Source organism: Cherax quadricarinatus, unplaced genomic scaffold, assembly GCF_038502225.1.
Source record: "Cherax quadricarinatus isolate ZL_2023a unplaced genomic scaffold, ASM3850222v1 Contig2309, whole genome shotgun sequence".
Classification (NCBI taxonomy): Eukaryota; Metazoa; Arthropoda; class Malacostraca; order Decapoda; family Parastacidae; genus Cherax; species Cherax quadricarinatus.
This window is the reverse complement of record NW_027197335.1, coordinates 1-63,674: the sequence shown is the minus strand read 5'-3', so window position 1 is coordinate 63,674 and position 63,674 is coordinate 1. Positions and strand designations below refer to the sequence as shown.

At 44.0% G+C, this 63,674-nt stretch overlaps 1 protein-coding gene and 2 pseudogenes across 1 annotated transcript; all 3 read left to right on the top strand.

Annotated features, from left to right (window-relative positions):
* The first annotated feature begins 35,952 nt into the window (after positions 1 to 35,952).
* On the top strand, positions 35,953 to 44,403 carry LOC138851830 (uncharacterized; annotated as a pseudogene).
* Positions 44,404 to 44,411: 8 nt separating this feature from the next.
* Positions 44,412 to 45,379, top strand: LOC138851829 (uncharacterized; annotated as a pseudogene).
* A 40-nt stretch (positions 45,380 to 45,419) lies between these two features.
* LOC138851828 (uncharacterized) lies at positions 45,420 to 54,049 on the top strand. Its single transcript, XM_070081316.1, has 4 exons — positions 45,420 to 45,740; positions 45,948 to 46,014; positions 46,135 to 46,409; positions 54,020 to 54,049. The coding sequence occupies exons 1-4, from the start codon at positions 45,420 to 45,422 to the stop codon at positions 54,047 to 54,049; spliced, it is 693 nt and encodes a 230-aa protein (XP_069937417.1).
* Positions 54,050 to 63,674: the final 9,625 nt, after the last annotated feature.

Below are 63,674 nucleotides of genomic sequence, written 5' to 3'. Positions count from 1 at the left end.
CCCAGCATGGCCTGGTGAGTCACGCATGGCGGTGCCACTACCATCACCACTAACACCATCCACTGATGCCTGTGGTCTATCCATGCCAAGTGTAGCCACATCATCCTCACTATCACTACCTAAAACTGGTGTTGGGCCACGGGATGTACTCCGGGATGTACTCCGTCCCCTGGGCACAGCATAGGGTACACTACCCGAGCGCATGCGGCGGCGAACATACCGACGCTTCACTGGTGAATATGATTCCTCACTATCACTACTCGATTGATCATCGAGCGCAATAAAATCACAGTCCAAGTCACTATCATCATCATTACTGAAGTCAGAGGCCTGGCCACACGAAAATATTAGTTTTCTCTTGCGATGAGGAACAACCGACCGTGAGTCACGAGTGCCCACACCAGAGGTAGAAGGTTGAGGATCGTCAGGGTTTTCTGCACTATTATCGATATCCTGGTCATTCTTTTAGGTCACTAACTGATCAAAGCCGTAGAATTCGTCTTCATTTCCACTTCCATCAGTGTCAGAACTATCAGATAGGAAGAGGAGAGTCCCAATTTTCCAGGGAGTGAGAGCTGACTTGCGATGAGGCATGGTGAACAAGGGTAACTGAGCCGGCATTCCCACAATGCTATGCGGGCGCCTAGATTTTTTGTTTATGGTGCACACCCACCACGCAGACCCGTTCTCTCACATGTAGGCCTATGAGCGTTTTCGCGCTAAATTTGATGGCGCTAGAATTTTGGCGTAGATCTACGGTTTGGACACTCAACGTAAAGCCGTTGATCTACGGGACGGACCCTGAAAGGGTTAAAGAGTATATTTTTGTGAAGGTAATAAGACAAAAAAATTTTTTTCTGATCAATACTTACCGAGATACAGCGGTGGGAAGTTAACCCAAAATAACCAGGTGGCGGCAACATCAGTGATTTCCGCAAAATCCCATTTTTTTATTTTACGTTTTTTATACTTTTTTCTTTTCTTCTCTAATTTTTTTCTTTTTCTAATAACATTTGTGGCCTGTGAGACCAGTATAATGTATATTGAATAAGTGTACACTCATTGTACTCCACGCAATAACTACACTAATTTGTTTATCAATATATTGCTTACAAAACTTGTTTACAAGTTTATTGTAAACAAAATGATGAAAATATTAGTGAGGTTATTGTGTTGAATACAATTTATTTATTTATTTATTTAGTAATTTGAGCATACATACAGAGGTACAAAAAAATACAGGTAAGAGCAGCATGCCAAAGCCACTTATATGCATAGCATTATGGGCTGGCTTATAATTAACTTAAGATTAACTAAGCAATGATGAAATCAGTGATAAGACATTATTGTAAACAGATAACAATAAAGCACAAATGAGTATTACAAAGACAGGTCATATGGTTGCATGCATTGCTGTACATTCAGTCGAATGGAGTATTCTGTTAGATTGGGTTATGGTACCATATAGTACCATATGGTACAATGGCACCATAGGGTGCAATTGTACCATATGGTAAAATGGCACATGATACAATGGTACCATATGATAGAATGGTACCATATGGTACAATGGCACCATTTGATACAATGGTACCATGATACAATGGTACCATATGTTGCAATGGTACCATATGATACATTGTACCATCCAGTACAATGATACCATATGGTTCATTGTACCATATGGACTCGACCCCCGCAACCTCAACTAGGTGAGTACAAACACACTAATATTTTCATTATTATTTTGTTTACAATAGTTGTTTACAACAAAAATATGCAAAAATGTTGTATATTAGTAATGTTCTATTATATGTTTACAAGTGTACAGGATCTTGACATGTTCCTTGAGGTGGATGACAGAGTGCTTTGTCTTGGAAACTGCGGAGTCAGTAGCTAGCTTGTGTCGCCACTCACTCAGTCTTGGCTGGTGTCTCATGCCACCAACACCTTTTGGCCATATGGTACATGGTATCATATGTTACAAGGTACCATATGGTACATTGTACTATGTGGTATAGGGTATCATGCAGTACAGGATAACATATGGTGCAGGGCACCATATGGTACCATTGTACCATATGATACCATTGTACCATATGATACCATTGTACCATATGATACCATTGTACCATATGATACCATTGTACCATATGATGCCATTGTACCATATGATACCATTGTACCATATGATACCATTGTACCATATGGTACCATGGTACCATATGGTTCAAAACCATAGAATTCTTCTTCAACTCCACTTCCATCAGTCTTAGAACTGTAAGTTGTGAAGAGGAGAGTCAGAATTTGCCTGGAGAGTGAGTGGGGAGTGAGAGCTTCCTTGCCGCCAGGCACTATGAACAAAGCTACTTTGCCGGCGTTCCCACAATGCCATGCGTGTGTCCAGATTTTTTCTATGGTGTGCACACTAACCACCCAGACCCATTCTCTTAGATGTAGGCCTACCAGCCTTCTCGTGCTAAATTTGACAGCGCTAGAACTTTGGCATAGATCTACGGTTTGGACCCTGAACGTAAAGCCGTAGATCTACGGGACGGACCCTGAAAGGGTTAATACACGCAAACTGACACTTACCTTTATTGAGGATCTGGTGAGGATTGATGGGATGGGAGGAGGGGAGGGTGTGGAAGTTGTTAATGTTTAGAAGGGGAAGCCCCTTCCATTACGACTTTAGGTAGCACGTCTTTTTCCGGGGTTACTTCCCTTTTAATTCCACTAGGACCAGCTGACCGTAGTGCAGCAACAGCTGACCATGGTGCAGCACAGCAACAGATGACGGTGGTGTAGCATCAGCTGACTGTGGTGCAGCAGCAGCTGACTGTGGTGCAACAGCAGCTCACCATGGTTCAGCAACAGCTGACTGATGCAGCAACAGCTGACCTTGGTGCAGCAACAGCTGATGGTGGTGTAGCAGCAGCTGACTGTGGTGCAGCAGCAGCTGACTGTGGTGCAGCAGCAGCTGACTGTGGTGCAGCAGCAGCTGACTGTGGTGCAGCAGCAGCTGACCGTGGTTCAGCAACAGCTGACTGGTGCAGCAACAGCTGACTGGTGCAGCAACAGCTGACCATGGTGCAGCAACAGCTGACCATGGTGCAGCAACAGCTGACCATGGTGCAGCAACAGCTGACCATGGTGCAGCAACAGCCAGCTGTGGTGCAGCAACAGCTGACGGTGGTGCAGCAGCAGCTGACCGTGGTACGATAGTACATATTTCTCACCCTTTTTACATCAGGGTTGGCACTAGAAGCTTTCTTTGGGCCCATCGTGGCTTATTTAGCAGTTACAAGCACTATAAGCAATGGAATAATACAAAATGTATCGAATGTATGCATGCAACCAGCCACCCTGGCTCGTAAACAATGAGGGCAGGGCAGCTGAGGCACTCAGGCTGGATGGACAGGTTTGGGATGAGTCATGTTGGTCAGAAACAGCTGATGGTGGTGCAGCAGCAGCTGACCATGGTGCAGCAGCAGCTGACCGTGGTTCATCAACAGCTGACAGTGGTGCAGCAGCAGCTGATGGTGGTGCTGCAGCAGCTGACTGTGGTGCAGCAGCTGCTGATGGTGGTGCAGCAGCAGCTGATGGTGGGGCAGCAGCAGCTGACGGTGGCCACAGTTGTAGCAATGGTTGATTGGGGTTTGGTATACAACCTGGCCAGCTCCGTGACACGCACTCCACTTTCGTACTTAGCAGTTATCTCTTTCTTCATTTCCACAGTAATTTTCACCTTTTTTACCACACTGTTGGCACTAGAAGCTTTCTTGGGGCCCATGGTGACTTATTTTGCAGGTACAATCACTAAAAACACTGTGATAATATGAAATGTACCGATTGTATGCATGGATGCGACCGCATTGGCTGGCTTGTAAACACTGGCACCCATGGGGCAGCTGAGGCACACTCAGGCCACACGTGGGACGCGTCCCGGACCGGGACGAATCACATGAGGCGAGATTTTTAGCGTGAGGCAAGGCAAAATTTTTGCTTTTAAATGTATCGTATGGTGGATTTAACGTAATGCGATGCCATCATAAGGTGCGGGTCCACTGTATATGCTTCTAAGCTGTTGTATTCTGAGCACCTCTGCAAAAACAGTGATTATGTGTGAGTGTGGTGAAAGTGTTGAATGATGATAAAAGTATTTCCCTTTTGGGGATTTTCTATCTTTTTGGGTCACCCTGCCTCGGTGGGAGACGGCTGACTTGTTTAAAAAAAAAAAGTGTACCTGTACCTAAATATACAGTGGACCCTCGGGTAACGATATTAATCCATTCCAGAGAGCTTGTCTTTAACCGTTTTTTTCGTTATCTGAATTAATTTTCCCCATAAGAAATAATGGAAATCCAATTAATCCATTCCAGACACCCCAAAGTATTAAACAAAATAATTTTTTTTACATGAAATATACATTTCCCGACACAGAAAACAATGAGACATGCATAATAATTAATAAACTGACACTTGCCTTTATTGAAGACGTATTTGATGAGTAATGAATGTATCTATAAATCTTGCACAAGGGATGAGCATGGTGAATATATCATAGCTAAATTTAAATCAAAAGACCTGCAAAAACCCCTCACAGTTATAAACATCTACAGAGTACCACAGTCAAACATTTACCACTCTAGTGAAAAATTAGGAAACTTGATAACTGATGCACATATGAACAAAGACCACCTGCTGCTAACAGGAGATTTCAACATAAATCTACTACATGACCAGGGCCCACAAGTGACCAAATTCACAAACACTATGAGCAACTGCTTGTTGCTACCAACAATATCTAAACCTACAAGAATCCCCGAGACCAGTTTCTCTTTAATAGACCACATCTGGACGAACACCATATCCCCTTTAAAATCAGGCATAATCACAGACAACACCACAGATCACTACCCAACCTTTCTCATAACTAATCTAGGTAAATTGCCCCAAGACATTACTAAAGTTACCTTCAGACTACTTAACGAGACAGCTGTAAATAACTTTATAGCAACTATGAATAACATCGACTGGCAAAATAAACTCGAAACGTATACAGATATGAATGAATGTATAAATAATTTTCTAAAAAAGCCCATTACCTCTATAACAAACATTGCCCTAAAAAAACTATACAAATCACAGCTATAAGAAAGAATAGCCCCAGGCTAACACCCAGCATCCTTAAATCCATTAACACAAAGCACCAATATGAAAAACAGTACAGAATGGGCCAAATAACTAGAGACCAGTCAAAACATTACTCGTCAGCTCTTACCAGCCTCATAAGAAGGTCTAAAAATATTGTATTTTGAAAACAGACTACAAACCATCAAAGATGATGTGAAAAGACCTGGAAAACTCAATCTCAAATTCTTGGAACTAAAAAGATATCCAAAAACAAAACAATCAAATTAACAAAATCAGATGAACCCCTTCTCCCACTATTACAACCCAGGAATTCAAAGGCCTGTTATCCTGGGTGTAAACGGAGCAAAATAAACTTAATATATGTTAGTGTAAACTTGTTATCTAGTACTTGTATGCATTTATAAGGATAAAAAAAGGGTGTTCCACTTTACAGCGATTTCCGCTTTACGGCGGTAGCCTGTAACCTAACCTGCCATATAAGTGGGGCCCTACTGTATTGATAATGACCTTCTGGAATTATGAAGGCAGAGATTTCCTTCGCCTTATCCACAAAGTCGATTATGTCATCCAGACGAGGAAGAGGGTAAGCATCTGTAATTGTGACCTCATTCACCTTACGATAGTCTGTACACATGCGAAAACCTCCATCAGCTTTTTTAACAAGGATGCACGGTGAAGCTCATGGACTAGATGACTCCTCCACTAACCCATGCTCTAACAGAAATTCTACCTCCTGCTGAAGTAGCTTCTGTTTTCAGGATTAGCTCTGAAGGGGGAGAGTTTAATAGGTTTAGAGTTTCCCATATCTACGTCATGATAGCCTAACATACATTTTTTCGGCACATCCGAAAAAATATCAGGGTATGACTGTAGGAGCGCAGTTAAACTTGTGACTTGAATTTCAGATAGCCCCATCATTAAAGGGCTAGGGTCTTTGAGGAGGACAGAGTTTGGAAGTTTGACATTAATTTCAGAAATAGAGCGCAAGGAGTCAGTGTCATCCTCAGAGCCAGAGGACAGAGTCATTACTGGGACTGTATCTGGTGTATGAAAAGATTTTATTTGATTAATGTTTTAAGTTTTAGTTTTTGAGGTCTTATCAAGGGGAAATACCACATAATTTACATCAGATAATTTAATTACAATTTGCATAGGTCCCATAAATCTAGCTTTCAAGGTGTGGCCAGGTATAGGTTCCCGCACCAACACCTTGTCTCCTGGATGGAAGGAGCAAAATTGTACATTTCTGTCATACCTCTGTTTCATCTTGTTTTCAGCTGCCTTTAGGTTAACCTTGGCTAACTGACCTGCCACCTGCAACCTTGAAGATGGGTTGTAGAGTGTTGAGCTAACATCTTCTCCCATCCATCCTTCTTTGAGCACCCGAAGAGGACCTTGTACATTGTGCCCAAAGATCAGCTCAAACAGACTATACCCAGTAGACTCCTGCACAGTTTCCCTTATTGAAAACAGCAACAAAGGTAGTGATTCACCCCAGACTGTAGGAAAATACATACAAAAAGTTCTCATCATGGTTTTTAACATCTGATGAAATCTTTCCAAGGCGCCTTGGGACTGAGGATGATAGGCAGTGGATAAGTTGTGGATTATTCCTGACCTAGTTAATGCTTCTCTAAATGCTTTGGCAGTGAAGTTAGTACCTTGATCACTTTGAATAGATTTAGGAATGCCAAAACAAGAAATAAATCTGGGTAAAGCCTTAAGAATGGCTTTAGTATTAATACTGTGCATGGGAATTGCTTTTGGGTATCTAGTTACTCTATCCATAATGGTAAATAAGTACTGATTTCCAGACTTGGACTTAGGTAATGGACCTACACAGTCTATAATTAATTCTGCAAAAGGTTCTCCATCAGCAGGTATAGGCTGGAGAGGTGCAGGTTTAATGGAATGTCCAGGTTTCCCTACTTGTTGACATTCTCAGCAACATCGGATATGATTCTTCACATCCTGCCTTAATTTTGGCCAATAGAATTCTTTTGTGATTCTATATACAGTAAGGCCCCGCTTTACGGTGTTTTGCTTTATGGCATTTCACTTTATGGCATTTAGTTTTATGGCATTTTGCTTTATAGCATTTCGCTTTACGGCATTCCGCTAATACGGTCATTTCAAATTGTGACCAAAACTCTCTATACGGCTCCCCCACATGACTTTCTAATACGGTCACTGTGCCCCACCCAGTTTGTTTATATTTTCTGTGAGATCCGTAAGCACTGTCTCCATTATGTCTGGAAACTCCAAAATTTCAAGTGTTTTTAACCCTTTGAGGGTCGGCAGGCCCTCTCAGAGACTTGTTCTCAGGGTTGCCCAAATTTAAAAAAAAAAAATATATTTTTTTTTCTAAACATTATAGGCTAAACAAAAATTTTTTACCATCAATACTTACCGAGATATGGAGGCGTGAAGTTGACAGAAAATGCCCCATGTATGGTATCATCGCCGACTGCCATCACCCGGTATTATTTGTTTTTGTTTTTTAGGTACTATTTTCTATTATTTTTTAATTTTTTTTTTCCAAGTTACTTTTATGGCCTGTGAGACCAATATTAGCACTGTTTTATAAGTTTTTCTCTTTATTTACTACACAATAACTCCACAAACACTGTTGTCCTTATATTGTTTATAATTGTTGTTTACACACACAAACAATATGAAATGTTGTTTATTACTATTTTTCTATATTTTATATACACATATACAGTCACAGGGAATGTTTCTAGATGTTCTGCAGCCTGTGGAAGTCTTTGAAACATGGTGTCATGCACTGAAACATGGTGTCATGCACAGTGGTGTTTTACACTCCTCACACATAAAATGAGTGTCTCTGCATTGTTGTGGGCATTTTTTTGTATGTGCACAGACGTAACACCTCTTCTGAGCCCTTTTCTTGAAAGCAGTAGCAGGCAGTTTTATTAGGAAGTGATCATCATGTTTCAGACGAGAAGGTGGTTGTTGATAATTTAGTGGGTGATCTATTGCAGGTGTTGTTCCTTGGTACTTGAATACTATTTGTCTGATGACAGACAAACAGAATTTGCCATATGATGGTTTGTTTCTGGTCCTCATCTTATACGTATTATAAGCATTGAGGATGGAAAGGTCCAGAAGATGGAAAAAGAGTTTTATGTACCACTTATAACTCTTGCGAACACAATCAGCAAACCCAATCTGCATGTCACATTTGTCCACTGAGTGCATATTGAGGGTGTAATCAATCATAGTTGTAGGTTTTAGAATGGGTTTATTCCAGTACCCAGTGGGTACTGGACATTGACAGGTGGTTGTGGTTGTAGAGGTTGTGGTTGTGGAGGCTGGTGTGGTGGGTGGGTGTTTGATGGTGGCTTTTGTTGTAGACCAGCTGAGGCAGTGGTGTGGGTGGCAGTGGCGTGGGTGGCAACGGCGTGGGTGGCAGCGGCGTGGGTGGCAGCATGGCCCACTGCTGGTGCCTCATGGCTGGCACCACCACTACCACCACCATACACATTTTCCATCCCAATTGCAACACTATCATCATCATTTTCACTGTCTGTTCCTGTTGTACAGCCATGGGATGTACTCCAAGATGTACTCCTTCCACATGGAATAGCACATGGCATACTACCAGAGCGCATATATCATCGTATATACTGACGCTTCACTGGAGAATATTCCACTTCACTATCACTACAGGAACTGGTTTCAAGAGCTTGTAGTTCATATTCACTATCACTCTCATCACCAATGCTCACATCTGAGTCTGGGATTTGGGAAAATAGGAGTTTCCTCTTTGATTCTGGTACAACTGAACGTGAACAAGACGGCCCAGCACCAGAGGTGGAAGGTTGAGGGTCGTCTGGGTTTTCCTCACTATTACCGATATTATGGTCATTAGTTTCAGTCACAACCTCACCAAAACCTTGAAACTCATCTTCGCTGGCACTTCCATCTGTATTAGAACTGTCACTGGGGAACAAAAGTGTCCCAATTCGCCAAGGAGTGAGGAGCTTCTTACCGCGAGGCATGGTGAATAAGGTCTACTAAAATGGCGTTCCCACAATGCTCCACTGGGTCCCAGATTTTTTTTCTACCATGCACGCTGACCACACACACCCATTCTCTCACACCTAGGCCTACCAGCCTTTTCCCGCGAGGTTTGAAGGTGCTAGAAGTTATGCGTACTAGTACGTCAAAAACACTGGTGCATAAGCCGTACTAGTACGGCCGAAACCCCGAAAAGGTTAAAAGTTATTTCATATTTTATATATACAGTGTTCCCTCGATAATTGTAGGGCTCGATAGTCGTAATTTTCGGAAATTGTAACGATAGTTTTGTAAAAACATTGGCTCGCTAATCTTAGATAGACTCGCGAATAGTCATTCGTCCGGGATGCATACTCACGCTCTGAGCCGCCCCGGCCTCCCTTCCCAGCCAGTGTGCCATTGTTTACCAGTGAGCGACGGTCCCCTCACTTGCTCATACGAAATATTTCATAATGCAGTGGACCCCCGGTTCGCGATACTAATCCGTTCCTGAGAGCTCATCGTACGCCAAAAATATCAGAAAGCGAATCAGTTTTCCCCATAAGAAATAATGGAAATCAAATTAATCCGTGCAAGACACCCAAAAGTATGAAAAAAAATAACTTTTACCACATGAAATATTAAGTTTAATGCAATAGAATAGTAATTACAATAACAACAATAACAATAAATAACAATAAATAATGAAAGAATAATTGACACTTACCTTTAATGAAGATCTGGTGATGATTGATGGGATGGGAGGAGGGGAGAGTGTGGATGGTGTTAGCATTTAGAAGGGGAATCCCCCTCCATTAGGACTTGAGGTAGCAAGTCCTTTTCTGGGGTTACTTCCCTTCTTCTTTTAATGCCACTAGGACCAGGTTGAGAGTCACTGGACCTCTGTCGCACAACATATCTGTCCATAGAGGCCTGTACCTCTCGCTCCTTTATGACTTTCCTAAAGTGATTCACAACATTGTCAATGTAATAGTCACCAGCACGGCTTGCAATAGCTGTCTGAGGGTGATTTTCATCCATGAAGGTTTGCACTTCAAGCCACTTTGCACAGATTTCCTTAATCTTTGAAGTAGTAGCCCGATCCATAAAGGAGGAGATCAAACAGAGTTGAATAACTATAGGCCAATATCCAATTTACACCCTCTCTCAAAAATCTTCATAAACGAATCTACTCCTACCTCATCTCCCATAACATTCTCAACCCCTGCCAATTTGGATTCAGGCCTAATAAAAATACTAATGATGCTATTATACACATGCTAGAACATATATACACTGCAATAGAGAAAAAAGAAGTCCCACTGGGGATCTTCATTGACTTACGTAAAGCTTTTGATACAGTTGACCATGACTTGCTCCACGTAAAATTGTCACACTATGGTATTAGAGGGCACTCCCTCAACTACCTCAAGTCTTACCTCAGCAACAGAAGCCAATATGTGTATGCAAATGGGGCAGGCTCTTCCGCACAACCAATTACAGTTGGTGTCCCACAGGGAAGTGTCCTTGGCCCTCTTCTCTTTCTCCTATACATAAATGACCTACCAAATGCTTCGCAATTATTCAAACCCACACTTTTTGCAGATGACACCACATATGTCTTCTCTCACCCGAGCCCAGTCACGCTAGCCAATACTGTAAACACCGAATTACAGAAAATATCTACCTGGATGAGGACTAACAAACTTACACTAAACATTGACAAAACCTACTTCATTCAGTTTGGTAGCAGAGCTACAGATGTACCTCTTAACATAACGATAAATGGATCACCTATCACAAAGCTAACAGAGGGAAAATTCTTAGGAATCCACCTCGATAATAGACTCAAATTTCATACACATATACAACAAATTTCTAAGAAAATTTCCAAGACTGTAGGCATACTATCGAAGATACGGTACTATGTTCCACAGTCAGCCCTCCTGGCCCTTTATCACTCTCTTATTTACCCCTATCTCACCTATGGAATTTGTGCATGGGGCTCAACAACAACTAACCATCTCAGACCACTAATTACCCAACAAAAGGCTGCAGTTAGAATGATAACAAATTCTCACTACAGGCAGCACACTCCACCAATATTCAAAACACTCAACCTACTCACCATACAAAACATCCATACTTATTATTGCACTTATTACATACATAGAACACTTAACTCTGATATTAACCCTCCCCTCAAACATCTCCTTGCCAACCTCAACAGAACACATGACCATAATACAAGGCACAGATCACTCTTTGATGTTCCTCGTGTCCATCTCACGCTATGCAAAAACTCAATGCACATAAAAGGCCCTAAAATCTGGAATTCATTACCTGTAAATATAAAAGAAACACTACCTGTTTATAAATTCAAGTCTCTTCTCAAAGTTCACTTACTCACTCAAAACCAAATAAATACTGAATAACTGAACCATATAAATTGTATATCCTAAATGTTACTCACAATTATATCACACAAATGTTAAACCTAACTTTGTTATTTTTTTTAAATAAAATACACTACCTAACAGAATACTCCATTCTACTGAATGAACAGCAATGCATGCAACCATATGACCTGTCTTTGTAATACTCATTTGTATTTTATAGTTATCTGTTTACAATAATGTCTTATCACTGATTTCATCATTGCTTAGTTAATCTTAAGTTAATTTTAAGCCAGCCCGTAATGTTATGCATATAAGTGGCTTTGGCATGCTGCTCTTACCTGTATTTTTTTGTACCTCTGTATGTATGCTAAAATTTCTAAATAAATAAAATAAATAAATAGGCAACTTCTTCAATTTCTCTCTCCCCTCCTCTGAAGCAATTTCCTCAGGTGTTGCCTCTTGCTGTTGAAGTTGATCTAGCAGCTCATCAGTGGTTAGTTCTTCATTGTCCTCCTCCACCAACTCTTCCACATCCTCCCCACTAACCTCCAACCCCAAGGACTTCCCCAATGCCACAATGGATTCCTCAACTGGCATAGGCTTCTCAGGGTTAGCCTCAAACCCTTCGAAATCCCTTTTGTCTACACATTTTGGCCACAGTCTTTTCCAGGCAGAGTTCAAGGTCCTCTTAGTCACTCCCTCCCAAGCCTTACCTATAAGTTTTACACAATTGAGGATAGTAAAGTGATCCTTCCAAAACTCCTTTAGAGTCAATTGAGTTTCTGTGGTCACTTCAAAGCACCTTTCAAACATAGCTTTTGTGTACAGTTTCTTGAAGTTGGAAATGACCTGCTGGTGCATGGGCTGCAGGAGAGGAGTGGTATTAGGAGGCAAAAACTTGACATTAATGAAACTCATGTCCCCACAAAGTCGCTCTGACAAGTCTGTAGGATGCCCAGGGGCATTGTCTAATACCAGGAGGCACTTAAGGTCTAATTCCTTTTCAATTAGGTAATTTTTCACACTGGGGGCAAATGCATGGTGTAACCAGTCATAGAAAAAGTCCCTAGTGACCCATGCCTTACTGTTTGCCCTCCACAGCACACACAAATTAGCCTTGAGGACATTCTTTTGCCTGAACGCTCTGGGAGTTTCTGAGTGATACACCAATAAAGGCTTCACTTTGCAATCACCACTAGCATTGGAACACATCAGTAGAGTAAGCCTGTCTTTCATAGGCTTATGTCCTGGGAGTGCCTTTTCCTCCTGAGTACTGTAGGTCCTGCTTAGTAATTTCTTCCAAAACAGGCCTGTTTCGTCACAATTAAACACTTGTTCAGGTTTCAATCCTTCAGCCTCTATGTACTCCTTGAATTCATGCACATATTTTTCAGCTGCTTTGTGGTCTGAACTGGCAGCCTCACCATGCCTTATCACACTATGTATACCACTACGATTCTTAAATCTTTCAAACCAACCTTTGCTGGCCTTAAATTCACTCACATTACCACTAGTTGCAGGCAATTTTTTTACCAAATCATCATGCAACTGCCTGGCCTTTTCACAAATGATTGCTTGAGAGATGCTATCTCCTGCTATCTGTTTTTCATTTATCCACACCAATAACAGTCTCTCAACATTTTCTAACACTTGCGGTCGCTGTTTCGTAATCACAGTTGCACCTTTTGCAAGAACAGCTTCCTTGATTGCCGTTTTCTTGCTCACTATAGTAGAGATGGTTGATTGGGGTTTACTATACAACCTGACCAGCTCCGACACACGCACTCCACTTTCGTACTTTGCAATTATCTCTTTCTTCATTTCAACAGTCATTAGCACCCTTGGTCTCGAAGGGTTGGCACTGGGAGCTTTCTTGGGGCCCATTGTGACTTATTTTGCAAAAACAGGCACCAAAAACAGTGATAATATGGATAATATGGAATGTACCGAATGTATCCTTAGATGCGCGCGCACACTGGCTGGCTTGTAAACACTGGCACACACGGGGCAGTTCAGGCCACACGTGGACACGTCTCGTATGAACCACATCGCATACCGGGTTTTGTATCGGGAAGCGAGGCAAATTTTCTGCGATATAATGCATCGGTTACCGGATTTATCGGATACCGATAGCATCGCGAACCGGGGGTCCACTGTATTCCATTCATTTTAGTACTTGCAACTACTAAATAAGCTACCATGGCTCCAAAGAAAGCTCCTAGTGACAAGCCTTTGGTAAAGAAGGTGAGAGATATGATTGAATTTAAGAAAAACATCATTGAACAATATGAAAGTGGCATACGTATGGCCGACCTGGCCGGGATATATAGCAAACCCCATACAACCATAGCTTCCATCGTGGCCAAGAAAAAGGAAATCAAGGATGCTGTTGTTGCAAAGGGGGTAAATATGCTGACAAAAATGAGATCACCAGTACTCTAAGAGGTTGAGAAGTTAATATTGGTGTGGATAAATGAGAAACAATTAGCAGGAGATAGTCTTATGACGTCGCTTATTTGTGAAAACGCTAGGCAGTTGCACGACGATCTGGTAAAGAAATTGCCTGCAACTAGTGGTGATGTGAGTGAATTTAAGGCCAGCAAAGGTTGGTTTGAGAGATTTAAGAACCGTAGTGGCATACACAGTGTCGTAAGGCATGGTGAGGCTGCCAGTTCGGACCAAAAAGGAGCTGAAAAATATGTGCATGAATTCAAGGAGTACATAGAGGCTGAAGGACTGAAACCTGAACAAGTGTTCAATTGTGACGAAACAGGCCTCTTTTGGAAGAAAATGCCAAAGAGGACCTACATTACTCAGGAGGAAAAGGGACTGCCAGGACACAAGTCTTTGAAAGACAGGCTGACGCTCATGTTCTGTGCTAATGCTAGTGGGGATTTCAAAGTGAAGCCGTTACTAGTGTACCATTCTGAAAATCCCAGTGTGTTCAGGAAAAACAATGTTATGAAGAGTAAATTGTGTGTGTTTTGAAAATCTAATAGTAAGGCATGGGTCACGAGGGAAATTTTCGTTGAGTGGTTCAATGAAGTGTTTGGCCCTAGTGTGAAGAATTACCTCCTGGAAAAGAAATTGGATCTCAAGTGCCTCCTAGTAATGGACAATGCACCTGCTCATCCTCCAAACTTGGATGACCTAATTCTGCGGGAGTTTGGGTTCATCACAGTAAAGTTATTGTCCCTGAATACCACTCCTCTCCTCCAGTCCATGGACCAGCAGGTCATTGCAAACTTTAAAAAACTCTACACCAAAGCAATGTTTTAAAGGTGCTTTTAATGTGACCTCAAACACTCACTTGACCCTAAGAGATTTTTGGAGAGAACATTTCAGCATCCTCCATTGCATAAGCCTTATAGGTAAGGCTTGGGAGGGAGTGACTACCAGGACTTTGAACTCTGCTTGGAAAAAATTGTAGCCAGATTGTGTCCACAAGAGGGATTTTGAAGGGTTTGGGGCTGACCCTGATGAGCCTGTGTCAGTTGTTAAATCTATTGTGGCACTGGGGAGTTCCATGGGGTTGGATGTGAGTTTGGAGGATGTGGAAGAGTTGGTGGAAGACCACAACAAAGAGCTCACCACTGAGGAGCTGCAAGAGCTTCAGCAGGAAGAGCAATAGATCACAGCTCAGAATCTTGCTGCAGAGGAGGAGGAAGAGAGATGGAAGAAGGTGCCTTCTTCAGAAATTAAGGAGATTTTTGAAATGTGGGGTAAGATAGAAAGATTTATGGAGAAACATCACCCTGACAAGGCTGTTGCAAGCCATGTTTGCAACATGTACAGTGGTGGTCCTAGTGGCATTAAGAAACAGAGAAGAGAAGTAACCCCAGAAAAGCAATTGGTACCAGAGGTGTTGATGGAAGGGGGTTCCCCTTCCAAACAGTAATTCAATCTCTCTCCTCGTCCAGTCTTCCATACACTAAGAAGAATTACCAGTAAAGGTAAGTGTTATGCTGTTAATGTTTCATTCATCATGTCCCGTTGTATTGTTTATGTACTACATCTATATTTCATGTAAAAAATTTTTTTGTTTTAGTACTTCTGGGTGTCAGGAACAGATTAATTGTATTTACATTATTTCTTATGGGGAAAATTGATTCGAAAGTTATAAATTTTGATAATAGTAGCACTTCCAGGAATGGATTAATTATGATAAACAAGGGATCACAGTACTCTGATAATTATACTTATGTATACCTGTTTCTAAATAAACTTACATACTGTGTTGGTGTGCAGGTACACATTAAAATCAGTAAGAGTGTCTTATGTCTTGAGGCGTCATATTACTAATGATAATAATAATCACCGAGTCTCATTAACCCCTAGGCAGTCCAAACGAGTAGCGCCCCAAATGTATGTATACGTTTCAATTTTCCTGCCTCCAAATTTTGCACGATTGGCCTGAGATACCTGGTCAGCATAGAATGGGTCTTAGCACTCGGTGTGTGCAGTATTAAAAAAATCTGAGACCACTTAGTACTTTGTGGGAGTGCCAGTTAAATTGAGCGCCAGCTAGAGCAAACAGTGCAGCAAACACCAAGGATTCACACCTCTTTTAAGAAGAAAGTTATGTTAACCCCAAGTTTAGGGTCTGTCGATCTCTGTCTCTGTATCTGTCTCTGTCGATCTGTCTCTGTCTGTGTCTGTCTCTGTCTGTCTGTGTCTGTCTATCTGTCTTTGTCTGCCTTTGTCTATCTGTCTCTGTCTATCTGTCTCTGTCTATCTGTCCCTATGTCTGTATCTGTCTGTCCCTGCCTTTGTCTATCTGTCTGTCTATCTTGTTCAATCTGTCTTTGTCTATCTCTGTCTCACAGGTACACATGAATACAAGTTTTTTTTTTTCAACAAACCAGCCGTATCCCACCAAGGCAGGGTGGCCCAAAAAGAAAAACAAAAGTTTCTCTTTTTACATTTAGTAATTTATACAGGAGAAGGGGTTACTAGCCCCTTGCTAAATACAAGTATACGTAGTATAAATTACCTAGGATAACCCAAAAAATCCAGGCAAAGTGCTATACTCTGTGTGAGGGAAAAGTTCAATAGATTGGAGTAGCGAGGGAGTATATAGTAACAATAGTTTCATTGCCGGCTACTTGTTAAGGTAGGGTCAGTCTAGCTCCCGCTATCCCTTCCCCCCCCCCAAAAGGTGACGTGTGGGGCTCTGGCCAAACAGTAATCACTCGACTCGCAGCTCCCAGCACTACTGTAAGTACATGCCTGCTCATATTCTAGTGGACTTATTGGCTGAAAGCTACACTTTTGACCAATAATAAACTTAGTCCTTTCAGTCTTGCTCTATGTTAAATGTCTTAATAATCACCATGCCTTTTAGGTATTGTACTTATCATGGAGAGTGATTTCTTAAGCAGTGGGTAACCTGTCTCTCTTTCCAGCTTGGAATGACAGAATGGGTCACCTGCCAACCAACGAGTAGAATTGAAGGAGACGGACTAACGTCCTGAGGCGTCCCATGTTTTATCTACTTACCTGTGCACACGTATGAAGTTGCAGGACATAACCCCTCATCATTGCAGTGGTAAAGAACCTGCTTTCCTGTCATCTGGATAGATTATTTACGGCTATAGACTCTGTGAAGAACGAGCCGGTGGGTTGTCACCAACACCTGCGACCCCCCCCCCCCACATCATCAGCAACAGCTACGATTTCAAAAACACGCAGTGTCACCAACACCAGACACCCAAGTTTTATATATATTAGCGTTGAATTCAGATATCATTTATATTTTTCATTTTTCATTTTCTTTAATATAGAATCAATATTTCATATTTAAGTGTTTTATATTTTATATTTTCTAAATAATAAAGTGTTTATGTTTGTCAGTTTTTGTTCTTTTTCTATGCATTAATTTTCCTGAGGAGGAGCCAGCCTTAGTAATACTGACTGAAGTTGTTACAGGGCTGAGTAAGCCTTCACACTCTGCTTGAAGATGTGAGTAAAGGTGATGACACAGTCTTGTGACTCTCTCTGAGACAGAGAGCTAGATGGGTAGACAGATAGACAGAGAGCTTGATAGACAGACAAATAGACAGAAATGTTTGTGTACCAGCGAAAACAAAGCGAGGGTGATGGTCGTCAAATGTCACCTCTAATCATCATCATCATCATCTCCTCCTCCTCCTCCTCCTCCTCCTCCTCCTCCTCCTCCTTCTCTTCCTCTTCTTCCTCCTCCTACTCCTCCTCCTCCTCCTCCTCCTCGTCCTCCTCCTCCTCCTCGTTCTCCTCCTCGTCCTCCTCCTCCTCCTAATCCTCCTCCTCCTCCCTCTCCTCCTCCCTCTCCTCCTCCCTCTCCTCCTCCCTCTCCTCCTCCCTCTCCTCCTCCCTCTCCTCCTCCCTCTCCTCCTCCTCCTCCTCCTCCTCGTCCTTGTCCTCCTCCTCCTCATTATATACTTCTACATATCCAACACAGTGCTGGGACCTATAAATACTTTGTTTATATTCCAAGACAGTAGTAAATGACCAAGGCAGGTGTGAACGTCCACCTGTCAATGTTTTTGTGACAATTTGAGTACAAATTCAGTACCTAATACTAGTGTCAAAACAAAGATTGGTTATGAAATGACAAGAACTGCTATAAATTGTAATTATCAGAACATAAAAATTATATAAAATAATATGAAAAATAGAAAAAAAGGTATATCGGCAACACTTCTGCAAGCGGCAGGACTCGGTGTTGCTGTCACATGAGCATCCAGTGCCAATTTCTCTGCTTCATATCTCTGTAAGTACTGATCCTAATTTTTTTCTATTCTAAAATACTTAAAAAAATGTGCTCTTTTTTCTATATAAAAAAAGATTTTTTTTTTCTCAAAATATTCGGGACGCTGTGCAAGTGAATGTATATATACGTTTGGACCTTTTAAGGGTTAAATGTCATATATTACGTTAATATACACATTTTCATTAATCCATCCATGATATTTTTTTTCAAAATTATACAATAAACATGATATATAACATACAAAGATGATAAATACATCCCACAATAGAATAAATAAACATAAATATGAGATCTGGTAGCCAGACTTTTTTGAGTGACAGCAAGAATAACATTTTCTCTAGTTCAACATCAGAGAAAATGTGTTACTGGGGGTAACTGTAGAAAATTATTCCTTTCGTATGTCAGTAAGTTTATTCGGGTATACACAAATACAGTTACATAGATTATCATTCATATCAGCATATTGGTAGAGAACCTAGGATAACCCAAAAAAGTCAAACAGAGTGACTTATTAACATTGCCTTCTTTATTTATTCTACCGTATCAATGTAGAGACATAACTCTGCGCCTGTCCTCCCTCATGTACTCATTCTCTCTCTCTCTCTCATTTATTCATTTTATCTCGTTTACTCACCCCTGACCCTACATTAAGACAACAAATATTTTATGGTAAGTAATGAGTGAACTGTATATGCATTTTATCACTCTGGGATGCTTAAATATCATAGAATAGTATGTGTGGGTGGAATGGCCTGGTATGGTAGCCTGGCTGACTACCATACATACCACACTTGATTTCTTACAATAAATACTACTCATCTCCCCCTAGATTAAGACTACAAATATTTTAAGGTAAGTAATGAGTAAACTGTATATGCATTTTATCGCTCTGGGATTCTTAACCCTTTGAGGGTCGACAGGCCCTCTCCGAAACTCGTTCTCAGGGTCGGCCAAATTTAAAAAAAAAAAAAATTATTTTCTCCTATGAAAAGATAGAGAATCTTTTCCCGATCATAAAGACACCAAAAGTTTGAAATTGATAGAAAACTTACGAAATTATGCTCTCGCAAAGTTAGCGGTCTCGGCGATGTTTATGCATCGGCGATTTTGCCCACTTTGAGCCCCATTTTCGGCCAATTTCGCTGTACTAGTCGACAAAAAACTTGAATATTTCGCTAGAACTCCATTTTTTCTATCGAATGGGTGCAAGAAACCACCCATTTATGAAATTCAACTATCCAGTACAGTGGTCAGAATTTAGCAATTTTGCCAATTTCACACAAATTTCAAAAGATGCCAATTTCCGAATAGGGTCCAGAATAAACAAGAAAGACATTCCTGGCACTAAAATGACATTTCCTCTAGTCATTAGTCACGTCTCAAGGCCCCTCTTATATTCTTTTGTTTTCCATTTTGAATTTTTATTCTCACAAAAAATATAAGATTTACTGTTATGCAGACTACTGCATTAGTGTAAAAAATGGTATAAATATTATTGGTGCACTTGTGAAAGAATATTAGACTCACCAGTTGACGTGTATTGCACGCTTGGCACAATTTGTTTACTTTTGAAGTTTGGTAAAAATCGAACATTTCTGCTACTTTGAGCTCAATTTCAAGGCACCTTTCATTGTAAAACCAGCCAAAATCATCTCAATTTCTGTAATATGTCTTCCATTCTATAAAATGAGACCAAGAAAACTAGAATACAACAATAAATACCATACGAAAATACACTGCAAAGTCGCTGATTTATTCCAAAAAAATGGTCAAAGTTTTTTTTTCTCATTATGCACTGTGTGCTGCAGGATTTTTTTTAGACTGTGCACACTGACCACATAGACCCATTCTTTCATATGAAGGCCTACCAGCTTTCTCCCACTAGATTTGAGGCCGCTAGAATTTATGCGTACTAGTACGTCAAAAACCCCTACGCGTAAGATGTACTAGTACGACGAAAACCCTCAAAGGGTTAAATTTCATAGAATATTATGTGTAGGTGGGGTGGCCTGGTATGGTAGCCTGGCTGACTACCATACATACCACACTTGATTTCTTACAATAAATACTACTTGTCTCACCCTTGATTAAGACTATAAATGTTTTAAGGTAAGTAATGAGTGCACTGTGTGTATATTTTACTTTTTTATTGTTTTTTGATGCCTAGTTCTATTGCTAACTTAATATATATTAGTGTAAACTTGTTATCTAGTATTTGTATGCATTTATAAGGGGAAAAAAGGGTGTTCCATTTTACGGCGATTTCCATTTTATGGCGGTAGCCTGGAACCTAACCTGCCATATAAGTGGGGCCCTACTGCAATGTTTTAGTAATTCCTAGGTGACCTCCCAATGAAGTATTATGAGCTATATTCAATATTTGAGGTCTAAACTTTGTTGGAATCACTTACCTGTCTGACAGTTGCCAGCCCTCTATCTTCTTACGAGTCTGAGTGCAGATCACATAGTCGTTTTTAAGTTTATATTTGACCGGATAATCTGAAAAGGATTTACTCATGGCTGCCTGTAAAGCAGAATTCAAAGAAGGGACCTTCCATTGTTCCTCCCGGAAGGACAGTCCCTTGGGCATGGAAACAGAGATATCTGGCAATCCTGCAACCCTGGAATAGGAAGGCTTGATCTGGGTCTGTTCATTAAATTTACAAGGCTCTGGCCAGTTTTCCTCATAAAACTAATTGACTATTCCGAGATCAGAGTGGTCCAAGGATAGGTCAGCATTCCTGCCAGACAACCCTTGGGATGTTGCCCGAGTTATGGCCAACACCAGAGAAGAATTAATCATCATACACTAGCAGTGGTAATGTTATTACCCAGTAATAACATGGCGTCTTTCATAGGAAATCCTTCGGATACACCTACAGTCAAATATCCAGTGTAATATTTGCACTGTACATAGATTCTATGCAAGGGGACAGAAAAATAGCTCCTCCAAATGCTTCAAGTAAAACGGAGGATTGTAATGAAGTGTGTTCAGAAAGGGGAGGTACTCCCTCTTTTATAAGCGAGCAATATGCTCCAGTGTTTCTAAAGGTTCTGACTTCAGTTGTTTTTGAGTCTTCCTGAAGGGAAATACGACTCTGACAGTAATAAGGAACCATCCCTTTCTCTACTTCTTTCAGGGACATGTTACTAGGGACACTAATGATTTTCTCTAATGGTTGGGGTTAATTCGGGCAGTTTGGGCAGATGAGACCTACTTTATTGCATAGGAAGCAGGTGACAGGCTTGACCTTACCTCCCTGCTGACGTTGCAACTGGTGTCGCTCTGGATACTGTTGTCGAGTTGCACCATGTTGAGTGGTTTGTCGCTCACCAGGTTGACCATAAGTTGAGTAGCGTGGCTCACCAGGTGACTTAGTTGGCTGACGTAGACATTCTCCCTCCAGCTGGCACTTCACCCTCCAATGTTGACGATCTCTGCTCATGCCAGGCTGTTGAAAAGAGAGATGGGACCACTCGGACAAGGAGCGGTTGGTTTCGAAGGTATCAGCCAACCTGGCTGCCTCCACTGCAGTGGTTAAGACACGATCCTGCAGAAAGACTAACCTCTGGTCCCACAGACTCCAGCAGGTTATTGACTAGGATGAGCTGCACGAGGTCATCGAAAGTGGCGACGCCACTTGCTTTATACCACCTATTAAAAGCTTTGGTCTGCTGTCGCACAAAATCCACCAGGGATTGACCAAGCTGTCTTCCTAACTTGAATGACTTCCTATACTTAGCGGGGATGTATTGGTATGCTCCAAGAACTGTGGTCTTCATGACTTTATAATTGGTAAAATCAGTGTCATTTAACACTGACGTAAATTCCTGTGCCTTTCCAAACAACGCTGTGTGAACCAGTGATGCCCAATGCTGTTCCAGCCACCTCAAGGCTCGAGCCTGATTTTCGAAAGTTTTGAAAAATTGTTCTGGTTCTGCCTCATTGAAGCGGTGGACCAGCTGTACTGCTTTCTGTAAACTAAAGTCTTTTACAACTTGAGAAAACTGCCTTCTTTCTTTTTCCCTATCAAATTTTTCCTTGGCATATGCCCTCTGTTCCCTAGTTTGCTCAAGATTGATTTTCGCCAACTCAAGTGCCAACGCAGCCAATTCGCCTTCAGACAACCCTGTCACATGAGAATGACGATTTTACTCAGTTGATGTATCATTTTCGTCCTGCAAGAACATTGGGTTTTTACTCCTTTCTACCGTAGAGGGAGGAGTTTGATGTGCCACCTCCTCTTCACGAAGTTTGATACTTATAAGAGTACGAAGCTGCGCAGCTGTGAGAGTGCGTTCGTAATCAGTGCCAATGGAACGAGCAATTTGCCAGCAACACTGTAGAGAAAATTTAGACAAGTTTAATAAAGTGTATTCAGACACTAGACGTCTGGCTCGTTTAGGCGATATACCCCAACATGACACGCTATTCGCAATACATGCTTAGCTATGCACAGTACGACTGCAGAATACTCATACCCCAATGCAAGGCTGACATGCAAAGTTTCGTAAAGCGTTGGCAAAGCTAATGCAATGCCAGACAGCAAGCTGCACAATGTTCCTGCTCCAGCATCACCCTAGGCTCAACTCATGCTCTAAGTCCAGCTCCAGCTCCTGGACAGGCTACCCATATTACAACCCAGGAATTCAAAGGCCTGTTATCCTGGGTGTAAAGGGAGCAAAATAAACACAGCAGAAAAACTTTTTACTTATATTAACCTTTCACCAAATAAGAACAGAAGTATGTACACTATATACACTATGTACACAATAGAAATTAATGCATGCCACAGTAAGCAAGGCAGAATAGATGCCACTAGAGAGCAGACCGTGCTTCAACCAGCTCTAGAATGGAAATGACAAGGGCAGACAGGCTGGTGGCACCCACAACACCTTTGCGATTGCCAGAACCATCTTCTCATTGGCTGAGCCTGGGTGCTGATCGAATGACGGGGCCCCATCGTCCGATCCTAGTGCTGGTTCGCTGGTTGGGGGAGATAGCCTTTCAAAGAGGGTGTGTACATGCGCCGAATAAAGGTTACGTACTCTTTGCATGCCACGCCCACCAACTGAAACAGCAAGCAGACTCAATATTTTCTTCTCCACCATAGGAAAGAACCTAGCAAGCAAAATCCCAAACTCAAACACCCATCCATCAGACTACCTCATGAGCACCTTCCCGAACACACTATTCCTTGCTTCAACCAGCCCAACAGAAGTCTTGCGCATCATCAACACCCTTAAAAACAAGGCAGGAGACATAAACAACTTGCCAACTTTTATGTACAAAAAAGCTTCTCAAGTATTGTCACCAATTATTGCAACACTCTTTAACAAATCCATTGAATCCTCCACCTTCCCAACAATTCTCAAAATAGCGAGGGTCACTCTGATACACAAAGGAGGTGACCAAGCTGACTTGAATAACTATAGACCAATATCTAACTTACCACTTCTCTCTCAAATCTTTGAAAAATTAATTCATAGATGGATCTATTCCTACCTCGTCTCACATAACATACTAAACCCCTGTCAGTTTGGATTTAGGAATAATAAAAGCACAAATGATGCTATCATACACATGCTAGAACTAATATATACCTCATTCGAAAGGAAAGAAGTCCCGCTGGGAATTTTCATTGATTTACGTAAAGCTTTTGATACAGTTGACCATGAACTGCTGTACACTAAATTAAGACACTATGGTATAAGAGGCCACTCCCTCAACTACCTAAAGTCATATCTTAGCGACAGAAGCCAATATGTGTACACAAATGGTGCAAACTCTTCCACACAACCAGTCACAGTAGGAGTCCCACAGGGAAGCATCCTTGGACTACTCCTCTTTCTCATTTACATCAGTGACCTACCGAATGCATCACAGCTACTCAAACCCATGTTATTTGCAGATGACACTACATATGTCTTCTTGCACCCAAACCCAGTCATACTCGCCAACACAGTCAATGCCAAATTGCAGAAAATATCTGCCTGGATGATGACTAATAAACTTACACTGAATACTTACTAAACCTACTTCAATCAGTTTGGAAACAAAGCTGCAAATGTTCCACTTAACATAACGCTAAACGGATCACCCGTCACAAGACACGTGGAGGGAAAATTCCTAGGAATCCACCTTGACAGTAGCCTCAAGTTCCAAACACATATACAACAAATAACCAAGAAAATCTCTAAGACTGTTTGCATGCTATCAAGGATACAATACTATGTTCCACAATCAGCTCTCCTTACACTGTATCATTCACTCATCTACCCTTATCTCGCATATGGAATTTGTGCATGGGGATCAGCAACATCAAATCACCTAAGACCACTAATAACCCAGCAATGGCAGCAGTCAGAATGATAACAAATTCCCACTCCCAACAGCATACTCCACCAATATTCAGAAGTCTAAATCTGCTCACCATTAAGAACATCCATACTTATTTATGCACCTACTACATAAATAGAACAATACACACAAATATAAACCCTCCATTCAAACTTTTCCTCACCAATCTTAACAGGACACACGACCATAACACAAGACACAGATCTCTTTTTGATGTACCCCGTGTCCTTATCACACTGTGTAAAAACTCTATGCACATAAAGGGTCCCAAAATTTGGAATTCATTACCAGAAAATACTAAAGTAACCTGGTCTGAAAATCAATTGAAGACTTTTCTCAAAAATCACTTAATCACCCTAGACTAAATACTCAATACTCACTAACATTACCAGTAAATCTACTAATTACCCAAATATTAAAACTTCATGACTAGACAACCAAGCTCATTTATTAACAAATTACCTACGAAAAGCAGTATTGCCCTTCACCAAATTGTAGCAGTCTCATACATGAATACATGTATATCCTTTGGTTTGTATAAATTTGATTCACTTATTATTATTAGAACTACTGTACAACTATGATAATTTCTTTAGTGATAAGTAGTCAGTAAGCCATTAAATTAAGTTAACCCATAATGCCTAGGCATAATAGAGGCTCTCTTTGTACTGCAACCCATTTTTTGTAAAAAATATAATCTCACTGTACTACTTGCAAAGAAATAAGTGAATTTGAATTTAGATGGGAGGAGGGCAGAGGATGGAGGAGTTTACAATTGTTTGGAAGGGGAATCCCCTTCCATAAGGACTCTAGGTACCAAGTCCTTTTCCAGGGTTACCTCCCTTCTTTGTTTTTTAATGCCACTAGGACCAGCCTGAGAGTCACTGGACTCCTGTCGCACCAAAAATCTGTCCAGAGAGCTCTGTTTCTGATGTCTCTTTAACATTTCTCAAAAATGGGACACAACATTGTCATTGTAGATGTTGCCAGCAGGTTACAACCTATACAGATGTGACAGAGTGAACAGGCAAAAGGGGGGGGTTGGCCTGTACATTGCAGAGTCACTTGTTTGCACAGAACTGCTTAATGCCTCAAATGATGTAGTGGAAGTTTTAGCAGTAAAGGTCGAGAACCAAAACCTAGTCATTGTGGTAGTCTACAAGCCTCCGGATGCAACATCCCAGCAATTCCAGGAACAGCTGTTAAAAATTGACCACTGTCTGGAAAATCTTCCAGCTCCTGCACCCAACATCTTCCTCCTGGGGGATTTTAAGGCACCTAAAATGGAGGAATATAGCAAATAATATTGTTGCAGTAATAACACCAGGAGGCAGCTCTGATGAAAACTCACACTCACATGAGCTTTTAAATCTCTGCACAAAATTCAATTTAAACCAGCAAATAATAGAGCATACTAGACTGGAGAATACACTAGACCTCATCTTCACTAACAATGATGATCTGATAAGAAATGTCACCATATCAAAAACAATATACTCAGATCACAACATAATTGAGGTTCAGACATGTATGCGTGGAGCCCCAGACCTACATAATGAGACTAGTCACAAGGGAGCATTCACTAAATTCAACTTCAATAACAGAAACATAAAGTGGGACCAAGTAAACCAAGTCCTAACCGATATAAGCTGGGAAGATATACTAAGCAACACAGACCCCAACTTATGCCTAGAACAGATTAACTTGGTGGCACTCAATGTATGCACAAGGCTTATTCCTCTAAGAAAAAGGAGGAGTAGATGTAAAATAGAAAGAGACAGGCACTCCCTTTACAGGCGACGGAAAAGAATAACAGAGCGGCTAAAAGAGGTCAATATATCTGAAATGCGTAGGGAGACACTGGTCATAGAAATAGCAAGCATCGAACTTAAGCTAAAGGAATCTTATAGGAGTCAGGAATCGCGGGAAGAACTGAAAGCCATAAATGAAATTGAAAGAAACCCAAAGTATTTCTTCTCCTATGCCAAATCAAAGTCGAGAACAACGTCCAGTATTGGGCCCCTACTTAAACAAGATGGGTCCTACACAGATGACAGCAAGGAAATGAGTGAGCTACTCAAGTCCCAATATGACTCAGTTTTTAGCAAGCCGCTAACCAGACTGAGAGTCGAAGATCAAAATGAATTTTTTATGAGAGAGCCACAAAATTTGATTAACACAAGCCTATCCGATGTTATCCTGATGCCAAATGACTTCGAACAGGCGATAAATGACATGCCCATGCACTCTTCCCGAGGGCCAGACTCATGGAACTCCGTGTTCATCAAGAACTGCATGAAGCCCCTATCACGAGCCTTTTCCATCCTATGGAGAGGGAGCATGGACACGGGGGTCGTCCCACAGTTACTAAAAACAACAGACATAGCCACACTTCACAAAGGGGGCAGTAAAGCAACAGCAAAGAACTACAGACCAATAGCACTAACATCCCATATCATAAAAATCTTTGAAAGGGTCCTAAGAAGCAAGATCGCCACCCATCTAGAAACCCATCAGTTACACAACCCAGGGCAACATGGGTTTAGAACAGGTCGCCCCTGTCTGTCTCAACTATTGGATCACTACGACTAGGTCCTAAATGCACTAGAAGACAAAAAGAATGCAGATGTAATATATACAGACTTTGCAAAAACCTTCGACAAGTGTGACCATAGCGTAATAACACACAAAATGCGTGCTAAAGGAATAACAGGAAAAGTCGGTCGATGGATCTATAATTTCCTCACTAGCAGAACACAGAGAGTAGTCGTCAACAGAGTAAAGTCCGAGGCAGCTACGGTGAAAAGCTCTGTTCCACAAGGCACAGTACTCGCTCCCATCTTGTTCCTCATCCTCATATCCGACATAGACAAGGATGTCAGCCACAGCACCTTGTCTTCCTTTGCAGATGACACCCGAATCTGCATGACAGTGTCTTCCATTGCAGACACTGCAAGGCTCCAGGTGGACATCAACCAAATCTTTCAGTGGGCTGCAGAAAACAATATGAAGTTCAACGATGAGAAATTTCAATTACTCAGATATGGTAAACACGAGGAAATTAAATCTTCATCAGAGTACAAAACAAATTCTGGCCACAAAATAGAGCGAAACACCAACGTCAAAGACCTGGGAGTGATCATGTCGGAGGATCTCACCTTCAAGGACCATAACATTGTATCAATTGCATCTGCTAGAAAAATGACATGATGGATAATGAGAACCTTCAAAACTAGGGAGGCCAAGCCCATGATGACACTCTTCAGGTCACTTGTTCTATCTAGGCTGGAATATTGCTGCACACTAACAGCACCTTTCAAGGCAGGTGAAATTGCTGACCTAGAAAATGTAAAGAGAACCTTCATGGCGCGCATAACGGAGATAAAACATCTCAATTACTGGGAGCGCTTGAGGTTCCTAAACCTGTATTCCCTGGAACGCAGGCGGGAGAGATACATGATTTTATACACCTGGAAAATCCTAGAGGGACTAGTATTGAACTTGCACACGAAAATCAGTCACTATGAAAGCAAAAGACTTGGCAGACGATGCAACATCCCCCCAATGAAAAGCAGGGGTGTTACTATCATGTTAAGAGACCATACAATAAGTGTCAGGGGCCCGAGACTGTTCAACTGCCTCCCAGCATACATAAGGGGGATTACCAACAGACCCCTGGCAGTCTTCAAGCTGGCACTGGACAAGCACCTAAAGTCGGTTCCTGACCAGCCGGGCTGTGGCTCGTACGTTGGTTTGCGTGCAGCCAGCAGCAACAGCCTGGTTGATCAGGCTCTGATCCACCAGGAGGCCTGGTCACAGACCGGGCCACGGGGGCGTTGACCCCCGGAACTCTCTCCAGGTAAACTCCAGGTAAACGCCCTGCAACAGCTGTGTCAGGGTGATGTTCATCCATAAATTTTATTTTTATTAACACATCGGCCGATTCCCACCAAGGCAGGGTGGCCCAAAAAAGAAAAACTTTTATCATTCACTCCATCACTCTCTTGCCAGAGGGGTGCTTTACGCTATAGTTATAAAACTGCAAAATTAACACCCCTCCTTCAGAGTGTATAAACTGTACGTCCCGTCTCCAGGACTCAAGTCTGGCCTGCCGGTTTCCCTGAATCCCTTCATAAATGTTACTTTGCTCACACTCCAACATAAATGTTTGCACATAAGAAAGCAGGAACACTGCAGCAGGAATGTTGGCCCATACTAGGCAGGTCCTTCACAAACCATCTCACTAAGATAATTGTATTTGCCCAAAACAATTTTCAATGCTTCCCAAGCAATAAGCTTTGATAATTCTATTCACTCATGCACAAGTCCCAATCAGATCAAATCGTGTGTGTGGGGAAGTACCCTGTCTGGTATGTGGGGAAGTACCCTGGCTGGTGGGTGGAAAAGTACCCTGGCTGGTATGTGGGGAAGTACCCTGGCTGGTATGTGGGGAAGTACCCTGGCTGGTATGTGGGGGAGTACTCTGGCTAGTGTGTGGGGAAGTACCCTGGCTGGTATATGGGGAAGCACCCTGGCTGGTATGTGGGGAAGTACTCTGGCTGGTGGGTGGAAAAGTACCCTGGCTGGTATGTGGGGAAGTACCCTGGCTGGTATGTGGGGAAGTACCCTGGCTGGTATGTGGGGAAGTACCCTGGCTGGTATGAGGGGAAGTACCCTGGCTGGTATGTGGGGGAGTACTCTGGCTAGTGTGTGGGGAAGTACCCTGGCTGGTATATGGGGAAGCACCCTGGCTGGTATGTGGGGAAGTACCCTGGCTGGTATGTGGGGGAGTACTCTGGCTAGTGTGTGGGGAAGTACCCTGGCTGGTATGTGGGGAAGTACCCTGGCTGGTATGTGGGGAAGTACCCTGGCTGGTATGTGGGGAAGTACCCTGGCTGGTATGTGGGGGAGTACTCTGGCTAGTGTGTGGGGAAGTACCCTGGCTGGTATATGGGGAAGCACCCTGGCTGGTATGTGGGGAAGTACTCTGGCTGGTGTGTGGGGAAGTACCCTGGCCTGTATATGGGGAAGTGCCCTGGCTGGTATATGGGGAAGTACCCTGGCTGGTATATGGGGAAGTACCCTGGCTGGTGGGTGGGGAATTACCCTGGCTGGTGGGTGGGGAATTACCCTGGCTGGTATGTGGGGAGGTACTCTGGCTGGTGTGTAGGGAAGTACCCTGGCTGGTATATTGGGAAGTACCCTGGCTGGTATATGGGGAAGTACCCTGGCTGGTATATGGGGAAGTACCCTGGCTGGTATATGGGGAAGTACCCTGGCTGGTATCTAGGGAAGTACTCTGGCTGGTTTGTGGGGAATTACCCTGGCTGGTATGTGGGGAAGTACTCTGGCTGGTGTGTGGGGAAGTACCCTGGCCTGTATATGGGGAAGTACCCTGGCTGGTATGTGGGGAAGTACTCTGGCTGGTGTGTGGGGAAGTACCCTGGCTGGTATATGGGGAAGTACTCTGGCTGGTGTGTGGGGAAGTACCCTGGCCTGTATATGGAGAAGTACCCTGGCTGATATATGGGGAAGTACCCTGGCTGGTATATGGGGAAGTACCCTTGCTGGTGTGTGGGGAAGTACCCTGGCTGGTATGTGGGGAGGTACTCTGGCTAGTGTGTAGGGAAGTACCCTACACACCCTGGCTGGTATATTGGGAAGTACCCTGGTTGGTATATGGGGAGGTACCCTGACTGGTATATGGGGAAGTAACCTGGCTGGTATGTAGGGAAGTACTCAGGCTGGTGTGTGGGGAAGTACCCTGGCTGGTATGTGGGGAAATACTCTGGCTAGTGTGTGGGGAAGTATCCTGGCTGGTATATGGGGAAGTACCCTGGCTGGTATGTGGGGAAGTACTCTGGCTGGTGTATGGGGAAGTACCCTGGCTGGTATATGGGGAAGTACTCTGGCTGGTATATGGGGAAGTACCCTGGCTGGTATATGGGGAAGTACCCAGGCTGGTATGTGGGGAAGTACCCTGGCTGGTATGTGGGGGAGTACTCTGGCTAGTGTGTGGGGAAGTACCCTGGCTGGTATATGGGGAAGCACCCTGGCTGGTATGTGGGGAAGTACTCTGGCTGGTGTGTGGGGAAGTACCCTGGCCTGTATATGGGGAAGTGCCCTGGCTGGTATATGGGGAAGTACCCTGGCTGGTATATGGGGAAGTACCCTGGCTGGTGGGTGGGGAATTACCCTGGCTGGTGGGTGGGGAATTACCCTGGCTGGTATGTGGGGAGGTACTCTGGCTGGTGTGTAGGGAAGTACCCTGGCTGGTATATTGGGAAGTACCCTGGCTGGTATATGGGGAAGTACCCTGGCTGGTATCTAGGGAAGTACTCTGGCTGGTTTGTGGGGAAGTACCCTGGCTGGTATGTGGGGAAGTACTCTGGCTGGTGTGTGGGGAAGTACCCTGGCCTGTATATGGGGAAGTACCCTGGCTGGTATGTGGGGAAGTACTCTGGCTGGTGTGTGGGGAAGTACCCTGGCTGGTATATGGGGAAGTACTCTGGCTGATGTGTGGGGAAGTACCCTGGCCTGTATATGGAGAAGTACCCTGGCTGATATATGGGGAAGTACCCTGGCTGGTATCTAGGGAAGTACTCTGGCTGGTTTGTGGGGAAGTACCCTGGCTGGTATGTGGGGAAGTACTCTGGCTGGTGTGTGGGGAAGTACCCTGGCCTGTATATGGGGAAGTACCCTGGCTGGTATGTGGGGAAGTACTCTGGCTGGTGTGTGGGGAAGTACCCTGGCTGGTATATGGGGAAGTACTCTGGCTGATGTGTGGGGAAGTACCCTGGCCTGTATATGGAGAAGTACCCTGGCTGATATATGGGGAAGTACCCTGACTGGTATATGGGGAAGTACCCTGGCTGGTATCTAGGGAAGTACTCTGGCTGGTTTGTGGGGAAGTACCCTGGCTGGTATGTGGGGAAGTACTCTGGCTGGTGTGTGGGGAAGTACCCTGGCCTGTATATGGGGAAGTACCCTGGCTGGTATGTGGGAAAGTACTCTGGCTGGTGTGTGGGGAAGTACCCTGGCTGGTATATGGGGAAGTACTCTGGCTGATGTGTGGGGAAGTACCCTGGCCTGTATATGGAGAAGTACCCTGGCTGATATATGGGGAAGTACCCTGACTGGTATATGGGGAAGTACCCTTGCTGGTGTGTGGGGAAGTACCCTGGCTGGTATGTGGGGAGGTACTCTGGCTAGTGTGTAGGGAAGTACCCTACACACCCTGGCTGGTATATTGGGAAGTACCCTGGCTGGTATATGGGGAGGTACCCTGACTGGTATATGGGGAAGTAACCTGGCTGGTATGTAGGGAAGTACTCAGGCTGGTGTGTGGGGAAGTACCCTGGCTGGTATGTGGGGAAATACTCTGGCTAGTGTGTGGGGAAGTATCCTGGCTGGTATATGGGGAAGTACCCTGGCTGGTATGTGGGGAAGTACTCTGGCTGGTGTGTGGGGAAGTACCCTGGCTGGTATATGGGGAAGTACTCTGGCTGGTATATGGGGAAGTACCCTGGCTGGTATATGGGGAAGTACTCTGGCTGGTATATGGGGAAGTACCCTGGCTGGTATATGGGGAAGTACCCAGGCTGGTATGTGGGGAAGTACCCTGGCTGGTATGTGGGGGAGTACTCTGGCTAGTGTGTGGGGAAGTACCCTGGCTGGTATATGGGGAAGCACCCTGGCTGGTATGTGGGGAAGTACTCTGGCTGGTGTGTGGGGAAGTACCCTGGCCTGTATATGGGGAAGTGCCCTGGCTGGTATATGGGGAAGTACCCTGGCTGGTATATGGGGAAGTACCCTGGCTGGTGGGTGGGGAATTACCCTGGCTGGTGGGTGGGGAATTACCCTGGCTGGTATGTGGGGAGGTACTCTGGCTGGTGTGTAGGGAAGTACCCTGGCTGGTATATTGGGAAGTACCCTGGCTGGTATATGGGGAAGTACCCTGGCTGGTATATGGGGAAGTACCCTGGCTGGTATCTAGGGAAGTACTCTGGCTGGTTTGTGGGGAAGTACCCTGGCTGGTATGTGGGGAAGTACTCTGGCTGGTGTGTGGGGAAGTACCCTGGCCTGTATATGGGGAAGTACCCTGGCTGGTATGTGGGGAAGTACTCTGGCTGGTGTGTGGGGAAGTACCCTGGCTGGTATATGGGGAAGTACTCTGGCTGATGTGTGGGGAAGTACCCTGGCCTGTATATGGAGAAGTACCCTGGCTGATATATGGGGAAGTACCCTGGCTGGTATATGGGGAAGTACCCTTGCTGGTGTGTGGGGAAGTACCCTGGCTGGTATGTGGGGAGGTACTCTGGATAGTGTGTAGGGAAGTACCCTACACACCCTGGCTGGTATATTGGGAAGTACCCTGGCTGGTATATGGGGAGGTACCCTGACTGGTATATGGGGAAGTAACCTGGCTGGTATGTAGGGAAGTACTCAGGCTGGTGTGTGGGGAAGTACCCTGGCTGGTATGTGGGGAAATACTCTGGCTAGTGTGTGGGGAAGTATCCTGGCTGGTATATGGGGAAGTACCCTGGCTGGTATGTGGGGAAGTACTCTGGCTGGTGTGTGGGGAAGTACCCTGGCTGGTATATGGGGAAGTACTCTGGCTGGTATATGGGGAAGTACCCTGGCTGGTATATGGGGAAGTACCCAGGCTGGTATATGGGGAAGTACCCTGGCTGGTATATGGGGAAGTACTCTGGCTGGTATATGGGGAAGTACCCTGGCTGGTATATGGGGAAGTACCCAGGCTGGTATATGGGGAAGTACTCTGGCTGGTATATGGGGAAGTACCCTGGCTGGTATATGGGGAAGTACCCAGGCTGGTATATGGGGAAGTACTCTGGCTGGTATATGGGGAAGTACCCAGGCTGGTATATGGGGAAGTACCCAGGCTGGTATACATAAAAAAGCAGGAACACTGCAGCAGACCTGTTGGCCCATACTACCACCATCTACCACCATCTCTACCACCATCACTACCACCATCACTACCACCATGTACCACCATCTACCACCATCTACCACCATCTCTACCACCATCACTACCACCATCACTACCACCATGTACCACCATCTACCACCATCTACCACCATCTCTACCACCATCACTACCACCATCACTACCACCATCTACCACCATCTACCACCATCTCTACCACCATCACTACCACCATCACTACCACCATCTACCACCATCTACCACCATCTCTACCACCATCACTACCACCATCACTACCACCATCTACCACCATCACTACCACCATCACTACCACCATCACTACCACCATCACTACCACCATCACTACCACCATCACTACCACCATCACTACCACCATTACTACCACCATCTACCACCATCACTACCACCATCACTACCACCATCACTACCACCATCTACCACCATCACTACCACCATCTACCACCATCACTACCATCACTACCACCATCTCTACCACCATCTACCACCATCACTACCACCATCTACCACCATCACTACCACCATCTACCACCATCTCTACCACCATCACTACCACCATCTACCACCATCTCTACCACCATCACTACCACCATCTACCACCATCACTACCACCATCACTACCACCATCTACCACCATCACTACCACCATCACTACCACCATCTACCACCATCACTACCACCATCACTACCACCATCACTACCACCCTCTACCACCACCACTACCACCATCACTACCACCATCACTACCACCATCTACCACCATCACTACCACCATCACTACCACCATCACTACCACCATCACTACCACCATCTACCACCATCACTACCACCATCACTACCACCATCTACCACCATCTCTACCACCACCTACCACCATCACTACCACCATCACTACCACCATCACTACCACCATCACTACCACCATCTACCACCATCACTACCACCATCACTACCACCCTCTACCACCACCACTACCACCATCACTACCACCATCACTACCACCATCTACCACCATCACTACCACCATCACTACCACCATCACTACCACCATCTACCACCATCACTACCACCATCACTACCACCATCACTACCACCATCACTACCACCATCACTACCACCATCACTACCACCATCACTACCACCATCACTACCACCATCTACCACCATCACTACCACCATCACTACCACCATCACTACCACCATCTACCACCATCACTACCACCATCACTACCACCATCACTACCACCATCTACCACCATCACTACCACCATCACTACCACCATCACTACCACCATCACTACCACCATCACTACCACCATCACTACCACCACCACTACCACCATCACTACCACCATCACTACCACCATCACTACCACCATCTACCACCATCACTACCACCATCACTACCACCATCACTACCACCATCACTACCACCATCACTACCACCATCACTACCACCATCACTACCACCATCTCTACCACCATCACTACCACCATCACTACCACCATCACTACCACCATCACTACCACCATCACTACCACCATCACTACCACCATCACTACCACCATCACTACCACCATCTCTACCACCATCACTACCACCATCACTACCACCATCACTACCACCATCACTACCACCATCTCTACCACCATCACTACCACCATCACTACCACCATCTCTACCACCATCACTACCACCATCACTACCACCATCACTACCACCATCTCTACCACCATCACTACCACCATCACTACCACCATCACTACCACCATCACTACCACCACCACTACCACCATCACTACCACCATCACTACCACCATCACTACCACCATCACTACCACCATCACTACCACCATCACTACCACCATCTACCACCATCACTACCACCATCACTACCACCATCACTACCACCATCTCTACCACCATCACTACCACCATCACTACCACCATCACTACCACCATCTCTACCACCATCACTACCACCATCACTACCACCATCTCTACCACCATCACTACCACCATCACTACCACCATCACTACCACCATCACTACCACCATCACTACCACCATCACTACCACCATCACTACCACCATCACTACCACCATCACTACCACCATCACTACCACCATCACTACCACCATCTACCACCATCACTACCACCCTCTACCACCACCACTTTCATATCTTTCTAGAAACTTTTCCTTGAATTCTATATTGTTTCTCACGTCTTTACCAAAGGGCTTGCACTAGAAGCTTTCTCTGTGCCCATGGTGGCTTATTTAGCCGTTACAAGCACTAAAAACAATGGAATAATACAAAATGTATCGCATGTATGTATGGAATCGTCCTCATTGGCTTGTAAACAATCCCGAACGTGCCTGCGCGGACACCTTCAGAACGAATGTCTTTAACCGAGTTCTTTTTCAGTAACTTAGCCAATATTTTGATGCAAGAAAATGTCACTATTCGATTTTTTCATTATCCGATGACATCGTTACCTGAGGGCCCACTGTACTTACACACTGTGCTGGCATACAGGTACACATTAAAATCACTAAGAGTCTCTCTACTCAAATCCATATAATAATCTCTTGGGTGCATTAAATGTTGTATATTGCGCTAATATAGATATTTCCATTAATCCATCTATGATATTTTTTCAAAATTATATAATAAACATGTTATGTAATGTATAAACATGATACATACACCCACAGTATAAAATTTGACATAAATATGAGATTTGTTTACAAAGTGGTTGGTAGGAGTGTCGGAAGAATTATGTTTTCTCTAGTCAAGCACCAGTTACTTAACTGTAAAAAAATATTCCTTTCATATGCCTTCCGTCTATAGCTATTCATGACCCTTGTGGGTTTAGTGCTTCTTTTTTGTTATGATAATAATAATAACTTGTAATAACAATAATAGTTTGTAATAATAATTTGTAATAATAATAACTTATAATAATAATAATTTGTAATGATAATAATAATCACTCTGAGTAAGTAGGTAAGTTTATTCAGGTATACACAAATACAGTTACATAGATTATCATACATAGCAGCATATGTGTAGAGAACCTAGGATAACCCAAAAAAGTCAGAGAGTGAGGTGCATTAAATGTTGTATAAAACGTTAATACAGTGGAACCCCGAGTTTCGGCCATAATCCGTTCCAGGAGCTAGGCCTAAACTCGAAATGGCCAAAAGGCAAAGCAATATTTCCCACAAGAAATAATGTAAATAAAATTAATCCATTCCAGACACACAAAAATATTCACAAAACATACATTTTTTAAAGAATAACTATAGTCTTACATACACACAACACATATAAATACATGCAAAACAACCACTCTGAAAGAATAGAGAAATTCCAAGCGCTTTCGTGACTACTCACATTATCAAGGAACTATGAAAGTAAAGCATCCAAGGAAGCTATATAAGGGGTCTGGCCAGCACCTCACTATCAGATCCCACAACGGTTAAACACCTGACGCGCGCCGACCCAACTTGGATAGGTCCTTTGCACAACTCACCCCACAAACTATTCTACCCAAGAAAATTTAAAAATGATTTGTCCAGTGTATTATTAAATTCTTCCCAAATTCTATTAATTATAAATGGATCTAATTTATATAAACCAAAGGAAATATTCATATTATTGTCAAAACTGCTTTTTATGAAACAAGATTCAATTATATTCCTGTTGACCATGGACTTGCTTGATACTACTTTCTCAACTTTTTGAAAATCAATTGGATGGTTAAAATTTCTTACATGAATAAATAGAGCATTGGAATCTTGTCCAGTTCTAATGCTATATTTATGTTGTTTTAATCTTAGTTCAAGATTTTTACCAGTTTGACCGTAATAAACTTTATCGCAAATTTTACAAGGAATCTTATAGACACATCCATCAGCATTTTGGGGGGAATTCTTTATCAAAAGTTTTTTTACTGTATCAAGATTTTTGAATACAACTTTAATATTAAAAGTCTTAAGAAGAGAAGGCATATCAACCAAGTTTTCATGGTAAGGGAGAACCAACATATTTTTAGTTGAATAAGGCTGGTTGTCCCTTTTTGGATTGTAAAAAGTATTTCTAGCAACTTTAAAAGATTTATCAATTACATTTCTTGGGTATTTTAAATCATTACCTATTTCATAAATTTTGGATATTTCCTCATCTATGAACTCAGGACTACAAATTCGTAAAGCTCTCAAAAACATTGATGAGAAAACAGACAGTTTGACTCTATCTTGATGCGAGGAATAATAGTGGACATAGGAACAGTTATTTGTAGGTTTTCTGTAAATTTTAAATTTGAATTCATTATTACCCTTAATAATTAAAACATCTAGAAAAGGCAATGAGTTATTTTCTTCAAACTCAACAGTAAAGTTTATAGAATGGGCTAAGCTATTTAATTTTCCTAGGAAATGGTGTATATCTACATTTTGTGTCTTATGCCCAAAAATGTAGATATACACCATTTCCTAAGAAAATTAAATAGCTTAGCCCATTCTATAAACTTTACTGTTGAGTTTGAAGAAAATAACTCATTGCCTTTTCTAGATGTTTTAATTATTAAGGGTAATAATGAATTCAAATTTAAAATTTACAGAAAACCTACAAATAACTGTTCCTTGGAATTTCTCTATTCTTTCAGAGTGGTTGTTTTGCATATTCTGAAATCACCTGTTTACTGTGATCTTATTGCATATAAATACATATACATACTAGTATTATTTTTATTTTTATTATCACACTGGCCGATTCCCACCAAGGCAGGGTGGCCCGAAAAAGAAAAACTTTCATCATCATTCACTCCATCACTGTCTTGCCAGAAGGGTGCTTTACACTACAGTTTTTAAACTGCAACATTAACACCCCTCCTTCAGAGTGCAGGCACTGTACTTCCCATCTCCAGGACTCAAGTCCGGCCTGCCGGTTTCCCTGACCCCCTTCATAAATGTTACTTTGCTCACACTCCAACAGCACGTCAAGTATTAAAAACCATTTGTCTCCATTCACTCCTATCAAACACGCTCACGCATGCCTGCTGGAAGTCCAAGCCCCTCGCACACAAAACCTCCTTTACCCCCTCCCTCCAACCTTTCCTAGGCCGACCCCTACCCCGCCTTCCTTCCACTACAGACTGATACACTCTTGAAGTCATTCTGTTTCGCTCCATTCTCTCTACATGTCCGAACCACCTCAACAACCCTTCCTCAGCCCTCTGGACAACAGTTTTGGTAATCCCGCACCTCCTCCTAACTTCCAAACTACGAATTCTCTGCATTATATTCACACCACACATTGCCCTCAGACATAACATCTCCACTGCCTCCAGCCTTCTCCTCGCTGCAACATTCATCACCCACGCTTCACACCTATATAAGAGCGTTGGTAGAACTATACTCTCATACATTCCCCTCTTTGCCTCCAAGGACAAAGTTCTTTGTCTCCACAGACTCCTAAGTGCACCACTCACTCTTTTTCCCTCATCAATTCTATGATTCACCTCATCTTTCATAGACCCATCCGCTGACACGTCCACTCCCAAATATCTGAATACGTTCACCTCCTCCATACTCTCTCCCTCCAATCTGATATTCAATCTTTCATCACCTAATCTTTTTGTTATCCTCATAACCTTACTCTTTCCTGTATTCACCTTTAATTTTCTTCTTTTGCACACCCTACCAAATTCATCCACCAATCTCTGCAACTTTTCTTCAGAATCTCCCATGAGCACAGTGTCATCAGCAAAGAGCAGCTGTGACAACTCCCACTTTGTGTGTGATTCTTTATCTTTTAACTCCACGCCTCTTGCCAAGACCCTCGCATTTACTTCTCTTACAACCCCATCTATAAATATATTAAACAACCACGGTGACATCACACATCCTTGTCTAAGGCCTACTTTTACTGGGAAAAAAAATTTCCCTCTTTCCTACATACTCTAACTTGAGCCTCACTATCCTCGTAAAAACTCTTCACTGCTTTCAGTAACCTACCTCCTACACCATACATACACTTGCAACATCTGCCACATTGCCCCCCTATCCACCCTGTCATACGCCTTTTCCAAATCCATAAATGCCACAAAGACCTCTTTAGCCTTATCTAAATACTGTTCACTTATATGTTTCACTGTAAACACCTGGTCCACACACCCCTAGTATATAATTATTACAAAAAAGTAATTTTTAAAAGATGATAGTACGATTTACTCCTTTTGTAATAAAGAGTTCGGGATACATAAATACACACATTAATATAAATTAATCTTTAATATATAAAAATCAACTATCTTTGGTCTAGAGGTATTTGAACTATGATATAATAATAATATGTACATGTTACTATAATAAATTATAATTAGCATCTAACTAAAATATAATTAATAACCCTACACAGGGTACAACTCTTGACACTACTGTCACTATATATATATATCTCTATGCTAAAACAATAAATTATAAATAACATTTTTATAATAATAAATTACAATCAACTGCCTCTCACGACACGAAGTCAGTCACACGACACTGTTCAGTGTACACTACAACCAGGCCATCTTCAGTGTCCCACGACACCCTTTTCATCTCAGTGTTCCACTACGGTCCTGTGCATATCTCAGTGTTCCACTCCATCGTACGTCCCTCAGTGTCACACTACGGTCCTGGCCCAGTTCAGTGTAACACTCCAACCTTTTCTTCATGTAATGTCCCACTAAACAGCATCTGACGACTCCGGCCCACAGTTGATAAACGTAGACGGTGAGTCCACAGACATCACCGGTAGTCCAGTAAATCCTCTCCAAAGGCGGTTGACACACCGCTAGCCGAACACCATGCTGCAAGCTCACTGAATGCGGCCGTCAAGTAACTGAGGCCAACAGACTCAGTGAGCTGCGGTGAGCGGTTCTTCTAACGCCAGTAGATAGGTACGATTCGGTGGTCAGGTACCTACTGCATAGACGTGTACCCTGAGGAGTTCAGGTACTTAATGTTCAAGCCAGTAGACGTGTACCCTTCGGTGGTCAGGTACCTACTGCTTAGGTGTGTACAGCGAGGCGCTCAGGTACATAATATTTCTAAAGCCAGTAGACGTGTACCCTTCGGTGGTCAGGTACCTACTGCTTAGGTGTGTACAGCGAGGCGCTCTGGTACATACTGTTACTAAAGCCAGTAGACGTGTACCCTTCGGTGGTCAGGTACCTACTGCTTAGGTGTGTACAGCGAGGCGCTCAGGTACATAATATTTCTAAAGCCAGTAGACGTGTACCCTTCGGTGGTCAGGTACCTACTGCTTAGGTGTGTACAGCGAGGCGCTCTGGTACATAATGTTACTAAAGCCAGTAGACGTGTACCCTTCGGTGGTCAGGTACCTACTGCTTAGGTGTGCACCGTGAGGCACTCAGGCTCTTACTGCTCTAAGGCCGGCTCAGCAGCCCCCACATTGGGTTTGATGACGCACCCAGTGGTACTGCCGGCCGGCAGGTTAACTATTTAACCGCTAGTTTGGCAGGGGCCGCAACACCCCCACCACAAAAGGACCGACACACAACGATCAATGTAATATGTATCCCGAACCGTCATCCCGGATATGATCGTCCAGAAATCATTCTAGATAATCATTATCCTCCCGGACAGGCCACTCATATATTACAAAAAAAGTAATTTTTAAAAGAAGATGGTATTAAGATTTACTCCTTTTGTAATAAAGAGTTCGGGATACATAAATACACACATTAATATAAATTAATCTTTAATATATAAAAATCAACTATCTTTGGTCTAGAGGTATTTGAACTATGATATAATAATAATATGTACATGTTACTATAATAAATTATAATTAGCATCTAACTAAAATATAATTAATAACCCTACACAGGGTACAACTCTTGACACTACTGTCACTATATATATATATCTCTATGCTAAAACAATAAATTATAAATAACATTTTTATAATAATAAATTACAATCAACTGCCTCTCACGACACGAAGTCAGTCACACGACACTGTTCAGTGTACACTACAACCAGGCCATCTTCAGTGTCCCACGACACCCTTTTCATCTCAGTGTTCCACTACGGTCCTGTGCATATCTCAGTGTTCCACTCCATCGTACGTCCCTCAGTGTCACACTACGGTCCTGGCCCAGTTCAGTGTAACACTCCAACCTTTTCTTCATGTAATGTCCCACTAAACAGCATCTGACGACTCCGGCCCACAGTTGATAAACGTAGACGGTGAGTCCACAGACATCACCGGTAGTCCAGTAAATCCTCTCCAAAGGCGGTTGACACACCGCTAGCCGAACACCATGCTGCAAGCTCACTGAATGCGGCCGTCAAGTAACTGAGGCCAACAGACTCAGTGAGCTGCGGTGAGCGGTTCTTCTAACGCCAGTAGATAGGTACGATTCGGTGGTCAGGTACCTACTGCATAGACGTGTACCCTGAGGAGTTCAGGTACTTAATGTTCAAGCCAGTAGACGTGTACCCTTCGGTGGTCAGGTACCTACTGCTTAGGTGTGTACAGCGAGGCGCTCAGGTACATAATATTTCTAAAGCCAGTAGACGTGTACCCTTCGGTGGTCAGGTACCTACTGCTTAGGTGTGTACAGCGAGGCGCTCTGGTACATACTGTTACTAAAGCCAGTAGACGTGTACCCTTCGGTGGTCAGGTACCTACTGCTTAGGTGTGTACAGCGAGGCGCTCAGGTACATAATATTTCTAAAGCCAGTAGACGTGTACCCTTCGGTGGTCAGGTACCTACTGCTTAGGTGTGTACAGCGAGGCGCTCTGGTACATAATGTTACTAAAGCCAGTAGACGTGTACCCTTCGGTGGTCAGGTACCTACTGCTTAGGTGTGCACCGTGAGGCACTCAGGCTCTTACTGCTCTAAGGCCGGCTCAGCAGCCCCCACATTGGGTTTGATGACGCACCCAGTGGTACTGCCGGCCGGCAGGTTAACTATTTAACCGCTAGTTTGGCAGGGGCCGCAACAATAATAGATAAATTAAAATGTAAATAAACATTTAAAATAACATTTTCTTATCTTTCTTGAAGAGACTTGCTGGTATCTGGAAGATGCCAGAACAGAACAAAAGAGTTAGTCTGTCTTTCACAGGCTTGTGTCCTGGCAGGGCCTTTTCCTCCTGAGTAATGTAGGTCCTCTTTGGCATTTTCTTTCAAAACAGGCCTGTTTCGTCACAATTGAACACTTACTGGAGTTGTAATTTTTCAGTCTCTACATACCTCTTAAATTCATGCACAAATTTTTCAGCTGACTGGCTGGTTGCCTGGCTGACTGGATGCCTGGCTAGCTGGTTGCTTGGCTTGCTGGATGCCTGGCTGTCTAGTTGCCTGGCTGGCTGGATGCCTGGCTGGCTGGATGTCTGGCTGGCTGGCTGCCTGACTGGCTGGTTGCCTGGCTGGCTGGCTGGCTAGTTGCCTGGCTGGCTGGATGCCTGGCTAGCTGGATGCCTGGCTGACTGGCTGCCTGACTTGCTGGTTGCCTGGCTGGCTGGATGCCTGGCTGGCTAGTTGCCTGGCTGGCTGGATGCCAGGCTGGCTGGATGCCAGGCTGGCTAGTTGTCTTTCTGGCTGGATGCCTGGGTGGCTGGTTGCCTGGCTGCCTGGGTGGTTGCCTGGCTGGCTGGCTGCCTGGCTGGCTGCCTGGCTAGTTGTCTGGCTGACTGGATGTCTGGTTGGCTGGCTGGCTGGCTGATTGGCTGGCTAGTTGCCTGGCTGGCTGACTGGCTTCCTGGCTGACTGGATGCCTGGCTGGCTGGATGCCTCACTGGCTGGCTGGATGGCTGCCTGGCTGGGTGGATGCTTGGGTGGCTGGCTGGATGGCTGCCTGGCTGGCTGCCTGGCTGGCTGGCTAGTTGCCTGGCTGGCTGGATGCCTGGCTGGCTGGATGCCTGGCTGGCTGGATGCCTGATTGGCTGGATGCCTGGCTGGCTGGATGCCTGGTTGGCTGGATGGCTGCCCGGCTCGATTGCTGTCTGGCTGCCTGGGTGGCTGGCTGGCTAGTTGCCTGGCTGGATGGCTAGTTGCCTGGCTGGCTGGTTGCCTGTCTAACTGGTTGCCTGGCTGGCTGGTTGCCTGGCTGGCTGGGTGGTTGGATGCTTGGCTGGCTGGATGCCTGGCTGGCTGGATGCCTGGCTGGCTGGGTGTCTGGCTGGCTGGCAGGTTATCTGGCTGGCTGGATGCCTGGATGGTGGTTGCCTGGCTGGCTGGATGCGTGGCTGCCTGGATGCCTGGCTGATTGGCTGGCTGGATGGCTACCTGGCTGGATGGGTGTCTGGCTGGCTGGCTGGCTGGATGGCTGTCTGTCTGGCTGGCTAGTTGCTTGGCTGGCTGGATTCCTGACTGGCTGGTTGCCTGGCTGGCTGGATGCCTTGCTGGCTAGTTGCCTGGCTGGCTGGATGCCTGGCTGGCTGGATGCCTGCCTGGCTGGCTGGCTGGCTTGCTGCCTGGCTGGATGGCTGGCTTGCTGCCTGCTTGGATGGCTGAGTGGCTGGCTGGCTGGGTGCCTGGCTAGCTGGTTGAGTGGCTGGATGGATGGCTGGCTGGATGGCTGGCTGGATGGCTCGCTGGATGGCTCGCTGGATGGCTCGCTGGATGGCTGGGTGCGCGCCTGCCTGGCTGGATGGCTGTCTGGTTGGCTGGCTGCCTAGTTGCCTGACTGGCTGGATGCTTGGCTGGCTGGATGCCTGGCTGGCTGGATGCCTGGCTGGCTGGATTCCTGGCTGTCTGGATGCCTGGCTGGCTGGTTGCCTGGCTGGCTGGTTGCCTGGCTGGCTGGATGCCTGGCTGGCTGGCTGGCTGGCTGGCTGGATGGATGGATGGATGGATGGATGGCTGACTGCCTGCCTGGCTGACTGGCTGGCTGGATGGCTGCCCGACTGACTGGCTGGCTGGATGCCTGGCTGGCTGGATGTCTGGCTGGCTGGCTGCCTGACTGGCTGGTTGCCTGGCTGGCTGGCTGGCTAGTTGTCTGGCTGGCTGGATGCCTGGCTAGCTGGATGCCTGGCTGACTGGCTGCCTGACTTGCTAGTTGCCTGGCTGGCTGGATGCCTGGTTGGCTAGTTGCCTGTCTGGCTGAATGCCTGGCTGGCTAGTTGCCTGGCTGGCTGGATGCCAGGCTGGCTGGATGCCAGGCTGGCTGGATGCCAGGCTGGCTAGTTGTCTTTCTGGCTGGATGCCTGGGTGGCTGGTTGCCTGGCTGCCTGGGCGGCTGCCTGGCTGGCTGGCTGCCTGGCTGGCTGCCTGGCTAGTTGTCTGTCTGACTGGATGTCTGGTTGGCTGGCTGGCTGGCTGGTTGGCTGGCTAGTTGCCTGGCTGGCTGACTGGCTTCTTGGCTGACTGGATGCCTGGCTGGGTGGATGCCTGGCTGGCTGGGTGGATGGCTGCCTGGCTGGGTGGATGCCTGGCTGGCTGGCTGGATGGCTGCCTGGCTGGCTGGCTAGTTGCCTGGCTGGCTGGATGCCTGGCTGGCTGGATGCCTGGCTGGGTGGATGCCTGGCTGGCTGGGTGGATGGCTGCCTGGCTGGGTGGATGCCTGGCTGGCTGGCTGGCTGGATGGCTGCCTGGCTGGCTGGCTAGTTGCCTGGCTGGCTGGATGCCTGGCTGGCTGGATGCCTGGCTGGCTGGATGCCTGATTGGCTGGATGCCTGGCTGGCTGGATGCCTGGTTGGCTGGATGGCTGCCCGGCTCAATTGCTGTCTGGCTGCCTGGGTGGCTGGCTGGCTAGTTGCCTGGCTGGCTGGATGCCTGTCTAACTGGTTGCCTGGCTGGCTGGGTGGTTGGATGCTTGGCTGGCTGGATGCCTGGCTGGCTGGATGCCTGGCTGGCTGGGTGTTTGGCTGGCTGGCAGGTTATCTGGCTGGCTGGATGCCTGGATGGTGGTTGCCTGGCTGGCTGGATGCGTGGCTGCCTGGATGCCTGGCTGATTGGCTGGCTGGATGGCTACCTGGCTGGATGGGTGTCTGGCTGGCTGGCTGGCTGGATGGATGGCTGTCTGTCTGGCTGGCTAGTTGCCTGGCTGGCTGGATTCCTGACTGGCTGGTTGCCTGGCTGGCTGGATGCCTTGCTGGCTAGTTGCCTGGCGGGCTGGATGCCTGGCTGGCTGGATGCCTGGCTGACTGGCTGCCTTGCTGCCTGGCTGGATGGCTGGCTTGCTGCCTGGCTGAGTGGCTGGCTGGCTGGGTGCCTGGCTAGCTGGTTGAGTGGCTGGATGGATGGCTCGCTGGATGGCTGGCTGGATGGCTCGCTGGATGGCTCGCTGGATGGCTGGGTGCACGCCTACCTGGCTGCATGGCTGTCTGGTTGGCTGGCTGCCTAGTTGCCTGACTGGCTGGGTGCACGCCTACCTGGCTGCATGGCTGTCTGGTTGGCTGGCTGCCTAGTTGCCTGACTGGCTGGATGCCTGGCTGGCTGGATGCCTGGCTGGCTGGTTGCCTGGCTGGCTGGATGCCTGGCTGGTTGGATGCCTGGCTGTCTGGATGCCTGGCTGGCTGGTTGCCTGGCTGGCTGGATGCCTGGCTGGCTGGATGCCTGGCTGGCTGGCTGGCTGGCTGGCTGGATGCCTGGCTGGCTAGTTGCCTGTCTGGCTGGATGCCTGGCTGGCTGGATGCCTGGCTGGCTGGATGCCTGGCTGGCTGGTTGCCTGGCTGGCTGGATGCCTGGCTGGCTAGTTGCCTGTCTGGCTGGATGCTTGGCTGGCTAGTTGCCTGTCTGGCTGGATGCTTGGCTGGCTGGCTGACTGGATGGCTGGCTGGATGCCTAACTGGCTGGATGCCTGGCTGGCTGGTTGCTTGGCTGGCTGCCTGGCTGGCTACCTGGCTGGCTGGCTGGCTGGCTGGCTAGCTGGCTGGATGCCTGGCTGGCTGGATGCCTGGCTGGCTGGATGCCTGGCTGGCTGGATGCCTGGCTGGCTGGTTGCCTGGCTGGCTGGCTGAATGGATGGATGGATGGATGGATGGATGGCTGCCTGGCTGACTTACTGCCTGCCTGGCTGACTGCCTGCCTGGTTGACTGCCTGCCTGGATGGCTGCCTGACTGGCTGGCTGGATGGCTGTCTTAGTAGCTAGCTGGCTAGTTGCCTGGCTGGCTGGCTGCCTGGCTGGCTGTCTGGCTGGCTGCCTGCCTGCCTGCCTGGCTGGCTGGCTGGCTGGCTGCCTGGCTGGCTGCCTGGCTGCCTGGCTGGCTGCCTGGCTGGATGGATGGATGGCTGCCTAACTGGCTGGCTGGATGGCTGTCTTGCTAGCTAGCTGGCTAGTTGCCTGGCTGGCTGGTTGCCTGGCTGGCTGGATGCCTGGCTGGCTAGTTGCCTGTCTGGCTGGATGCTTGGCTGGCTAGTTGCCTGTCAGGCTGGATGCTTGGCTTCCTGGCTGACTGGATGGCTGGCTGGATGGCTGCCTGGCCAGCTGCCCACCCGCCTGCCTGCCCGCCCGCCCGGCTAGCCTGCTGGATGGTTGCCTGGCTGGCTAGTTGCCTGGCTGGCTGGATGCCTGGCTGGCTGGATGCCTGGCTGGCTGGATGCCTGGCTGGCTGGATGGCTGCCTGGCTGGCAGAATGAGAGTGCAGGGTAATGTTCACTTAGGGATAAACAACGCTGGACTGGCTCATGACGCCTGCACAGGCAGGCCAGGTCTGGTACGCCGGCTCAAAACTTGGGACAACGGCCAAAATGCGGTACAAAATTTGGCTGTAAAAAGCTGTGGAAACCCAAAGTGGCCGATTCCCAGGATGGCCAAAACTTTAGGTTTCACTGTATAGACATTTTGCTTAATCCATCTGTAATACACAAATAACCCGCACATAAAAGACAGAAGCTTACGACGACGTTTCGGTCCGACTTGGACCATTGACAAAGTCAATGGTCCAAGTCGGACCGAAACGTCGTCGTAAGCTTCTGTCTTTTATGTGCAGGTTATTTGTGTATCGTTCCAGTCACGGTATTGTGCCTTTTTGTTATCCATCTGTAATTTTTTTCAAAATTATATAATAAACACGCTAAGCAACATATATACATGATAAATATACCCACAGTAGAATAAATTAACATAAAAATGAGATGTTTTTCTAGATGGCTTGTGGAATGAACTAAAACCATACATGTCTGGCTGGTTTGTTTATCTCTCTCTCTCTCTCTCTCTCTCTTTTTTTTTTTTTACACAGGGTTTGACAAGGTTAAGGATCCCTAGCTTTATTGACAGCTATATTACAGGTTAAGGATTCCTAATTTTATTGGCAAGCTAAGAGCTGTTACCTACATCAGCTCATTTGAAAACATTTTTATTGTTATGAGACATACAAGTACGGGACAGGATGAAGTTGGAGCCATCTGTGGGCCAGCATTTTCATTTGATCAACTGACTTTATCTCGTTGACATCATTATGCTGTATGAATGTGTTCCATACTCGAGTCATCCTGGGTTTGTATGATCTCAGATGGAGTGATGTTCTGGAGAAGGGTACAGCCAGAGTGAAGTTGCTGCTTTCTGCCCGTCTTGTGGCATAAAAGCTTGTTTCACGCTGTCCTCGAAGTGGATCCAAGTGTGGTATTTTGACAATATTGGCCTTGTACATAACAGTAAGGCCACCCACATCCCTCCTATGTTGAAGGCTCTGCTGAAATGACAGATCTATCCAGGATGGGTCCAGGCGAGAGATGAGACGTCTTGCTCTGTTCTCTACTCTGTCAAGCAGTTGCAGATGAGAGGGGGGGGCAGGCAAACCAAGAAAGTGGAGCATACTCAAGTTGTGAGCGTACTTGTGCCTCATACAGGATCTTGCAACCCCTACTGTCAAGCAGATGCGAGATACGGCGAAGTGCTGTAAGCTTCCTGGCTGCCTTGTTTGCAAGATTTACAACATGGTTCTTCATGGTTAGTTTGGAGTCAAATTTCACCCCAAGGATATCAACTTCTTCTCCAGGTGCCAACATCGTCCCATTCATCCTTACTAATGCACCAGCATTACCATCATGGTGCCTAGAGATGATCATCATTTGCGTTTTCTCAGGTGCAAATGTTACTTGCCATCTATTTCCCCAAACTGATATAGCTCTCAGCTGGTGATTGATGTAGCTTAGAGCAGCTGGCATTTCTTCTCTTGGATAAGTGAATGTCAGTGTACAGTCGTCTGCATATGCATGTGATTCTGGGATGAGATGAAGAAGGTCGTTGAAGTAGACATTCCATAACAGTGGACCCAGCACGCTTCCTTGTGGAACGCTTGCCCCAATAGGATGCCTTGCTGATTCCGTTCCATTGAGGACTACACTTAGAGATCTACCATGAAGGTAATCACTGAGGAGACATAGCGTAGAGCCTGCAATTCCCAGTGCTTGAAGTTTTGCTAAGAGGCCCTGGTGCCACACCCGGTCGAAAGTGCCAGCAATGTCCAGTGCTACCACACAGCTGACTTTGGATTCATCCAGTGACTGGTGCCACTTAGTGGAGAGGTTTAACAACAGATCAGCAGCAGAGTAACCTTTCCTGAAGCCATATTGACGATCACAAAGTAGTGAGTGGTAGTCAAAAAAATCTGTCATTTGTCTTGAGATTATTGTCTCAAGGATCTTACCAGTGATTGACAGGAGTGACACTGGTCTGTAGTTGCTGATTTCTGCTCTGCTCTTCTTTTTGTGAACAGGGACTACATTTGCCTCTTTCCATGGAGAGGGCCATTTACACTGTACTAGGCAGTGCTGAAAGATGCGAGTTAGAGGTGCTGCTAGCTGGTCTGCACATCTTCTCAACAATCTTGGGCTCAACTTGTCTGGGCCCACAGCCTTTTCTTGGTCAAGTGATTTAAGAAGGAAATGCACCTCCTCCTGCCTTATTGTCACCACTGACAGTTTTGACACAGTTCTTGCAGATAGCCAAGGAGGGTCCCTTGCTGGATCAGGAACTTGCATTTTGGTAGCAAAGTGTTCAGCAAAGAGGTCCGCCTTCTCTTGACTACTAGTAGAGGTGGTCCCATCCTGTCGATTTAGAGGTGGAATAAGTTCATCAGGCAGATAACCTTGTCTGTCCTTGACCAGGGACCACCAGGTTTTGGAGCCTACCCTACCTGATGCTAACTTTCTTTTAGTGTCCACCTCCCATTTAGCAATGGCCCACTTTTGAACATCACCCATATGCCTACAGGCTTGCATGTGCAAGTTCCTGTTATAGGTGGTAGGATGTCTCTTATACCTTCGCCATGCTTTGTACTTAGCAGTAGCAGCCTCTCTACAACGAAAGCCAAACCAAGGCTGATCTGTAGGCTTTGTCACATATTGCCGGTGAGGAATGTGTTCTTGTTGCAGATTAAGGATGTGTCCAGTGAAGGCTTTCACTTGGTTGTCAAGAAGAGCATTCCAGTCGGTGGTGGCGAGCTCAGAGCAAAGGGCTGGCCAATTACCTCTTTCCCATAGCCAGGTTGTGCGTGTGGACTCCTCACCTCGTTCTGTTGGGATCTTAAGTGTGGTAAAAACAGCCTTGTGGTCAGACGATCCAACGTAGCCGAGGGGTTGACAAGTGACTATGCCCTCTGCCAGATCACTCACTACTGGGTCAAGGGAGGAGCCAGAGATATGAGTAGGGAAATCAACAAAGTTTCTCATGTCAAACACTGCAAGAAGGTCATCAAAGTCCCTCTGTATAAGGTGCTGGTTGAGGTCACCAACAATTATAATATGTTGACAGTTGTGTTGTAGCAGAAGGGAGTCAATATTTTCCATTAGGAAGTTGATAGGGTCTGCGTGTTGCCACTGAGGTCTGTACATTGCACATGCTAGTACAGAGGTACTAGTGTTTATACAGAGCTTGAAGAACATCATTTCAAGATGTGTAGGGGTGGCAACATCTATGTGCTGGGCATGAACACTTTTAGAGAAGCACACAGCAACACCACCTCCTTGCCCTTGCCTGTCTCTTCTCATCCATGAGGTGTAGCCAGCAATTCTTGCAAAATTTTCTGGAGTCCTGTCATCCAAAAATGTTTCAACAACAGCTATCATGTCGGGATGTCGAGTGTTCACAAAGCTATGTGTGAGCTCTCCAACATTAGTAATGAAACCTCTAATGTTGGCCGACAGGATGCTGATAGACTGGCTCCTCATGATGAAGTGGTCAGCTTGAGGTGGTGGGTGTGTAGGGAATGTAAGGTGCCTGCCCTTGAGAGAGGTAGGGTACTGAGGCAGCTGCAGGGATGTAGGTCTGTGGTCGTGTATAAGGCCCAATCCCACCTGCTGGGCTGGGATAGGAGTAGCTAAGTGGGTGATGTGTGAGAGTGTTTACCAATTCAGAGATCCTGCTGGTTTGTTCTGAGAACAGGTCTCTAAACAGGTGGCCCTGTCTGTCAAGTTCCTTTTTCTTCCGACACTGGTCCTCCTTATGTCCTTTCTTGTAGCAGTAATTACACCTGGTATCTCGCAGGCAGTTGTTGGCAGAGTGCCCCTTCCGGTGACAGCGAGAGCACAGCCTAGGTGCCTGGGAGGGTGGACTAGGATTTGTTGCACCTCCTGTGTTTTGCAGATTTGTCCTCAGATTCTGCCACTGGAACTGTGTTAGTGGAGGGTGAGACGGCTGTAGATGTCTTCCTCCTCCACGTCCTCTACCCCGCCCTCTACCAGTTCTGACAGATGTGTCCCTGCTGTTCGTACTTCGGCGCAGTAGGTGATCAGGTGCAGTGATAGTTCCCTGATCACTAACTGCACCGTTCTCTGGTGGAGAAGCTCCTGGCTCAGAACTTGCTGTCGAAGCACTACTACCAGATTCTAGAATAGTATCGGCAGGTGTGCTGACAGGTGTAGGATCAGAGATGGTATGTGCACTGTCAAGTAGACTGGCAGTGGCTGAAGCAGAGATGTCAGGTGTAGGAGAATTAACAGATCCAAGGCTTCCCACGTTGCTGGGAAGAGGATTTGTTCCCTCTGTGGTGGTCAGAGGAATTGTGTTAGAATTCCGAAAGGTAGTGTTTTGAACTCTGTCAGTCTGTGGGACCTTAGCGATGACAGAATTCCACCAGTCGTTTACCCCTGAGTTAAGCTCAGTGTGGGACTTCCAGTCTTTGTCAATAGTGTCGCCATCAGCTGAGCAGCTTACGTCACTTGATGCAGGCTTGCACTGCCCCCCTCCTCTCTCTGTCTCTCTCTCTGTCTCTCTGTCTCTCTCTCTGTCTCTCTCTCTGTCTCTCTCTCTGTCTCTCTGTCTCTCTGTCTCTCTCTCTGTCTCTCTCTCTGTCTCTCTCTCTGTCTCTCTCTCTGTCTCTCTCTCTGTCTCTCTCTCTGTCTCTCTCTCTCTCTCTCTCTCTCTCTCTCTCTCTCTCTCTCTCTCTCTCTCTCTCTCTCTCTCTCTCTCTCTCTCTCTCTCTCTCTCTCTCTCTCTCTCTCTCTCATATACACACACACACCTGTCACCCTACATTAAGATTACAAATATTTTACGGTCAGTAATGAGTGTACTGTGCAAGTATTTTATCACTCTTGGGCACCTTAAATGCCTAGTATTTAATGTGTTGGTGGGGTGGCCAGATGGGGTTGTGATACCTAAAACACTATTTGATACCTTCCTACCCTACTATTCACCTTGCACCCTATATTAACACCATGAAGACTACAAATATTTTAAGGTAAGTAATGAATGTACACTATATGCATTTTATCGCTCTAGCACTCTTTAAATGTCGAAGTATATTACATGTGAGTGGGGTGGGGTGGCCTGGCTAACTACCAGTCCTACCACACCTAACTTCTTAAAATAAATACTACTCACTTTTCACCCTTCATTAAGACTACAAATATTTTGAGGTAAATAACGAGTGTACTGTGCATGTATTTTACTTTTTATTATTTTTTAACCCTTTCAGGGTTTCGGACGTACTAGCACGGCTTACGCACCAGGGTTTTTGACGTACTAGTACGCCTAAATTGTAGCGCCCTCAAATCTAGTGAGAGAAAGCTGGTAGGCCTACATATGAAAGAATGGGTCTATGTGGTCAGTGTGCGCAGTATCAAAAAAATCCTGCAGCACACAGTGCGTAATGAGAAAAAAAAAACTTTGTGTTTTTGGATTAAAACAGCAACATTGCACTGTATTTTCGTATGGTATTTATTGTTGTATTCTAGTTTAACTGGTTTCATTTTATAGAATGGAAGACATATTACAGAAATTGAGATGATTTCGACTGGTTTTACAATGAAAAGTACCTTGAAATTGAGCTCAAAGTAGCAGAAATGTTCGATTTTTACCAAAGTTCAAAGTAAACAAATCATGCTAAGCGTCCAATACACGTCAACTGGCGAGTCTGATATTTTTTCACGAGTGCACCGATATTATTTATACCATTTCTACACTAATGCAGTAGTCTGCATAATAGTAAATCTTCTATTTTTTGTGAGAATAAAAATTCAAAGTGGAAAGCAAAAGAATGTAAGAGGGACATGGGGACATGTCTAATGAACAGAGGAAATGTTATTTTTGTGCCAGGAATGTCTTTCTTGTTTATTCTGGACCCTATTTGGAAATTGGGATCTTTTGAAATTTGTGTGAAATTGGCAAAATTGCTAAATTCTGACCACTTTATTGGATAGTTGATATTAGTAAATGGGTGGTTTCTTGTACTCATTCGACAGAAAAAATAGAGTTCTAGTGAAATACTTATGATTTTTGTCGACTAGTACACTGGAATTGGCCGAAAATAGGGCTCAAAATGGGCAAAATCGCCGATGTGTAAACATGGTCGAGACCTCTAACTTTGTGAGAGCATAATTCCATAAGTTTCCCATCAAATTTCATACTTTTGGTGTTATTATGATCAGGAAAAGAATCTCTATCTTTTCATAAGAATAAATAATTTTTTTTTTATGAAAATTTGGCGACCCTGAAAACAAGTCTCAGAGAGGGCCTGGCGACCCTGAAAGGGTTAATGTGACCCACTTTATTGTGGCCTCTGCAGGAGTACCGTATTTTGGTGCTTATTAGACTTTTTTTTTCCATAAAATATCTCCAAACACCACCCTGCATCCTATAAACTGAAGGTCAGTGAGGGGAGCTATAAGTTTAGGGCGTGGGGTGGGCTATAGCTCTCCCAGTTACGTCTGATGCCAAACCTTGAAACTAAAACAGGTCTTCTAAGCCGTGAAATACGGTATATAACATACTGTGCAGTAAATCTTTCTAAATAAACTTTAGTAATGCATCTAAAAGTTTTACAAAAGATAATTGTTCATCATTATTATTGTTATTACAATCATAACTAAGTGCTATACCCATAAGGGATTATTGTTCATATGTTTTCTTTTACAGGTCATTCTTGCATCGGAAGCTGAGCTGTAGACAAACTGCTAACACTGTCATCACACTGGAAGGTCATTAGTACTGAAGATACACTGCTAACTCTTAATATTATAGAACTCAAGTACATGGAAGAAAGAGTAACAAGTGTAATCACCAACTTCACAGAGTATACTACTTAATCAGAAACACTTCAGTTTCAGTATTTTAAAATTTACCTCAAGACTCTGTACACTGCAAGTGCGTCCTTATCCTGTGTGTTATTTCACTCTGCTTATCCTAATTTTTATTGAACACATTTATCACCTATTACGGTACAGTTGTATGTGTTCATCAGAAGTATTGGCAAGGCAGCAGCAGCAGCACCTAATGTTAAAATTATCTGCAGTTTCAACCATGAAAGAAAGTTTGTTCTATTAAATCAAATTATAATTCATACAAGAATAAATATTTCTATCATTTAAAAGTTTTCTTGACTATTTTGGAAGCAAATATGAGTGACGATACAAAAATGAAGCCTTATGAGTGCATTTTGTGCCTAAAATCTTTTTCATCCAGTTTTCACCTGATGAGACACAAGAATATTCATTCAGAAGAAAGACCTTATCAATGTTCTGAGTGTAATAAAGATTTTAAGGAAAAGGACAAACTAACAAAACACATGAAAATTCATTTAGGAGACAAACCATTTCAGTGTTGTGTGTGTCAAAAAGTATTTGCAGATATGTATCATCTAAAGAGACATCAGCCAGTTCACACAGGAGAGAAGCCTTATCAGTGTTCAGAATGTCTAAAAGACTTCAAAGATAAATGTTCGCTAATGCAGCATAAAATAAGTCATACAGGAGAAACACCGTTTCAGTGTCGTGTATGCTTAAAAGGCTTTGTACAAAATTCTCGACTGATTTTGCACATGAGAAACCACACAGGAGAGAAACCATTTCAATGTTCTGTGTGTCAAAAAGGTTTTAAACAAAGAGGCAACCTGACTAGACACTTCAAAGCTCACAGTGGGGAGAAGCCATATAAGTGTTCAGTGTGTTCAAAAGCCTTTTCATTAAAATCTGTTCTAGTAAAGCATGAGAAACTTCATGTAGAATTTAAACCATATAGATGTTCAGAGTGTCTGAAATTTTTTAAATCAAAATCAAATCTTGCAGAACATATGAAAATTCACTTAGTTGAGAAAATGCATAAATGCCCAATCTGTCCAAAAAGCTTTTTACAAAAACATTCCTTAACAAAGCACATCAAAACTCATAATAAAAAAAATAAAAGTAGTGATGTAAATAAACCATATCAGTGTTACAAGTGTTCAAAACGCTTTTTGTGCAAAACTAGTTTGTTATATCATATGACACTTCACAGAGAAGAGATAAAATCTGTTAGTATTCAGTGTCTTAAAGACTTCAGGAAGGAATCAGTTGGTAAAAGTCGTGATGACTCTGGCTCATCAGGGGTTCTGCAGTGTAAATGATCTTATTTATCTGATGTGAGAGACACCTAAAACCAGGACAACAGTAGAATAAAAGTAAAAGAAGAATCAAGTGTACTTAAGCAAAACTAATTATACAATTTAATCAGTTCTTGTTCTTTCAGTTTTGCAGGAAGTCCATGGTGTTCATATTTTTAAAAGTACTATGTGTTTGTTAATTGAACAACTTCTGTATGTATGCAGATACAGCCCAGGTTTATGCACATGTCCATCAATGAAATTTTTGTCAAAATATCCTTATTTCCATATATCTCTTGTATAGTCTTCCCTATGTTTTAAGGTCCACCCTGTGTGTTAAGGTCCACCCTGTGTGTTAAGGTCTTCTTTATGTGTAAAGAGACAGCAGACCTACATTTGAGAATTAAGGTGTTCTATTAGGTGTTTGTACTTGGTTACTGTATTAATTGGGTCATGTGGCTTGCTCTGTGCATAAAAAGGCAGTATCCTAATCTAGTATTTTTTCTTATTAAGATTAACATAATACTCAGATGTACTGAAAAAGTTTCATGTACAATCTGTAACAGAATTGGTGTTGTGTTGAAGCTGTTATTTAAGGTTCAGTTCTATGATGCTACTAAGCAGTTTATTTCACTGCAGATCTATAGCCAGACCAATGCTTTCTTTCTTTTGAAGTTTTTCTTTTTGGGTTTTTCATTCTTTTTGAGTCGCCCTGACACGTTAAAAAAAAAAAGAGATAGAGAAAGCCTTTGTTTAAAGCATGTGTCGCACATTGAGAACTTTGTTGTTAGGATGTCGTAAAACTCTCACTTGGTGAAATATTTGAGAAAAGAGAATATGAATGTGTAAATTCAAGAATTATGTGGATTAAAGTAAAGGTTGGATGCGAGAAGTGGGTCATAATAAGCGTGTATGCACCTGGAGAAGAGAGGAATGCAGAGGAGAGAGAGAGATTTTGGGAGATGTTAAGTGAATGTATAGGAGCCTTTGAACCAAGTGAGAGAGTAATTGTGGTAGGGGACTTGAATGCTAAAGTAGGAGAAACTTTTAGAGAGGGTGTGGTAGGTAAGTTTGGGGTGCCAGGTGTAAATGATAATGGGAGCCCTTTGATTGAACTTTGTATAGAAAGGGGTTTAGTTATAGGTAATACATATTTTAAGAAAAAGAGGATAAATAAGTATACACGATATGATGTAGGGCGAAATGACAGTAGTTTGTTGGATTATGTATTGGTAGATAAAAGACTGTTGAGTAGACTTCAGGATGTACATGTTTATAGAGGGGCCACAGATATATCAGATCACTTTCTAGTTGTAGCTACACTGAGAGTAAAAGGTAGATGGGATACAAGGAGAATAGAAGCATCAGGGAAGAGAGAGGTGAAGGTTTATAAACTAAAAGAGGAGGCAGTTAGGGTAAGATATAAACAGCTATTGGAGGATAGATGGGCTAATGAGAGCATAGGCAATGGGGTCGAAGAGGTATGGGGTAGGTTTAAAAATGTAGTGTTAGAGTGTTCAGCAGAAGTTTGTGGTTACAGGAAAGTGGGTGCAGGAGGGAAGAGGAGCGATTGGTGGAATGATGATGTAAAGAGAGTAGTAAGGGAGAAAAAGTTAGCATATGAGAAGTTTTTACAAAGTAGAAGTGATGCAAGGAGGGAAGAGTATATGGAGAAAAAGAGAGAAGTTAAGAGAGTGGTGAAGCAATGTAAAAAGAGAGCAAATGAGAGAGTGGGTGAGATGTTATCAACAAATTTTGTTGAAAATAAGAAAAAGTTTTGGAGTGAGATTAACAAGTTAAGAAAGCCTAGAGAACAAATGGATTTGTCAGTTAAAAATAGGAGAGGAGAGTTATTAAATGGAGAGGTAGAGGTATTGGGAAGATGGAAGGAATATTTTGAGGAATTGTTAAATGTTGATGAAGATAGGGAAGCTGTGATTTCGTGTATAGGGCAAGGAGGAATAACATCTTGTAGGAGTGAGGAAGAGCCAGTTGTGAGTGTGGGGGAAGTTCGTGAGGCAGTAGGTAAAATGAAAGGGGGTAAGGCAGCCGGGATTGATGGGATAAAGATAGAAATGTTAAAAGCAGGTGGGGATATAGTTTTGGAGTGGTTGGTGCAATTATTTAATAAATGTATGGAAGAGGGTAAGGTACCTAGGGATTGGCAGAGAGCATGCATAGTTCCTTTGTATAAAGGCAAAGGGGATAAAAGAGAGTGCAAAAATTATAGGGGGATAAGTCTGTTGAGTGTACCTGGTAAAGTGTATGGTAGAGTTATAATTGAAAGAATTAAGAGTAAGACGGAGAATAGGATAGCAGATGAACAAGGAGGCTTTAGGAAAGGTAGGGGGTGTGTGGACCAGGTGTTTACAGTGAAACATATAAGTGAACAGTATTTAGATAAGGCTAAAGAGGTCTTTGTGGCATTTATGGATTTGGAAAAGGCGTATGACAGGGTGGATAGGGGGGCAATGTGGCAGATGTTGCAAGTGTATGGTGTAGGAGGTAGGTTACTGAAAGCAGTGAAGAGTTTTTACGAGGATAGTGAGGCTCAAGTTAGAGTATGTAGGAAAGAGGGAAATTTTTTCCCAGTAAAAGTAGGCCTTAGACAAGGATGTGTGATGTCACCGTGGTTATTTAATATATTTATAGATGGGGTTGTAAGAGAAGTAAATGCGAGGGTCTTGGCAAGAGGCGTGGAGTTAAAAGATAAAGAATCACACACAAAGTGGGAGTTGTCACAGCTGCTCTTTGCCGATGACACTGTGCTCTTGGGAGATTCTGAAGAGAAGTTGCAGAGATTGGTGGATGAATTTGGTAGGGTGTGCAAAAGAAGAAAATTAAAGGTGAATACAGGAAAGAGTAAGGTTATGAGGATAACAAAAAGATTAGGTGATGAAAGATTGAATATCAGATTGGAGGGAGAGAGTATGGAGGAGGTGAACGTATTCAGATATTTGGGAGTGGACGTGTCAGCGGATGGGTCTATGAAAGATGAGGTGAATCATAGAATTGATGAGGGAAAAAGAGTGAGTGGTGCACTTAGGAGTCTGTGGAGACAAAGAACTTTGTCCTTGGAGGCAAAGAGGGGAATGTATGAGAGTATAGTTTTACCAACGCTCTTATATGGGTGTGAAGCGTGGGTGATGAATGTTGCAGCGAGGAGAAGGCTGGAGGCAGTGGAGATGTCATGTCTGAGGGCAATGTGTGGTGTGAATATAATGCAGAGAATTCGTAGTTTGGAAGTTAGGAGGAGGTGCGGGATTACCAAAACTGTTGTCCAGAGGGCTGAGGAAGGGTTGTTGAGGTGGTTCGGACATGTAGAGAGAATGGAGCGAAACAGAATGACTTCAAGAGTGTATCAGTCTGTAGTGGAAGGAAGGCGGGGTAGGGGTCGGCCTAGGAAGGGTTGGAGGGAGGGGGTAAAGGAGGTTTTGTGTGCGAGGGGCTTGGACTTCCAGCAGGCATGCGTGAGCGTGTTTGATAGGAGTGAATGGAGACAAATGGTTTTTAATACTTGACGTGCTGTTGGAGTGTGAGCAAAGTAACATTTATGAAGGGATTCAGGGAAACCGGCAGGCCGGACTTGAGTCCTGGAGATGGGAAGTACAGTGCCTGCACTCTGAAGGAGGGGTGTTAATGTTGCAGTTTAAAAACTGTAGTGTAAAGCACCCTTCTGGCAAGACAGTGATGGAGTGAATGATGGTGAAAGTTTTTCTTTTTCGGGCCACCCTGCCTTGGTGGGAATCGGCCGGTGTGATAATAAAAAAAAAAAAAAAAATTCCTCTTTCTACATGTCATTCAGTGATGGCTTGATGGCTTGTTGTGTATCTTTCACACTGATTTTCCTGTATCCTTCTTGTATTTCATTTTATCCATCTTAAGCTACTATATTAAGTTCTAAGTGCCTTATTTATATATATCCTATACAGTGGTTCCTCGTTTTTCGTAATTAATCCGTTCCAGATAGTGTGACTATTATCGAAATTGATGATTCGCGAAACCATTTTCCCCTTAACAAATAATGTAAATCAAATTAATTCATTCCAGACACCCAGAAGTATCAACAAAAATTTTTTTTACGTTAAAGATAGATTTACATGCACAAAAGGATGAACATTCAACATGACAATTACCTTTATTGAAGGATGTTATTGATGGATGGAAGACAGGGAGGAGGAGAGAGGGAAGAGAGGTTATTGTTTGGAAGGGGAATCCCCCTCCATAAGGACTCCAGGTACCAAGTCAATCAATCAATCAGTCAATCAATCAAGTTTATTCTCTATAAGGATTACAATGCGGGGTTTACAGATTTTGGATATTGTGTGGTTTACATGTTATAAAATACTAATTACAGAGGGGGCCACTAGGACACCTAGCATGGCTAGGCATTTTGGGCAGACTTAGATTAATTCTTAACTCTAAATTATTACAAATTATGGAGTAAGTTGGTATTATGGCTAAGGACTAAATCATAGTTCGTAAGTTTAGCAAAGTGAATGCTTTTGTTTTGGCATAATACATAGTTTCTACATTGAAGTATCACAGGCAAACTTATGACTAATTAGGATTTATTATTTTAAGATTAAGATTTGTATTTCTGTGTTTATAGCCAAATGTGTGAGTGAGTGAGTGTAAGTGTGAACCACCAGGTGGTTTTCATGTAGCTAGTTGACAGGTTGTATCAGGGCGATAATTTGTTTTCTAACGGTAGTTTTGAAGGTGATGAATGTGGCTGCAGTTCTAGAGTTTTCAGGTAAGGTGTTCCAGATTTTAGGGCCTTTGACATACATTGAATTTTTGTAAAGGTTTAGTCAGACATGGGGAATGTCATAGAGATGTTTGTGTCTGGTGTTATGCCTGTGGGTCCTGTCACAACTAACAAGAAAGCATTTTAGGTCAAGGTTAATACTGGAATTTAAGGTCCTGTAGATGTAGATTGTGTGGATGTTCTGAACAGGGAGTAAGTTTAGATCTATGAAGAGTGGGGGGTGTGTTGCCAGGGAGAGATACATGATTATATACACCTGGAAAATCCTAGAGGGACTAGTACCGAACTTGCACACGAAAATCACTCACTACGAAAGCAAAAGACTTGGCAGACGATGCACCATCCCCCCAATGAAAAGCAGGGGTGTCACTAGCACGTTAAGAGACCATACAATAAGTGTCAGGGGCCCGAGACTGTTCAACTGCCTCCCAGCACACATAAGGGGGATTACCAACAGACCCCTGGCAGTCTTCAAGCTGGCACTGGACAAGCACCTAAAGTCAGTTCCGGATCAGCCGGGCTGTGGCTCATACGTTGGTTTGCATGCAGCCAGCAGCAACAGCCTGGTTGATCAGGCTCTGATCCACCAGGAGGCCTGGTCACAGACCGGGCCGTGGGGGCGTTGACCCCCGGAACTCTCTCCAGGTAAACTCCAGGTAACTGCAGCTTTTTGTTGGGTTATTATTGACTTTAGGTGTGTTGCTGCAGTTGATCCCCAAGCACAAATAACATAGGTGAGGTATGGAGTGAATGGTTTAGTGTGAGAAGGGCAGTTTGTGGCACGTAGTATCTTATCTTGGAGAGGATCCCAACCGTTTTGGATAATTTTTTTGTTATGTGTTGGATATGGGTGCTGAAATTCAGGTTGTTGCCGAGGTATAGGCCTAGGAATTTGCCCTCATGACTGGCAATTAGAGTGTTGTTGATCTTAATATTAAGCTGCGCAACACCTGCTCTGCTACCAAACATAATATAGTAGGTTTTGTCAGTGTTAAGTGTAAGTTTATCAGCTGCCATCCAAGTCGATATTTTGATCAGCTCCTCGTTAACAATGGTGATGAGGGTGGCAAGATTAGGGTGAGAGATGACGTAAGTCGTGTCGTCAGCAAAGAGAATAGGTTTCAGATGTTGGGATACTTAAATGAGGAAGAGCAGGGGACCAAGGACACTTCCCTTCGGAACTCCAGTATCAAGTGGCCGTGTTGTTGATGCTGTGTCTTTAATGGTGACATACTGATACCTATTAGTAAGGTAGGATTAGAAATGGTCAAGTTTGTGGAATAGGATGTCGTGGTCTACTGTGTCAAAAGCTTTTCTTAGGTCAATAAAAATTCCTAGCAGATATTCCTTATTTTCCAATGCTGTGTAAAGCAGGTCTAGCATTTTTATGATTGCATCATTAGTGATTTTATTTTTCCTGAATCCAAATTGGCAGGGGTTGAGTATGTTTTGTGCTGTTATAAATGAATATAGTCTCCTGTGCACGAGTTTCTCAAAGATTTTGGATAGCAATGGTAAGTTTGATATTGGCCTATAGTTGTTTAAGTCTGTAGGGTCACCACCTTTATGTATTGGTGTAACCCTTGCTGTCTTTAGTAGTGTCGGGAAAGTGCTAGTTTCTAGTGACTTGCTAAAAAGTAATGTAATGTGAAAGGACATGGGCCGCTCACTTGTACGATAATGGTGGGACATGAGACAGATTCCCTGAGTTATTTTTAAGTGACTTTATAATTTCAGTGTCTTCCATGGGCTCAGTTGGTACAAGATAGAAGGAATTTGGGAAATTCTCATTTAGGTAGTCCCCGGCAGGGGCATTGGTACATGGGATTTTACTGGCGAGATTAGATCCTATGTTTGAGAAGAAGTCGTTTATCTTGTTAGCTGTTTCATTGGGATGCAGTGGTGTTTCATTAGGTTTAGTTAGGACAATAACAATATTCTTGTTTTTTTTTCAGTTTGTGGATCCCCAGAATCTGGGAAAGTGTTTTCCAGGTCTTTTTTATATCTCCTCTTGTGTCAGTGAATCTGCTGGAGTAGTACAGTTGTTTGGCTTTCTCTATTACTTTGGTGAGAACTGATGAATAGTGTTTAAGAATATCTTTGTGTATTAAGCCCTGTCTGTATTGCTTTTCATATTGGTGTTTCTTATCAATGGATTTCAGAATGCTGCTAGTTAGCCATGGGCAACCGAGCCGTTTATTCGTGATCTGTTTCGTTTTTATAGGACAATGTTTGTTGTATAGTCTAAGTAACTTGTTAAGAAAAATGTCTGTCCAATCGTCAATACCATTGGCCTTGGAGAATTCTGTAGGCCAGTCAACAGTCTCTAGGTCTGCTGTGAAATTCCTTATTGAAGCCATATCAGGGGTCACTTCCCTAGCCACTTCCTTAGCTTATATATAGATATACATGCAGTAGTAGGTTGGTAGACAGCAACCACCCAGGGAGGTACTACCTTCCTGCCAAGTGAGTGTAAAACGGAAGCCTGTAATTGTTTTACATGATGGTAGGATTGTTAATGTCCTTTTTTCTGTCTCATAAACATGCAAGATTTCAGGTACATTTTGCTACTTCTACTTACACTTAGGTCACACTACACATACATGTACAAGCATATATATACTTACATACCCCTCTGGGTTTTCTTCTATTTTCTTTCTAGTTCTTGTTCTTGTTTATTTCCTCTGATCTCCATGAGGAAGTGGAACAGAATTCTTCCTCTGTAAGCCAAGCGTGTCGTAAGAGGCGACTAAAATGCCGGAAGCAAGGGGCTAGTAACCCCTTCTCCTGTATATATTACTTAATGTAAAAGGAGAAACTTTCGTTTTTCCTTTTGGGCCACCCCGCCTCGGTGGGATATGGCAGGTGTGTTGAAAGAAAGAAAGATGCAGAAAAGAATGACAAATAAATGTAAAGCACTAATAAAATGTATAAATGAACATTTAACATCACACTTACCTTTACTGAAGACTCTTGGTGTATGGCAGAGGGAGGGAAGACGAGTTTATTGTTGGAGAATATGACACTAATATCAACTCTACGGCTTAATTATCTATCACAATTCAACTAATATGACATAATTTATTTATTTATTTATTTATTTATTTATTAACAATTTGAGCACACATACAGAGGTACAAAAAAATACAGATAAGAGCAGCATGCCAAAGCCACTTATACTATGCATAGCATTACGGGCTGGCTTAAAATTAACTTAAGATTAACTAAGCAATGATGAAATCAGTGATAAAACATTAATGTAAACAGATTACTATAAAGCACAAGTGAGTATTACAAAGACAGGTCATATGGTTGCTTGCATTGTTGTACATTCAGTCGTATGGAGTATTCTGTTAGGTAGTGTATTTAAAAAATAATAAAGTTAGATTGGGTTTTAGGTTTAACATTTATGTGATATAATTGTGAGAAACATTTAAGATATA

What these genes read in the sequence shown, in the direction of transcription:
- LOC138851828 (XM_070081316.1), top strand. Translation starts at nt 45,420, where the DNA reads ATGGCTGCCCGGCTCAATTGCTGTCTGGCTGCCTGGGTGGCTGGCTGG. An exon ending in GGCTGGATGGATGGCTGTCT is followed by an intron (nt 45,741 to 45,947) that starts GTCTGGCTGGCT and finishes TAGCTGGTTGAG; the next exon opens with TGGCTGGATGGATGGCTCGC. An exon ending in ATGGCTCGCTGGATGGCTGG is followed by an intron (nt 46,015 to 46,134) that starts GTGCACGCCTAC and finishes CTAGTTGCCTGA; the next exon opens with CTGGCTGGATGCCTGGCTGG.